The sequence below is a fragment of the Solanum dulcamara genome, chromosome 7 (assembly GCF_947179165.1).
Source record: "Solanum dulcamara chromosome 7, daSolDulc1.2, whole genome shotgun sequence".
Classification (NCBI taxonomy): Eukaryota; Viridiplantae; Streptophyta; class Magnoliopsida; order Solanales; family Solanaceae; genus Solanum; species Solanum dulcamara.
In genome coordinates this window covers 74,784,221-74,856,309 of record NC_077243.1, presented here as the reverse complement: position 1 = coordinate 74,856,309, position 72,089 = coordinate 74,784,221, and the positions used below count along the sequence as shown (strand labels likewise).

The 72,089-nt window shown below is 32.9% G+C and overlaps 2 protein-coding genes across 3 annotated transcripts; one reads left to right on the top strand and one right to left on the bottom strand.

Annotated features, from left to right (window-relative positions):
- The first annotated feature begins 47,221 nt into the window (after window positions 1–47,221).
- LOC129895293 (protein AE7-like 1) lies at window positions 47,222–52,521 on the top strand. Of its 2 annotated transcripts, none has more exons than XM_055970986.1 (5): window positions 47,222–47,507; window positions 48,867–48,970; window positions 50,076–50,175; window positions 51,957–52,002; window positions 52,105–52,521. In XM_055970986.1, exons 1-5 carry the CDS (start codon window positions 47,391–47,393, stop codon window positions 52,203–52,205), a joined length of 468 nt encoding a protein of 155 aa, XP_055826961.1. In that variant the 5' UTR covers window positions 47,222–47,390; the 3' UTR covers window positions 52,206–52,521. The 2 variants fall into 2 exon arrangements, with proteins under 2 accessions (XP_055826961.1, XP_055826962.1); XM_055970987.1 differs by lacking the exon at window positions 47,222–47,507 and adding an exon at window positions 47,516–47,595 and having other exon boundaries at window positions 48,858–48,970.
- A 2,294-nt stretch (window positions 52,522–54,815) lies between these two features.
- On the bottom strand, window positions 54,816–55,175 carry LOC129894877 (agamous-like MADS-box protein AGL62). The gene has a single exon (XM_055970487.1). The coding sequence runs from the start codon at window positions 55,173–55,175 to the stop codon at window positions 54,816–54,818; it is 360 nt and encodes a 119-aa protein (XP_055826462.1).
- Window positions 55,176–72,089: the final 16,914 nt, after the last annotated feature.

The window sequence follows — 72,089 nt, the reverse complement described above, 5'->3', positions numbered from 1 at the left end:
ATAATAATAATAATAATGTGAAAGAAGTGCATTTTTAGTTTTTTTTTTTAGAAAAACTAAAAAATTCAAAAATACAAACCATAATTAAACTAATCTAACTAAAATTGTATTTAGTAAAAAATAAAATCTTTTGAGATAATTTTCGAATAATCACATAAATAGTAATCAAAGATATAGTTATATAGAAATATGTATATTATACTAAAATTTATATAAAGATAAAAATAGTTAAGAATAATATGAAAATATATATATATATATAAGCTAATTATTTTAAAATGTTCGAATTCAAAGAAACTCGATAGCTAATTTGCATTGTGGATGGTCAAAATTGGGTGTCAACACCAGTATTGGCTATTGATGTATATAGAGGGATATGCATGTATGTATAATTGTGTGTGTTCGTGTTCTATTCCCTGTAAAGTACTTGAGTAATGCATATTCATGAATTTAAAAGAGGAAATGTGAAATGACTATTCATGATCAATTACATCTAATGAACATGTTACTTGATTGTGCAAATTTGTGAATTATTCATTGTTGATTGTGATTGTGGTTGTTTGATCGGATATCATACCGGTACATATTGAATCAGGTACCATGCTGGTACATATTAAATCGGGTACCACACCGGTACATATTGGATCGGATGTCACGCCAACACACTAACTATTGGAACAGATGTCACACTGACACACTAACATTTTGGATGTGGTTTCCATTAGAGGACCATTATTGACTGATTATTTGTGAATGAATGTGATTAAATGCGTGATGATTATTGTATTTGTAATTGGCATAATTGTATCTGACCATGTCCATCCTGTGTAATAATTGATGTGAAAGAATCGAAAGTCATGACAAAAAACTAAAGAAAGCATGATAAAATATTCTTTAAAAAAATAATAACTATAACAAGTAAGACAATACTCGAAGTAGAAAAAGCAATTAATAGTAGAAGAAATCGAATAGTAATAAATTATAAAAATAATACTATAACTACTAATATAAAATAATAATCAAAACAACACTCAACACTCCATTACCTTTTTACCATAATTCATATCTTCTATAACTTCCTATATATCAAAAGTTAGTAATCATAAATTAAATTCTCAATCCACTATTCATCATTTGAAAGTCAGTCATTTTATTCTCATGAAGAAGATTCCAAACCCAAGTATCAACATCTTGTAGTCATTTCAATTTCTCTCATCTTTGTTTTTGGCTTTTAAAAGGAGAATAAGATAACATCACTATTGGCAAAAGTTAATCAACTATCGCAAGATTAATATACTCTTTTTATTTTACTTAGTTTCTGTATAAAAAAAATAAATGTTTCATGTTATTTGTTATACTTGCAAATTAAGATAATTTTTATTACTTTTTTTTCATACTATTTTTAATATTGAATAACTATACAAAGTGTTCTCTTTGTTCATCTTTATTTATTTATTATATTATTTTAGGATGTTCAACAATACTTATCCAGTTTATAAAACTAATAAATAATTTATTATTATGTGTCTAATTTACCCTTGTTATTAAATATTATTAATTTTTCAATATTTAGATGATTCGTATTTAATAAAGGTGATTTAGTAAAATTACCCCAATCATTTATTGCTTCTTAATCCATGTGTCAAGTCAATAGTGGATAATTGTTATTGAATAAAGGGAGTAGTTATAATCAAATTTAGAGTTTCAAAATATCTTTAATAGGATTACTTTAATAAAATACACTTTTAATTAAAAGTTTCTTAAAAAATACTCCCTTCTTTCATCTTTATCTGTCCACTATATTATTTTGGGATGTTTAACAATACTTGTCTATTTTGTAAAGCCAATGAATAGTTTACCATGTTCTGTGTATTTTATCTTTGCTATTAAATACTATTTATTTTTTAATTTTAGATGACTTACATTTAACAAGGCTGATTTAGTAAAATTATTCGTATCATTTACTTCTTCTTAATATGTATGTTAAATCAATAGTGGACAATTATTATTAGACAAAAAACACATATATTAGATCAATAGGAGTCAATTAATATATATGAGAAAGAATAATAAATTGACCATGACTTAATCCTTAAAAGAAGACAAATGGAAGAAAGAAGATGGGACCTTCAATTTGAAACTGTTTTCTGTTCACACTTACGTTCTCAAGGTGTAAAAACAAATCTCTTAATTCTATTATTTGGTCTGCCAAAATCAAGAAAGAAGAAAGAACAAGCAAAGTGTTATGAAAGTAAAGTAAAGAGGTGGATGTTCCACTTTGTGGGATCTACTTAAAAAAATATATATTGTTCTCTCTTATTTTCATAACATTTTAAGCTATTAAATAGCATTACACAGATCGTAATACATACACTGAAGTTTTCTTTATTTTTTCTTTTTCTTATTCTCTCCTTCTTATTTTGCTAAGTTAGTTTATTTTATAACACATTATCAGCACGAGCCTCCATAACTTTAAGCTTTTTAAAAAAGATAACAAAAGGGTAAGAATTTTGTTTTTTTTTAAATGTCTAATCTCTCTAAACTTGAATTTGTTGCTCGTGATATATTTAAAAAAAACTACTCATCATGGAAAGTAGATGCCGAAATACACTTAGAATCGATGGGTCTGACAGACACTATCAAAGATGACAATAAGACATTTAGTCAAGACAGTGCCAAAGCCATGATATTTCTCCGCCACCATCTTGACGAGGGGTTAAAATTACAGTATCTCACATTAAAAGACCCTTTTAAATGTGGAAGAATCTAAAAGAAAGATATGACCACCTGAAGTTGGTCATCCTTCCACAGGCACGTCATAATTGGCTCAATCTGAGATTAATGGATTTCAAAAATATAACTGAATATAATTCTTCCTTGTTTAGAATTATAGCACAGTTAAAGTTATGCGGAGAAGAAATCACTAAGCAAGAGAAACTTAAAAAAACATACTCCACATTTCCACCCGCGAATATGCTCCTGCAGCAGTAATATCGCAAAAAGGATTTTAAAAAATATTCTGAATTACTTTCTCACGTTCTTATTGCTAAACTCTATAACGAACTGTTAATGAAAAATCATGATAATCGCCTCGTTGGATCTTTGTCACTCCCTGAAGTGGATCAGACAAATTATAACCAATGAAGAAAGAGGTCATGGCCCCAGTCGTGATCGTGGTTGAAGAAGAATTTATAATCATGATGCTCGGCTGACACCGAGAAATGATCAGCAATATAAAAAAAAGCCAAAAGTTATACCAAAGAATAATACAGAAAATATATGTCATAGATGTGGAGGTATGACGCACTGTTCACGGACTTGCCGGTCATCAAAACATCGGGTTCAGCTATATCATGCATCCTTGAAGAGGGCAGAAAATAATTCAGAGACAAACTTTATCTTTGAAGATAATATTGAGCTTATGCATTTGGATGTAGCTGATTTCTTTAATTTTTCAGAAAAAAAATATAAATATTGATAAGCCTAATAATATTTAAATAATTTTCTTTTCATTTGTTTGTACTAAATAGTATGTTTATATTTTCCTAATTTATGTAAATAAATAAAATTTGCATATGAGTCATGTTTTAATTATAACGTTTACCTTATTTTTTTTTGAAGAAAAATATGAATATGCCTCAAATTTTATTTGGATCAATGATCAATCACAAGGATATTTGTGTAATTGATAGTGGAACAACTCATGTCATTTTTAAAGATGAGAAATATTTTTTCTACTTGCTTAGAAGAAAAATAAATGTTACTACAATTTCTGGTAATTCAGAAATTATTGAAGGCTCCGGAAGAACTATTATATTTATGTCTAAGGGGACAAAGATTGTAATAGAAGATGCAATAGTCTCTTCTAAATCCCCAAGAAACTTATTAAGTTTTAAAGAGATCCACAGAAATGGATATCATGTTGAGACACTAAATAAAATAAATATTAAATACCTTGGTATAACCAAGAGTGTCTCAGGCCAAAAATATATTATGGAAAAATTACTAACTTTATCGTCTGGCCTATATTAAGCAAAAATTAGTGCAATTGAAACACATTTGATCGTAAACCAGAAGTTTACTGATCTAAATACATTTGTGATTTATGTTATGACATGATTGAATAGGTCATCCTGAATCAATAATGATGAGACGAATTCTTGAAAATTCAACTGGTCATCCGTTAAAGAACCTGAAGATTCTTATGAATGATGAATTTCATGTGCTGCTTGTTATCAAGGCAAATTAATTGCTAGACCATCAACCCTGAAGGTTGGCATCAAATCTCTTCTCCTGACTTTTTAGAGTGTATACATGGGGATACATGTGGACTTGTTCATCGACATAGTGGGTTGTTTAGATATTTTATGGTCCTAATAAATGCATCATCAAGATGGTCTCATATGTGCCTCTTATCATCTCGAAACCTAGAGTTTGTGAAGTTGTTGGCACAAATAATAAAATTAAAGGCGCAATTCTCATATTATCCAATTAAGGCTATTCGTCTTGATAATGCTGGAGAATTTACATTTCAAGCTTTTGGTGATTATTGCTTATCAATTGGGATAAAAATTAAACATCCCATTGCTCATATTCATACTCAAAATGGCCTTGTAGAGTCGTTTATTAAGCGCCTACAATTGATAGCTAGACCTCTAATTATGAAAAACAAAATTGCCGATTACTGTTTGGGGTCATGCTATCCTACATGCAGCAGCACTTGTATGTCTCAAAATCGATAAATTATAATAAATACTCTCAGTCACAATTAGTATTTGGTCATGAGCCAAATATAGTCCATCTATAAATTTTTGGTTGTGCGGTATACATGTCTGTAGCACCACCACAACGTACAAAGATGGTCTCTCAACGAAAGTTGTATATATATGTTGGGTTTGACTCACCCTCCATAATTTATTACCTTAAACTGTTGATCAGAGACTTATTTACTCCTCGATTTATAGATTGTCGATTTGATGAAACAACTTTCTCTTAATTAGGGAGAGAGAAAAAGGAACTCAAAAGAAAAATTGCGTGAAAAGTTTCATCACTATCTTATTTTGATCCACGTACCCGCACATGTGAAAAAGAGGTTCAGAAGATCTTCCACTTATAGAAAATACCAAATCAAATGCTAGATACATTTACTGATTTGAAATTGATAACTAAGTCACATATCCCTACAATGAATATGCCTATCTGAATTAATTTCCCAAAAGGACCATCTACGAGTATCATAGCTTCTTAATCTCAAACACGCCTGAAGCATGGTAGACCATTAGGTTCAAAGGATAAAAATCCTAGAAAGAGAAGCGTGATAAATAATAAAGATGATACTACAAAAGAACCTCCTGAAGAAGGTCAAGATTTGAGTAATCCAGATATTCCCGAAGAAATCAGTGAACTCGAGACTCAAGTGAATGAAAAACTTTCAATAAGTTCTACCGGTGATGAGATAAATTTAGATCGGTCGAAAATAACGATTGATAATATTTTTGCATAAATATTGCACTTAACCTCATGCAAGATAGTAAAAGTTTTGAGCCTAAATCCGTCGAAGAATGTCGACGTAGATGTGATTGGCCAGAATGGCAAAAGAGAATTCAATTAGAATTAGGCTCACTTGCTAAACGTGAGATTTTTGGACCTGTAGTCCAAACCCTGAAGGTGTAAAACCAGTTGGCTATAAATGAGTTTCTGTGCGAAAACGAAATGAGAGAAATGAAATTGTATGATACAAAGAATGCCTTGATGCACAAAGATTCTCTCAAAGATCCGGGGTCAACTATGACAAAATATATTCACCTGTTATGGATGGAAAACCTTTTTGATATCTCATCAGTCTAGCTGTACAAAAAAATCTTGAAATACATCCAATGGATGTAGTTACAACTTACCTTTATGGTTCACTTAATAATGAAATTTACATAAAAATTCCAAAAGGATTAAAATTGCCTAAAGCATATACTAAGTCATGGTAGTTGTACTCAATCAAATTGCAAAGATCATTTATGGTCTGAAATAATCAGGGCGTATGTAATATAATCGCCTTAGTGAGTACTTGATAAATGAAGGTTATATAAATGATGTCATTTGTCCATGTATTTTTATAAAGAAAACAGAATCAGAGTTTGTAACACTCACCGTTTATGTTGATGACATAAATCTCATTGGAACCCTGAAGAGGTTCAAAAAGCGATTTAATATCTAAAGAAAGAATTTGAGATGAAAGATCTTGGAAAGATAAAAATATTATCTGAATCTGCAAATTGAACATTTAGCAGATGAAGTCTTTGCCACCGATCTGCCTACACTGCAGAAATCTTAAAACAATTTTACATGGACACAATACATCAATTAAGTAAGTCAATGATTGTTCGATCACTTGATGTGGATAAAGATCCATTTCGACCTACAGAAGAAAATAAAGAACCTCTTAGTTCTGAAGTATCATATCTTAGTGCTATTGGTGCACTTATGTATCTTGCTAACGCACCCATACCTGCTATAACATTTTCTGTAAATTACTGGCAATGTATAGTTCATCCTCAATGGGAAGACATTAGAATGATATCAAACACATTTCGTGATACCTAAAGGGTACCATTGATATGGGTTTGTTTTATACTAACAAAGGTTATGCAGATTTTATTGGTTATACAGATCCAGGTTATTTATCAGACCCACATAAAACTCAATTTCAAGCAGGCTATCTATTTACATACGGAGGAACTGTTATATCATGGCGATCTATAAAGTAGTCTATTGTTGCTACTTTTTCAAATCATGCTGAAATAATAGCAATTCATTAAGCAAGTAGAAAATGTGTGTGGTTGAGATCGATGATACAGTTCATCAAAGAAAGATATGGCCTGGAAATTGATGTCAAAGTACCCACAATTATATTCGAAGATAATGCAGCGTGCATAGCTCAATTGAAAGGTGCCTTCATAAAAGGAGACAGAACGAAACATATTTCACCAAAATTATTATTTACACATGATCTCTAGAATAATGGATATATTGATGTACAACAAGTTCGTTCGAGTGATAATCTAGCAGATTTATTTACAAAGGCATTACCAACATCAATTTTTGAGAAGCTAAGATATAAGATTGTAATGCGTTGTCTCCAAAATATCAAATGAAGTTCTCATCAGAGGGAGTAAAATACGTGTTGTACTCTTTTTCCCTTAATCAAGGTTTTGTCCCACTGGGTTTTTCTGGTAAGGTTTTTAATGAGATAGCACTCAAGGCGTCTTAGCAGATGTGTGTACTCTTTTTCCTTCATTTGGTTTTTGTCCATTAGGTTTTTCTAGTAAGGTTTTAATGAGACACAACATTTGTGGATGTTCATGATAACTATGTATATTATTTTTTGTAAAGTTTTTAATGAGGCACATTACACGTGGACATACAAGGGGGATGTTATGAAAGTAAAGTAAAGTCTCAAACTACTCAAGGTGTAAAGTAGCTCAACTTCATAACTCAATACTAAAAGTATAGTTTAAACTAACTCTAAAAGTACCATTCTAACTCAACTCTAACTCTTTAGTTGAAGCCTCTATCAACTATGCAGAAGGTGCCGAGACAAGCCCGCGACTACTTCAAAAGGAAATACTCAAAATAACAAATGAATGAAAATGATCCCCCCAAAAGTAAGGAGGTCTCACCACTATCAGGAAAGGAAGTAAATATTTAATAGAGCGCCTGTTGATGATCTCTAGCACCTCTATCTGCATCATAACACAATGCAGGCCAAATGACATCAGTACATGAAATGTTCGAGTATATAATATAGTTGAAGGAAACACAATTCAACAAACTCCACGTCATGCAACTCAACTCAAGGGACTCAACTAAAAGGTAACTCAAATAAACTCTAAATAATATGCAAGCTTATAGTAAACAATGCTTTGAAAGTAGACTTAATGATATGCCACTCGACCAAATCGAACCATTTATTTTAGAAAGTTTTTCTAACCGACAACCATCACTTATGAGCGAGTGATGATACAATGCTTTGCACTGTCGTTGTCGCAGCCGTCCAATACCTTTCAGGGGTAAGGGACGATTAGCGTCAATGGATCCACAATCAATCAAAGTACATCATTTTGGGACTTGAGAGATATGACCTATCCTACACTGGCTATGTAGTTTGTGAGGTTCGAGTTATAATTTATTCTTATTCAAATCGGTGCTCAGTACTACTCCCAAAAGACTCAATATGCTCATATACTCAATCATTCATTATGATCTAATCAATTTATTTAGTCTCATTGAACTCTCATCAAATTCAATTCATCTCAATCATCAAACTTTTTCATTTAAAATATGCTTTTGACTCATTCATAACTCCTCAAGACTCTATCTCAAATCAATCATTTAGCTCAATACTCAACTCATTTAGACTCAATACTCATGCTCTTTCAAACCTTAATCAAATATGTATAAACTCAATTTAAAAATCATAATTCGTTAAATGCATGAAAATTATTCTCCTCATCTCAAAATAAATGTATATAATGCAACAATCATCAACTCAACTTGGGTTCATGGGAAAATAATCTTGAACAGTCAACTAAGTACTCAAATCATAAGAATCAACATGATGGATTCATATATATATATGAAAATTCAATCGGATGCCATGTGTGAAGCATCTGCTCTACAGGGATCAGAGGGGGGGCATAGCACAATTTTTCTTGGAGGAGGGTTATTTGCCCGGGTAACTGAGAATGAATCTTTTTCTCAAAGAATCAGAAAAAAATAGGTCCGGATCTCCTGCGGAAATGATTTGAAAGATACAAAATCAAAAATAATGGTATTTGCTAGCAGCAACATAATGGAGGCAGTCACTCAATATAGATTGATTCAAAAAATATATAGTGTGTGACTTGAACTATTGATTGGTCTATGTAGATATATGTCTTCCACATGAGAATTCACAACCAAATGTGTCTCTTTGTTCCAATCGTCGTGTAAGCCCATAATTCAAGAACTCAGTCAAATGGAATTAGAACTCAAACTCAATCTCAATTCCGATAAAAGGAATATGTAGGGCACGACGAACTCAGTCCAGCGTTGTGATTAGCCTTATATACCTAAAAATCGAAGGAACAATCAAGGCTTGAAGGAATTTTCTTGAAAACCTTGAACCCTAGCCTTCTGGCTTCTCTCCAATCGTTTCTCTCAAAAGTTATAAGTATGAATGAGAGAAAAAACCCTTGTGGGTAAGTTAAGGGATTGATTTTGGTTCCTAAATGTGCAGGGTTCCATTGAAAAATTGTGAAAAAGACTGAAATGTCCTTCATTAAACTGAGTCGGGCACCCTTCACGGAAGGCTAGCACGGCCCGTAAAGCTCACCATGGGTCTTGGTGAGGGTCGTGGTAGTGGGGATGACTTTGGATCAAGAGGGGCTGACTTCACGGAGGTCACCACGGTCCGTGATGGTCACTACGAATCGTGGAACCCATCGTAGTTGTACCTCTGATTAAGGAGTCTTGTGGGTCAACTCCACGGAAGGGACTACGGTCCATGGTACTCACCATGAGTCGTGGTCCATCTCGTGAACTCCTCCCCTAACTCTTGTCCTCATTACGACCCCGTCCCCCCCTTCCATAGAACGTGAATAGGAGTATGGTCCGTGGTGGGTCTCGTGGTCCCTGTTTGATGAAATTTCTAGATCATTTCGAGTTAGTTAAGGCTAGGGACTTCGGGGGTGTTACATAAATCAACTACCACAAAATTAATGTAGTATTTTCTCAGTGTCAAAATAAGTATTATTTTAATCTATTCATGTTTATTAAGAAAAATGATACAATATAGAAAATATCATTTACTAAGTTATTCCTTATTTATTAGTTTTTTCTTAAAAATTGAATATTATCAAAAATAAATCTTTAATATATGAATTTTAGTTAGAAACAACTCTAATTATTGACTTGAATTTTAAAAATAATTATTTTGATTTTTTAAAAATTTAAATGACACTTATTGTGAAATAGAAAGAATATAATTGACCATGACTTATTTGTCTATGCTTATTTTTTCTAAAAAAACAGACTCGAACCGTCGTTATCTAGGCGGGGTATAAATTTTGTGATCTAAGTTGATCCAGACCAGTACCAGCCAGTCATAGCGAAAATAACCATGCCACAGCGGTGCCGCTGTAGCAGGATGGGACCCATCATAGCGGGATGGGAACCGCCATAACGAAATTGTCGGGGATAGAATTAAAAGACATGAAATTTTATTTTCTCCTCTTTTCTTAAGTGCCAAAATAGATTAGGGTTGCCCTAGAAACCCTCAAAAAGCTGATATAGGCTTGGAAGAAAGAGACTTCTAGTGCAAGAAAGGCTACAACTTGTGAAATTCAGGCCTACCTCCCTAGTTTCCGCTGTTTGAAAGTCACGAGCGGAGCTATTATCCTTCAACAGCTGCTTGACGCTCAGGTAGGCTATTTTTTCTTAATTGAGTATCTATAAACTCGTTCCCATCGCTTAATATAATGCAAATTGAAAGGAGATTTCATGTCTAGGTCTTCGGGCACATAGTGTGAATGGTTAAATGATTGTCATTGTTGTTTAGGGTAGGAATGTATAATGTGGGTCATGATTACTCTGTGACTAGTGGTAGTGGTCTAATCCTTGAATGTAAACCTTGGTGATACCTGTTGAGACGGTTGATGACTCTTGTGAGATTAAGTGTAGGGAGATTGATGGGTTATAATGGAATCTTGAGAATTGTGATGATCAAAGGGGGGTCCAGTATTGGCTATTGATGTATATAGAGGGATATGCATGTATGTATAATTGTGTGTGTTCGTGTTGACTATTCCCTGTAAATTACTTGAGTAATGCGTATTCATGAAATTAAAGGAGGAAATGTGAAATGACTATTCATGATCAATTACATCTAATGAATATGTTACTTGATTGTGCAAGTGTGTGAATCATTCATTGTTGATTGTGATTGTGATTGTTGTATCAGATATCACGTCGGTACATATTAAATCGGGTACAACACTGGTACATATTGGATTGGGTACCACACCGGTACATATTGAATCGGATGTCACGCCAACACACGAACTATTGGAACGGGTGTCACGCCGACACACTAACAGTTTGGATGTGGATTCCATAAGAGGACCATTATTGACTGATTATTTGTGAATGAATGTGATTAAATGCGTGATGATTGTTGTTTGTAATTGGCATAATTGTATATGACCATGCCCATCCTGTGTAATAATTGATGTAAAAAAATCGAAAGTCATGACAAAAAACTAAAGAATGCATGATAAAATATTCTTTAAAAAAAATAATAACTATAACAAGTAAGACAATAGTCGAAGTAGAAGAAGCAATTACTAGTAGAAGAAATCGAATAGTAATAAATTATAAAAGTAATACTATAACTACTAATATGAAATAATAATCAAAACAACACTCAATACTCTATTACCTTTTTACCTTAATTCATATCTTCTATAACTTCCTATATATCTAAAGTTAGTAATCATAAATTAAATTCTGAATCCACTACTCATCATTTGAAAGCCAGTCATTTTATTCTCATGAAGAAGATTCCAAACCCAAGTATCAACATCTTGTCGTCATTTTAATTTCTCTCATTTTTTTTTTTGGCTTTTAAAAGGAGAATAAGATAACATTACTATTGGCAAAAGTTAATCAACTACCGCAAGATTAATATACTCTTTTTATTTTATTTTACTTATTTCTGTATAAAAAAAATAAATGTTTCATGTTATTTGTTATACTTGCAAATTAAGATAATTTTTATTACTTCTTTTTCATACTATTTTTAATATTGAATAACTATATAAAGTGCTCTCTTTGTTCATCTTTATTTATCCACTATATTATTTTAGAATATTCAACAATACTTTATAAATAATTTATCATGATGTGTCTATTTTACCCTTGCTATTAAATATTATTAATTTTTTAATGTTTAGATGATTGTATTTAATAAGGGTGATTTAGTAAAATTACCCCTATCATTTACTGCTTCTTAATCCATGTGTCAAATCAATAGTGGATAATTGTTATTGGATAAAGGGAGAGGTTATAATCAAATTTAGAGTTTCAAAACATCATTAATAGGATTATTTTAATAAAATACACCTTTAATTAAAATTTTCTTTAAAAATTATGTCAGATCAACAAAAGTCAAGTAATATATAACGAAAAGATTAATAAACTGACCATGATTTAATCTTTAAAAAAGACAAATGGAACAAAGAAGACATCTTCGATTTGAGACTCTTTTTCTCAAGATGTAAAAGAAAATATCTTAATTCTATTATTTTGTCTGCTAAAATCAAGAAAGAAGAAGAACAAGCAAAGGATTATACGTGGGAAAATATTTCTATGTCATCTTTCTTATAAATACTTTCATGCACCCTTTTTTCACCTTCCATATTAATATTTGATATATAAATATTTTTTTAATAATATTTTAATTTATATATGAAAAAAATAAAAAATAAAAAATACACGACACACTTATTTTTCTAGATTTTTTTTTATATGGAATGTACCTTATTTTTTCCTCATTTCTCTCCTTTTTTCTAAGAAGGATGAGATAACTCACATCACTATTATGAAAGCAATAAGTAAATCAACTACCATAAAATTAGTGTATTATTTTTTCAGTGCCAAAATAAGTATTATTTTAATCTATTTATTTTTATTAATAAAAATAATATTATATAAAAAATATCAGTTACGAAATTATGTCTTATTTATTAGATGTTTCTCGAAAATTGAATATTATCAAAAAGGAATAATTCTGTAATATAAAAGTTTTAGTTATAAACAACACTAATTGATTTTTTAAAAATTAAGACAATGCTTATTTTGAAATAGAAAGAGTATTATTAAATTGACCATGACTTATTTGGCTAAGTTTTTTTTTTTTTTTAAAAGTGCTTTTTTTTAAAAAGTGAAATGTTTAACTAAGTTTTTGGGAGAAAATAAGTGTTCTTGAAGAGTAACAGAAGTTGTTTTTTCAAAAACAAAAAAAATCTATAAATACTTTTTTGAAACACACTTTTGAGAAAAATACACTTAAAATACTTTTAAAAAGATTGATCAAACACTAATTGCTTAAAAAATATTTTTAAAAATATTGGGCAAACACAAATTGCTTTTTACCAAACATACCTTTTTTAAAAGCTCTTTTCAATATAAATTAATTTTAGATGTTTGACCAATCAAACTATTCAAATAAATAGAAGGAAAAAATGATCGAATATCTATCTATCTTTTCTCTGTTTTCTGTTCATACATACGTTCCCTAAAGATTAGTTTATGAGGTGAGAATTTTTGGAGATCATATAGGTGTCATGTGGAAGCTAACAAAATAAAATTCGAAAAATCATGAATAAGAAAAACGAGAAACATATCAAAAGAGACACAAACATTTAACGTAATTCGATCAACCGACTTACATCCACAAGAGGAGATAAGCAATTCACTATATAAATATTAGAGTCCAAAATATCGAGAGAAATAACCTCACACAATTTACTCGGAATACAAAAAGATTCACTCAAGTATTACGTTAACACTTGTGTCTCTCACAAATTCTCCCCAAACACAAAACTTTCAAAACCACTAGGACTTCATTTTACGGATAGTCTTTCTTTACCATTCTTCGCTTTCTCCCGGTAAACCGTAGACATGAGCAAACTAGTTATGAGTTACAAGAAATATGAGACATGATGTTAGTTGATAATAACAATAATAATATATTCAATACAATTTCATAAATAAAATTTAAAAAAGATGTATACAATGTATACAAATTTTATTTCTATTTTTATAAGATTGATGTTAGTTGACGAGGATCAAAATTTATTACTTAAACTCAGAATTTTGAAGACATTTTAATTTAAACTTTATAATCTTGTACAGTTGTACTCTTGTCTTTTAATTAAATGCAAATCAAAATGGAGACCCACAGATCAAAGATGTCGAGAATAGAGGATGACGCAACTGCAAAAGAGTCAATTACTCGACTTCCTATCTTGTAAAGTCGGATAGGAAAAAATACAGTTTAATGTCTTTAATTTGAATTATCATTTAAAAAATAAGTAAAAAGTACATAATAGTATATAGTTTATATTAAATATGCATACATTTTTCATAACATTTTCACGATCTAAATCGCTGTGAGAAGCATCCCCCGATGGAAGAATCAATTACCAATCAACACTTAACTCATTCAAATTAGAAAAGAAAACAACTTCATAAAATTGTAATCGAGATTCATAATTAAAAGAAAACCTTGCAGAAATAATCCCCCTAAAATCTGAAAGTCATGTACCAAAATTCTACGTAGTCAGGAATACTATCAATGCAGTTAACATGCACATATAATAAAGACGGAAAAATAAATCATTACCTACCGCCACAGGTTGTCAAATAGGTTCATAGCATGATATTTATCAACACAAAGTCATTCACATTCACCCTTTTATTTCATGATACGCATTACTCAAGTAATTCATTGGGAATAGTCAGCATGAACATACACAATTATTTATGTAAGTCTATTCCTCTATGTACACCAATAGCCAATACTGGATCCCCCTTTAATTATCACAAGTCTCGAGATCTCATTATGACCCATCAACCTCTCTACACTTGATCTCCTGAGATTCATCCATCCTTTTTCGACAAGTATCATCAAGGTTTACATTCAAGGACTGGACCACTACCACTAGTCACATAATAATCATGACTTGCATCATACACTCTATCCCTAAACAACAATGACAATCATCCAACCATCCAAACTTCGTGCATGAATGTCTAGCCATGAAATGTCCCATCAAATTACATTACATTAAGCAATGGGAATGAGTTTATAACCACTCAATTAAGAAAACCTAGTCTATCTGGCTACCAAACAGCTATAGAAGGATTATAGCACAATTCCCGAATTTCGGAAGAAGAAACAATGGAGACAGACCTAAAATCTATGGGTTGTAGCCTTCCTTGCGCTAGAATTTCCTTCCTCTCTTCTCTCTAAGCCTAGAGCAACTTTTTGAGGATTTCTGGGGTGACCCTCGCCTATTTTGACACTTAATGGAAGAAGGAGAAAAAAAGAATTCGAGCCTTGTATTTTTGTCTCGTAGATCCCTCTATGGCGGGTCCCATCCCGTCATGACGAGATTCTCAAATTAGTTCCCAAAATATTTACCCCACCTAAATAACGACGGTTCGGATCGTTACAGGTTGAGACATATACCTTTATGTATTCACTGAGTTGAGGGGTATAACTATTTTCAAAAAGAATGTAGTAAGTTGAGAACAATTGAGTAAAATTGAGATAAGTCCACTGAGACTAATGAGATATTATTTTGAGTATTTTCATTCACTTGAGTTCATGAGCATAATAATATATTTTTGTAGTAGTATTGAACACTAATTTGGGTAAGAGTTTAGATAACTCAAACCACATAAACTACGTAGGCAGTTTAGGATAGGATCGTACCGTTGGTTCGGGCGATTCCTTAATTCAGTTCCTGGTACGGACTTTTATTGAATCCATGAGATGAGTTTGCGTACCTTATCCTGGCAAGGTATTGGACGGTTGTAGCAATGAAAACAGTTCGTTGTATCATCATGATGCTCATAGTGATGGTTGTCGGTTAGAGAAACTCCCCAAAGAGTAAAATATTATTTTTATACCGAGTTGAATTCATTATTTATATTTTGGAAAGCATTTTCTATTCTTATAAATGCATGTTTTATTGAGTCGAGTTATTTCAATATTCATTCCATTGAGTTAATTGAGTATTCTTTGATCATGTTTTCTTTTAGCTATTTTACATACCGTACATTCCATGTACTGACATCTTTCGACACTGCATCATTTTATGATGCAGATACATGTATTAGAGATCCTCAACAGACGCATTATTGAAGATCACCTTTCATCCAACTTTTGGTGAGAGCTCTTTGCATTTGGAGGAGCTCTTAGTCATTTATTTCAATATTTTTTTAGTGTTATGTTGGAAAAAGACGATTTAAAATTAATTTGTACTTTTTAGAGAAAAAATTAATTTTAGAAAAGAAGAGTCGCCATTTAATTTTTTAAAAAAATTAAGAAAACTTAATTTAAAAGATCCTAACAGATTTAAGTCGTAAAAATTTAGAGAAAAAGGTATGAGGTTCTTATTTCCACTTTGAGAAGGTATTAAGCATTCAAAGGCCGCTAACGCGCGGTTATCCGACGATTTGAAAAATTATTTGACTGACTTTTGAAAATATTAATTTAAAAGAAAATGAAGACTTTAAATTTTATTTTTTTTAGAAAAAATGATCAAACTTAAATATTGAAAATAATATACATGTGTATAAAAAAAAGTAAAAATTTATCAAATGACTAAGTAAAGGTAGAAAATCATTTAAAGAGTAAATTAACATGAATTGGTTTATCTTTAGGGAAATTTAATTAAGTTAAAATAAATTAAAATTAATATCTAAGTAAACATAAATAACATAAGTAAATGAATTATTACAATCCGAATCAATATAAATAAATAATAAATAACACATGAAAATATGGCTCAACACTTAATTTATGTACGGTTGGATTAAGTTGTTGAGATATCTGCGTTTTTGGTCTTAAGCACAATTCCACTATATATCGCGGCTGTATATACATTATATATCGGACTGTATATATGATGTATACAATGTATGCAATATTATTTCTGTATATTAAACTGTATACTCACAATATACCACCTGTTTGTTTCATGTATCTGCTGTATATCACTATATATCAGACTTTAATATTGTTTTTTTATATATCGGACTGTATAGATACTATATATCAGTATATACGACACTGTTTTCCACCTCTATTCCATGTATACAACCCAATATCCATATTCAAACCATGTATATTAGCTTCATTTCCATGTATCAACTTTTCAACAATTTGAGCAAGATGGTGGAAAACTCAAAACTCAATGATATGCAAGGATGAAGTTCAAAGATGGACTCGAATTGATATCATATGCACTAAAATAAAATTACATAAGCATTTACTCATTTTAAGCTAGTGGAATCCCACTGGGTATGTTATTATTGTTGTTACTCATTTTAAGCTAAACCAAGAAATATATCATGATATTTTAAGTTATCAAATTGATGAGCATTCTAGAAGTGACTAACAACATGCATATATGTAGACAAAAGAAAGAAAAGAAGAAATATATTCAAGTAACTAAAGAACATGGATTTAATATATACGTTATACAAGCTCAAATTTTACAGAAAGAATTAAATCAATTAGGCCATGAAAGTTCTAATTAAATAACAACTTTAAGCATATTTTTGTTATCTAAATCATGTTAAAAGAAGAAATTGAAAACTTGAAAATCTATATTGTCAAAGAAAACTACTTGGAAAAATAATGAACAAAACTAAGAGCTTTCATGAAATAATCCTAACACATGGTAGTTAATTAATCCTAACACATGCTAACTATAAGAAATTTTTATCCTTAATTTAATTATTCTTAATACATGCTAACTAAAAAAAAACAAGACTACGAATCAACTAAATATAAAACATAAAATAATTAAATAAAATAATGTTGAGAAAAGATTTTACCTCTTTTCGGACAGCGAAACTGAAGACGACATGCGGAAGACAACTTCACCAACACCCAAGAGCTTGATGAAACTCCAATCCACAAAAAGAAAAATTGAAAATTTATACTCGAACCTTCATGAGTTCGATGTTATAAGAACACTGTTCTTATCATAAATTTCGACTTCAATCTCCTATTTTCCTTGAAGAAAAAAAATATAGATTGAAAATCGAAAATTTTCACAACTTTTAGGCTGGGGACACGAGTCCAAAATCCTAGCCAGGTTTAGAAAATTTCTAACTTTGGGTGGCTAAAAAACCTCTCACCTCTTCCCTCTTTTTAATGAGAATATGAGCCTTTATATAGGCTCCAAAAATCTCAAATTTTTCATCAATTTTCGATGTGGAGAATGGTTTTTTTTTATAGAAAAAACTAAAAATTTCAAAAATACAAACTATAATTAAATTAACCTAACTAACATTGTATTTAGTAAAAAATAAAATCTTTTGAGATGATTTTCGAATAACCACATAAATAGTAATCATAGATATAATTATATAGAAATATCAAAATTTATAAAAAGATAAAAATGGTTAACATGAAAATATCTTCTTCTTTTTTTTTTTTATAAAAGTTAATTATTTCAAAATGTTTGAAATTTAAAGAAACTTGATAGTTAATTTGCGTTGTGGAAAGTCAAAATCGGGTGTCAACATTTAGTCCTTTTGAAGTAGTCGTGAGCCTGTCCCGATACTTATTGTGAGTCACTTTAGAGGCTTTATAAAAATAGACAGAGTTTAGAGTTTATTCATTTTTATTTTTAGAGTTTCATGTTTCTAAACAACCATTATTTATTCATTGTATTTGAGACTTATTTGGAGGAATATTTATTATGATCCTTGCATGCCCATTTGAGTTAGTTTTGCTGTGAGTTGAGTCTTCCATTGAGTAGTTAGCCAGGACAAAAGTTCGTTTGGGTATCAACAATGATTTATGAGTGACGGCCATACTTAGGATGTAAATTCGGGGCATGACATAAGGAGTTCTAAAATATATGGTAAACAAATATGCATATGGTAAGAAGTATTTAGAGAATTAATAATTAAGAAGTTCTAAATTATATGATAAGTAAAAATATATTTTAAAAAATTAAGGTGTACTAAAATATATGTTAAGGGAAAAATATATATAAGAGTTCTAAAGTTTTTTCTCTTCAATATGTACGAATTTCCTTAAGTTATTTGTTATTAGACAAGATTCAGAAAATGTAGCGAAATAATAATATTTTCTTTTATATTCTATCAATTTTATTTTTAATTATTTTTTAAAAAATATTATTCTTCATTAGTATTTTTTTATGTGGCACTATTATTCACGGAAGTCAAGTTGTATGAAAGAGTGATGATGAGTTATCATGTTCCTCTTTAAGTACACTTTTTATTTTAAATATTTTTGTTATTTTTTTGTAGTTAATAATATAACATATACACAATAATTTATTTTATATATATATATATATATATATATATATTTATGATTAATTAACGCGATACATACCTGCAAAATATATAAACTTAATTTATATAAATATATATATAATATAATGAAAGAAGTAAATCTCAACCCACAGAAAAGGAAAAGTTTCTTTTTCAATCTTTTTCGTAAACAAATAAATAAATACGTTAGAGGAAGTTATTTTATGTAATATTTACACGCACAAGAAAAATATATATTTTATCCATTAGTAGTGACTTTGTCGATCGAGGCAAACTGAGCGTACGTGGCAGAATAAGAAAACAGCTTGTTACAAATACCATATAATATTAAATTAATTTAATATTTTAAAATTAAATTTTAATATTCATAAATTATATAAAATGTATTATAAATAGTAATTCTTTCTATATTATAAAATCTTGATTAAAATTTACAAGCTTAATAATAGTCAGTTTTTTAAATTTGTCAAAATATTAAGATAAATGTGTAACATAATTAAAGAAAATGATATATTTTATATAATTAACTTAATTACTTATAAGCAAATCAAAATACAAAAAAAAATCAAAATTTAAAATGTCTATTTAAAACACTTTCTTAAAAATTGAAGTATTTAATTTTAAAAATATAGTCAATCTAAATATCTAAATAATATATTTTGGACAAAATTTTAAAAGTGATAAAACCAATATATGATAAGTATTTTAAAACTTTACTTACAATAGGAAAAAAAAAGTTCCAGGGTGACTCGGCATACGTGGCAAAATAAGATAACAACACGTTACACACACCATCCAAAATACTGCCATGTGTCTCATTTAGCCCTTTCAACAACCAACAGCCCCTTCTAATGTTTTTTATATCTTGCTTCTTTCACAAATTCGTTGCACAAATCAGAAAATATTGTTGTAGGAATTGTTTGAAGTTAGTAATATTTTTGGGGATTCGTGCTAGAAATGGAGAAGAGGACAATGTTGTTTATAGTATGGGTGGTGGCAATGGTATGTATTATGTATAGTGCTAAAGAGAAGGCAGATTGGGCCGTTGGCAATTTCTCCCAGTAAGCAATTCCTCCACATTTAAATTTAATCTCAATTGATATTTTCTGTGTTCAGTAGATACTTAAATTTATATAAAGTTCAAAAAATAGTTACGTATTTTTTACGGTATGGCAATTTGCATCCCATCCCATTTGTATATACAATTGATGCATGCGTCTACTTCTTTACTTTATACAAATTTAAGTATTTATTTGTGCATGCACATCTAAAATTTAAGTGTTTACTTGTGTAAACTCAAAATTAATTAGAATATATAGATATCAGCTGAATTCAAGTTAAAATTCAATTTATGTATTATGTCTAAGTTTTCCCGAGTAAAAGCAATTTACTTTTTTGCTATCAAAAGCCCCTTCTTTGTTGACTCGTAATGGTGGGAAATGTATGATATCTTTGATAGAACAATGCATATTGAGCTTCTTAGTGTAATATGAACATGCCCATAATTTTTAAAGGGAAAATGACCTGATATATCTCTAATTTTATCAACTTTATTATTTAGAAGTGATATACCCCTATTGTTACACAAATAACTCACAAAGTTAAGCGATCACAAAGATCGTGGGAGTCTCAAAATTTATGGGATCTAATAATTACTCTGATCTTTAGGTATCAAGAAGATGCGAAAGATGCAGCATTAGATGCTAGAGACACTATAAGTTCTACTGCGTACGGTAATTTTCCCTTTCCTCAACAAAGATTAAGATGATGCACGAAGAAATCCCCGCTTCTTCGCAGCATCCGAGCATTGCTAAAGGCTTTACCAACATCTAGCAATTACTACTAATAGCAATTAAGCTATTACCGTTAATTAATTATCGCAATTATCGCTAAAGATCGTGTAGTGTATAGCCACGGGAATTTCATATTCAGCTCTGACGTTCTTTGTAGTTGTATATGCGTAATATAAAATTGACTACTGATAAGACTGATGATGCTAGACTCTACGAGGGATGCAATGGTCGAAGGGAAAGAAAAAGCTTATAATAAATATGAAGATGCAAATTCGAAGGTTCATGAAGCTTATAAATATGCCAAGGATACAATGACTGAGCAAGCTAAAGAAAAGTATGAAGCTGCCAAAGAGAAGGCCTCAGATGCTGCTGGCAACCTTGGCCAAAATATGAGAACTGGAAGCACAGAACTATGAGTGAATTAATAGGCAAGTTGCTAATGAACTTCATTTCTTGTGTGTTCTTTGTTTAGGTTTTGATAGCACAAGAGTTGCTTCTTTTTTTTTATCACGATTGCTCTTGTTGATACAGTTTTAACTCTTTTCATCTATGGACTCTTAATCGCCAAAGAGCAGTTTTTAGAATTTAAGCAATGTCTCTAATTCATAATATGAATTCAAGTCATTCGGATGACTTATCCCTATAGCTACGTACATTAAGATACAAAAGCTTTTTATTCCACAACAACGAAAGCATTTTGGCTTAAACCAATGCATTACGTCGTCGGGCAGCTTAAGCATATCAGGGTCTAAAGCCAAAAATGAATTCGAGGTCTTAAATTTTTATTTTTTAAAATAAATTTATTGAAAGTCTATTCTTCTAGGCTTTTAAGAGGTAGAATTGTTAATATATTGGAAATTATTTTTGAGATAACATATTTCTTTTTTTTTTAATGAAAGATTTACTTTTTTCTTTAAATTAAACTCCATATGTTTTAATCATTTGACAAATTTTGACTTGACACGAAATTTTAAAAAAGTAAAAAAGATTTTCAAAACTTATGGTTCTAAATTAAAGATAGTATAATACATTAAAATATTATTTAATTGTGTGGTATTAAATATGTACTTAATGTGGAAAGCTAAAATTAACAAAAAATGACGAAAAAAAACATTTTTTTTGAAACAATTAAAAAAAAATAAGATAAATAAATTAAAATAATACAGTAATTTTTTTAAAAAGAAATTCGCATAAATTTTATTATTATTAAAAATGAGGCTACTCAAAATTTAGATTTATGGGCCTAAGCCGGCCTTTGAAATTTCCTGCACTCTTACCACTTAAAGACCAAGCCCTGTACAAATGAACCTGAGTTATTACTCTGATTTCTTCCCCTGCTGCATTTTTATAACTTCATCAATGTACATTATGTTATAAAATAAATTAATTTTGTAAATTAATTGAAAAAAGAGATAGTGAGATAAAATGAGATAGAGAGGAAATTTTCTTATATATATTTGTGTGTGTACATTTTATAGACAGAAAAAGCTAAAAAGTAAGGAAAATAGTGGGTAAATTGCCCACTTTAAGTGGGTCCCACACAAAAAAAAGAAAAGCAATTGCAAGTGGATGTCCAATTCATTGTCTCACTTGCTCTTTTAATACCCCTTGGATATTCAAGTGAAATGTGCCTCATTAAAACCTAATAGAAAAAATTCAGTGGGAAAAAAACCTAGTGAAGAAAAAATAGTACACACATATGGTAATACGCTTTGACTGTTGTCTCATTAAAAATTTTACCAGGAAAATTCAGTGGGATAAAACCTTGGCTAAGAAAAAAGAGCACAACGCGTATTTTGCTCTCCCGATGAAAACATCACTTAATATTTCGAAGACGACACATTTTAATTTTGTATGTCATTTTCTCAAAGATTGAAGTTGGCAATGCTTTGGTGAACATATCTACCAAATTGTCACTTGAACGAATTTGTTGGACATCTATTTCACCCTTCTTTTGAAGATCATGAGTGAATTTTTTTTTGGTGAAATATGTTTTGTTCTATCTCCTTTGATGTATCCTCCCTTCAATTGAGTTATACATGCAACATTGTCTTCATATAATATTGTTGGAACGTCTCTTTTCAAAGAAAAACTACATGTTCTTGAATGTGTTGAGTTATAGATCTTAACCAAACACATTCTCGACTTGCTTCATGAATGACTATTATCTCTGCATATTTTGAAGAAGTGGTAACCATAGTTTGCTTTGTTGAGCGCCAAAATATAGCTGTACCACATATAAATAAAGTGCTTGTTTGAGATCGACCTTTATGGGGATCAGAAAAATATCCCGCATCTGCGTAATCAATCAATTATGACGTGGATTTATTTGAATAAAACAATCTCATATCAATGGTCCCTCGGAGGTATCTGAATATATGCTTAATTCCATTCCAGTATCTGCGCGTTGGGGAAGAACTAAATCTTGCTAACAAGTTTACTAAGAAAGCTATATCTGATCTAGAATTGTTGGCAAGATACATTAATGTACCAATTGAACTAAGTTATGGTATTTCAGCACCAACACGCTCTTCATCATTTTTATAAGGTCGAAATGGATCTTTATTAATATCAAGAGATCTCACAATCATTGGGGTACTCAATAGATGTGCTTTATTCATATAAAACCTCTTTAAAGAAATTTTCAGTATATGTTGATTGATGGACAAATATCTCATTTGTAAAATGTTCAATTTGTAGACCAAGACAAAATTTTGTCTTTCCGAGGTCTTTCATTTCAAAATTCTTTTTCAAATATTTTACTGCCTTTGAAAGTTCTTTCGGAGTTTCAATAATATTTAAATCATCAACATATACTGTTATTATGACAAATTCAGATCCAGGCCTTTTCATAAAGACACAATGGCAAATTGGATCATTTTTATATATTTTTTTAGCAAATATTCACTAAGACGATTGAACCACATTCGCCCTGATTGTTTCAACCTGTATAAGGTTTATGAAGCTTTATTGAGCAAGTTTCTCGAGAATCCTTGTATGCTTCAGGCACTTTGAATCCTTCGGAAATTTTCATAAAAATATCGTGTTCCAATGAGCCATATAAATAGGCAGTGACCACATCCATTAGGTGCATTTCAAGTTTTTCATGAACCGCCAAATTCATTAGATACCTGAAGGTAATTGCATCCACCACAGGGGAATATGTTTCCATATAGCCAATGCCAAGCCTCTGCAAAAAACCTTGGGCTACAAGTCATGTTTTATATCTTACGACTTTACTTTTTTCATTTCGTTTATGCACAAAAACTCATTTGTACCCTACTTGCTTGACACATTCAGGTGTTCGGATTATTGATCCAAAAACTTTACGTTTTTCAAGTGAAGTTAACTTTGCTTGAATTGCATCCTTCTATTTTGGCCAATCATTTCTCTGTCTACATTCATCGACAGATTTTGGTTCAAGATCCTTATCTTGTTGCATTATTTCAAAGACAACATTATAAGCAAAAATATTATTGACCATATTATCATTTCGATTCCACCATTTTCCCGTCGAGACATAACTTATTAAGATTTCTTCATTCTCATTATTTTCAGGTACTTAAACCACCTCGGTGGTATCACCCTCGGGATTCAAAATACATTCTAGAACTTTTCTAGAACGAAAAGTTCATTCTCAATTTTGAACTTCTCACTTTTCACATCTATTCATCTTCCTCTTGAAACCATCAACTGTCATCTCCATAACTCACACTTTTCTACAAGAAAGAAGTCGTTTCTGGAGTTCGTCACTCTCATCGTCAAGTTTTTTGGAGTTCGTCACTCTCATCCTCAAGTTTTCTGGAGTTCAAAGCTGTCATCGTAAAGTTCAAACTCTCAGATAAGTTTAATCATACTTAAATAGTTTTTCAAGTTTATTTTCATGATTTTTCATTATTATGGTGTTTCTATTTGGAAAATATTTAAAAGGTTTTTGAAGATTTATGTTTATCTAAGTCGATTTTGAATATTTTGAGATTTTTACTGTTCTTAAGATCTAAATTTTTTGAGTCTCGAAATTTTTTGGAGGTCAAATTTAATGATGTTTTTGGAGATTTCTGTCATTGCATGGTCCATTTTTTTTATTATGTTAATAGACCACTAGTCGATAGCTTTCTTTTGATTGGTTATCATGTATGTAGATTGTATATTATGGCTAAAACTAGAGACGGAAGCATCATCAAATGATCTACTCCTGCTACTCCTAGAAATAAGAAACGAAAGGCTGATAAAGAAGTTTCAAAAACTTCAAAAAAGAAATAAATTATAGTCGAAGATGCTGAATCAGAATTTGGAACAATGGTTGATATTGACAACTACCACGACAGTAATGCCGAAGGTAGTGATAATGTTGAGTCTTGTGAAGTGGAAAGTGATAGTGTAGATGATGAAAGTAGTAGAGATACCTTTAGTGGAGAGGTTGATCCCTTATCCTTGCCAATTTGTTCAAAAGACATCTCTGGTGATTCCTATGGCCTATCGACTTGGATGGATAGTATAGGATTATTTCTCGCAAAAATTTCTGCAAGAACAAGGATGGCTCTTTATCATGAATTTAGAAAATCTTTAGTTGATGAAAAAATTTATCACGACTTTAAGAGTACCTATTTTGGCCATTTGAGACATATTTCAAATTATTTCAACTTAAATGGATAGTTGGTCCATTTTATGTTGTTGCGACGTGTCAAGAAAGGCAAAATATTGCATGGAATTTAGTTCTGTGTTAATGATAAGCCTACATGTTTTGTCTTAAGAGAGTTTGCATTGAGTACTGGGCTTAATTGCTCGGCATACCCCCGTGAATCACAAATGGACAAAGTACTTGAAAAAGGATAAAAATTTTATTACAAGGTTACAAAGAATAAGAACATCACTGGTGCAAAGTTGTTAAGTTTAATCAAGGGCCATAGACTGAATAAAGAGCAGAATTTGAGGTGCTCTTTGATTTGATTTGTCCATGCAATGCTGCTTGTCCATGATCCGTCGAACATTTTTCATTCAAACCACATCAAGATTGCAAATGATTTAGATTTCTTCATGAGTTATACATGGGGGAAGGAGTGTTTTGATTTAACATTGTTGTATTTGAAGAACAAAATTAATTTGAATAAGCAGGAGAAAATGTACAATGAAAAGAACAATGCATCGTATGCTCTGTACGATTTTTCCTAGGCATTCCTAGTAATTATCATTGATCATATAGTTGATTTTTGATAGAATGTTATGTATTTATGTAATATTTTAAAGACCCTATTTATTTGTTTGTTCTTTTATTAATTTCAGATTTGGATAAATGACATTTTTTCTTATCTTGAAAAGTATGTCGGAAAGTGTTTGAATTCTCCTCTACCTATTCCTCGTTTACTTAGATGACACACATTAAAGAGAGACAATATAATGAAGGTGATCCATTTAAATACAAAGGTATAAATTTATTTGTCATTTTCTATATTTTTAAACTAGTTAATGTTGTGTTAATATTTATATTTTCCTTTCGTTTTGTAAATTGTGCACTCATTCCTTGTCCCTACTGCCCGTGAGATGAAACAAAAATACATGACAATTTTTAAGCCATTTTCATACTCTTGGTACTAAATAGTCCTTCCAAAATAACATATACATATAATGCTCATAGGTATTAAAAATCACTTATCGTTTGAATCATATCTGAGGGTAAGCTCATAAGTTATATCATAAAAACATATATAAAGTTGTAACTTGTTTCATGCTTATTTTCATATTTAATATGCCATAAAGGGATTGAATGACGATAAATGAAATCATGCTAAATTGGTACCGTGAGGTTTAAAATCAAAGTGAATAATGAAAACTTATCTAATTGGAGAAAACTCATAATTTCATAAAGAAGGAAACTCATAATTTCATAAAAAAGAACACTCATAATTTCCTAAAGAATAAGCTCATAATTTTATAAAGAACCTAGCTTTGATTCTAGAAATATATCGATGTTTTCTGAAGATTTAAAACTTTTTTAGGCATGAGAGTGAAATGAATACTCTTATTGAAGCCTTATATACCTTAACGAAAAATTTTGATGGAGAATCTTGGGAGATGAACTCTAGCCTTGGTGTTTTCTTGAATTTCTTGAGTGTAGAAATTTGGGAGTGAATGAGAGGGTTAAATGATGAAAAACTGATTTTCTATGTGTTTAAGACCTTTTTGATAGCTCTCCAAAGGTTTTAGGACTAAAATACCCTCTTAAAAACTCAAAATAGGCTGTCACCCAGACCGTCATTATTGGCCTAAAAATCGACCATTCTGCCTAAGTGTGATGGCCAAGTCTGACGAGTTGTCACTTTTTCCATCGGCCACTGACAACTTGTAGCGTCTCTAGTAAAATTGTTATAATTTTTTAAACAAAACTCGAATTGATGCAAATTTGGTGGCATTGAAAATAAAACTCAAATACCTTTAATTTGATAGGTCATGGGCTACCTAAATCTTTATATTCTGGTAGATATGATCATTTCAAATTGACCCTTATATGAACTCATGCGAAAACTTAGCTGATAGAAAAATTATGAAATCAACTTAGTGCTAGTGGTCTCTTATGACACTATACCACATTTGATATACTTACCACACTTGGTAAAGGACCTTATCACATATGAACAAGTAGGACATCACCCGATCTAAGCTTATACACTTACGATGAATAGTTTGGATTCTTAGGATAGAATTTGTGGGGTGTTACATAAGGACACAGTCCTTGATGCCTTGAAGGCTTATTTAAAATGTGTCACTGTCCTTACTTCAAAAATAGCGGTGGAGGATGAATGTTTGGTGATCACACTCCAATACAAGTTTGTGAGAATTATGTTTCGAGTGAATAGAAAAATGTTCCAGGTGTTTCTGTTGATGGAAGTTGTTGCTTAGATACGGGATGAGAAATTCAGGAGAGGTGACAAGAATAAAAAGAAGCAAGGTAAATTAGTTTAATCATTCAATTAAATAATTTATTTGTATGAATACCCTCACCGATCTTGCAATTTATGTTGAAGAAGAATTTGCATAAATTGAACAAGAGTTTGAAGCTGCAGTCGATGAATACCTTGCAGCATCAACTGGTGATATAATATAAGAGAAAACAGATGAAGAAAAATTGAAGGAGAAGGAGGTTGATGAAATGGAAGAAGAGAAAAAAGAAGAAGAAACAGAGAAAGAGAATAAGATAAGAATGCATGATACATAATTTTTTTTTGATCAATAGGATTATATAAGCAAATTATAGGAGTCCAAAAATTCAGTAGCTTGGTTACACAAAGAGATTCCATCTTTTCATTAATCGATAATAGATAATGATTCGCGTCTATAACAACTCACACTAAATTGACCAAAATACAGGGGTCCAAAAATACAGTAGCATTGTTACAAAAAATAAAGTGACATCTCCAGTAGCTTGATTACAAAAACAAAGTGACTCACGCCTATCTAAGCATACATGTGGTTATTTTGTGGCCGGGTCTCTTGAAAATTGAACATTTGTTCCTCTTCTTGCTCTTGAAATTCTCACCGACATTCTTGACATGTTTTCTTTTCTCCCTAGGTTTGTATCCATAAGGGGTGGAAGAAACTTCACGTTTAGCAATTCCTGTGGCACACATCATTTCGACTGAGCAATTTTTGTAGCACACATCATTCCGACTCGAGAGGGACAACATTAATAGATTCACAATATGCAAGGAGGTATGTTTTAGCTTTATACAAAGATGAAGAGTACTCATAGATGCTCATGCCATACTCATTGCCATGCTTTAATCGTAAATCGACCATCGCGTGAGCGCACGGTATCTTGATCAAGTCATATTCCCTGCAAGAATATATTTTTTTATGTAGGTTCACTTTAGCAGTAGAACCTTTCCTAAATACAGTAAATTGATTGTTGTCTCCGATTACGTTCTCCACGTACAAGGAATTAACCTTGACCATTTTTTCTCTTGCAATATTTTCGGCAGTCGGCACCATTTTATTATCTTTAGATTTGAGAACATATGCATGCCTCTTGCTGAACAATTCTCCAAACCTCTTAGAAATCGAATTAAATATGGATTCCACGTGATTTCTCTTTCGTCTATCAATATAGCATTGAGTGACTCGATAATATTTGTGGTCATCACATAATACCTATTTCCTGAAAAATATGCCCTACTCCACTTCTTGAAACTAATTTCATGCTCAAAAATGATGGTTGCCTCGGGGCAATTGTTCTTGAATTCTGTAAAATGATCATTAAATTTCTTTATAGAATATGTCTTTGTTGCATTGTAATATAGATAGAAGGAATCTCCACAATGATGATTTATCCGGAGATTTTCGCCGAGATACCTCATGCAATATTCGTGATGAGCATGATTGTAAGTCTTTGCAATGCTGTTGGCAATGCTCTTGTGTCTATCGGAGATAAAACATAAATTTGGTTCATCGACCACAATATACTTCAACTTCTCAAAGAAGAACGTCCAAGACGCATCATTCTCTTTGTCCATGACACAAAACACAATTAGATAAACATGATTCTTTATATCTTGTGTAACAATGCTCAACAACACACCCTCATATTTACCATGTAAATGAATGTCGTCGACCTACCTTTATCATATGGGAGAATTCCCTAATGCAAGCACCAAAGGCTAAGAAGTAATACGTGAACCTATGATTATCCCCATTTACCATGATAGAATAGCTAGAACCAACATTAAAAATTTCAAATGTGTAGGATAAAGTTGGTAAGCACGAATACCCATGCTTTGTTGTCCCTCGGACCATTTCTTTCGCAATCACACCTCTCTTTCAACATTTTCAGTAGCTTGGACTGCTACGAAAAGAGTTAAAAATAACCCTTTGAATCTTTTTAACATTGGACCCTTGACATCGCAATACTAATTCACACAAAGCGATGCGATGACTGTGGTGGAGATTTTTCTATGACTTCTGTTGGCATGCTCAACACGCAATTGTGATCGCCAATATACTTGTAGATACAAAATTTGTCCGAGCACTCATACTTCTTTCACTTGCAACATCCACCCAATAATACGAGATACACATTTCACTTTTAAGTATTTAGTACAACTCTTCACTGTAGCAAAATCAAAAGACTCATTCACCGCTACTTCAAATAATAACAATATAAGCTCACTCTTGCTACTGAATGTTGGATTTATATAGAAATTAGTTCCATACGAAAAGGAATGTCTGGATTGTGATCCCAATACGTACTCTCTGTCCAAGTCTTTGAAATTTTCAGGATATTCCGCATCTATTTGCTGCTGTCCCATATCCATTGGATGATCACACATATTCGTTGAATCATCACACAAGCTCTCATTTAAATTGTTACTCAAGCTCTGCTTTGGATGATCAGCCAAACTCTCATCTTCAATCGAATTATTATCGCCATCGTTAAATAAATTCGGTGGTCCAATCGGAGGCCTCTCAATGACATTTATCCTCAATATAGGCCTAGAGCCATCGACAACAATATCTAACATGCACAAGCCCACATTCCTATCATTCTTTATAAATATGGGATGTATTTTTCCCCTCTCATTCATTTGATAGCTAATCAACAAGTCATTTTGCTCGCACGCTAACTCACCGACCTCAATTACGCTTGTAATTATATCATTGTATGAACCATTGCGACACAAAGCAATGGGCACTGTCGTCTTACTAAAAGACTTTCAAATCCATCTTTTAGGAGTCTCCTCCCATACTCTCATATAATCATCACCAACAATAATTAATTAAGTTAATGTCATTATAGACTACACTGATTGGTACTAAAATTGGATAACAGTCTTTAACGGTCGATGACTGGTACCAATCCGTACAGAAATACAAATGAACAAGATCAGCTTAAATCGAGTTCCTGCAATGGAGGAAAGATACTTATAATTCTTCTAAACTATTGAAATTTATCTACTAATTAGTAATGGAGTGATTTTGGAGAGTGATTTGGAGGGCTTCTCAAGCTTCTAAAAATGGAACCAATGAGTAAGATGATGATGATTTCACCTGTGATAACAAAAATGTGGCCAAATAAGTCATCGAAATCAGCGAAATCAGCTGCAAAACTGGAGACCTTTTTGGGGTTTTCTTCTAGAATTTTTTTCTTTTTGAAAACATTTCTATAATGAATTAATATTTTCGTTTTGTTGGATGAATGAGGGGGAACCAAAGTTAATTTTTTTAGACTTGAGTGTTGGTGTTGCAACTTTTGGAAGTCAAAATGATGATGTCATAAATTAGGTGTCTATAAACCTAATTTTTCAAGACTTCTGTCTTAATTTTACATTAATTCTAGAGAGCAACTATTTTTCCAACTCTCCCAAGTACATATCTGTATGCATTTCATCTCTCATAATTGTTAATCTTGGAACAACAATAATATCTACTTCGCATGATGTCTCAAAAGGATAAGATATAGGCATTCTTACCTCATTGAAGTAGATAGACTATTTACAAAAGACCATCCGCTGAAGCAACACATACTAAAAGCAATTTTAAGAAGATAAAATACAGAAGTAAAGTAGGCATAACAACTAGTAGGGGTGTACATAGGTTGGTTTAGTTTGGGTTTTCATTAAAAAATAACCAAATTAATTATGTCGGTTTATTAAATTTATAAACCATATCAAACCCTGTACTTTTGTACATGTTCATGCAATGCCCCATAACTAGCATAGACTAGTTCCATGTGAGTAGTGATGGTTGGAAATATGTTTGGTAGGGTTTGAGAGGAGTTTGAAGTCAAATAACTTGTCCTAGTAATTGACCTACTTGCTCAAGCTATCGGGCTGAATGTCTTACATGATTAAGCTACTTGAGTACATGTCATGCTTAAGTATAAAGGATTATATAGGTTCTTAATATGAGACAAGATTACGAACTTACGAAAGAGAGAAATGAGGTAATGCACCTACTTAAAAGAAGTAGGTGATGCACCTACTTAGGATAAGTAGGTGATACAGGTGTTGGGTGGGCCCCACTGCACCACGTGGCAGCAGGTGGTTGGCGTATGAAGGGGATGGACGAATAGGGGCTGGACACGTGCCACCCTTGGAGGTTGGACACGTGTAGGACCTGGACATGTGTCACCCTTGGGGGTTGGACACTTGTAAGGGCTGAAAACATGTTACACATTAAGGGGCTGCCTATATATATCTTAAGGAGCTGCCTATATATATCTTAAGGGGATGCATATATATAAATTAAGGGGGATGTTCTTCAACTTAAGGATAAAAGAAGAGAGCTCAACCATGGCAGCAACACCCTCACGTGACTTCAACAACAACAACCTAGAATTAGAGGGGAAAAAATAGAGAAAGAGAGAGTTAGGGCGTTGCCATGGCTGTAGCAAAGGGGTTCCAAAATCGTGACCCCTAAATTAATTCTCTAAGATGATTTCAACCCATTGGAAGGAGATTAGCAATGTGGTTCTTCATCCACACTTGAAGACCTTAAAGAACCCTATAGAGAACAAGAGGCGGCTATGGTTGTCACAAGGTGAGCTTCAAGCCTTGACCCGTAGATTAATTTTTTTAAGGTATTTTTTGATCAATTGGGTTGGTTAATAACGTAGATTAAGTGTTGGGTTAGCAAGAAGTCCCAACATGTACGCCATAAGTTTCAGCCAAGAATTAAGTCTCCAATTCACAAATTTCAGCAAGATAAAGAGCCAACTTGTCAAGGTAAGCCTTGGTTATACTCTACACACTTTGGTAGGTATTTGGAATTGTTATCACTTGGAAAATACTAATTGAAGGCATGGAATTATATGTGTTGATTTTGAGATGTGTGGAAATCGTGTGGGGCTGTTTTGAGACATTCTTGGGTCTCGACTCAACTAACCTTGATATAGCACTTGAATGTGTGATTATTGATGCTATTCGGTAGTTGTATGGTTGGCTTAGACGTAAGGAAGGTGAGTATTATAGGGGAGGTATTGTCCAATTCTCTAGAAATAACCTACTAACAATGAAGTATGTTCAGTACCCTTTCGTAACTTAACTATAGTGTTTAATGTCTTAATATAGGTTGAGATACTATTAGGCAGCGTACGACCTATGTGGTGAATAAGCGCTAAAGGTATGCAAAGCTATCCTTCTTTTCTCTTGGCATGTCTTAGCCATAAGTGGTTTGTATATGAAATGTGGGGATAATTCCATTCATAAAGCTTCGAGTATGATTCATGCCTCTTATCCACTTCTTGATGTTAGAACTCCTACAATAATTGAGTTATTACCTCTTAAGTCTTCTATATGAGGGAAAGTAGTAAGTATGTAAAGACTATCCTTTCTTTAACTTTGGCATGTCTTAGATATAAGTTACGAATGATATGTATATGAAATCTGAGGTAATCCTATTCATAAGCTTCGAGCAAGACTCATGATCCTTACCCACTTCTTGAAGTTAAAACTCTTAAAAGTAGTTGAGCTACTATCCTCGAGTCTTCTATATGTTGAGTAGTAGTTGGAGATATAAGCTCGTATCCCTAAGGACTCTATGATGACAGATGTCTTTGATACCATAAGCTGTTTAGCATCATCTTGATACATGTCTATGATTCCTGAGGCTCCATTTGATACAGTCCTTAGTGACATCTAGAGGGTACTTTAGATAATTCCTACCATGACCTTCAAGTGATGGTTCACTTAGTTACTTCATTGAGTCTCAGATAATGATTTAAATTATGTGTGATTGCTCACTACTCTGCTCGTATATACTGTAACATATCTTTTACCGAGTCCCGGTCCGAATATGTTATTATGCGCAGTTTCACTGCATTGTTCATCGAGTCCCATAATGGGCTGGGTATGTTACTGAGTCCCTTACTGAAGGGTTGGGTACGGTATATGATGATATAATGATATGAACTTGATTATGGCACCGAGTCCTAAAATGGGCCAGGTATGTTATCGTGCTTAGCTTCTCTGCATTGTTCATAGAGTCCCTCACTAAAGGGCTGGGTATGATATATATACATATATATATATATATATGGATCGGGCTGTACGTTCCTCTACATATATGTAAATGATGATATGATATGATGACATAATGATGGGATGGTGGCTTCGAGCCCCAAGATGGGTCCTATATGAATCACCGAGTCCATAATGGGTCGGATATGATATATGATATAAGCATGCATGATTTTACTTCATAGAGCACGTGTACAATGATTTCTTGAGTATCATACTTGTCTTCTGAACCTCTATTTCAGATGTGATCCTATTTATGATATGTTATGCTTTATATAATTAGTACATATGTCGTACTAACATCCTCTCTTTGGGGGGATGTGTTTCAAGCCCGCAGGTACAGACACGTGATTTGGGGATCCGTCGGCTTAGGATTTTCACTCAATGATTTTGGAAGTACTCCATTGTATCGGAGCCTAAACTATTGGTCTTGTTCTTTTGATGTATATGTTCGTGTATTCAGGGGTATAGCGGGGGGTTTGTCTCGCCATATGATACCGTGATACTCTTAGAGGTCTGTAGACATATGTGTGTGGGTTGTATATATAAGTTTTGTTCAGCTGTGTCTACATGATGTATTATAAGTGTTAATATGCTATGACAGCCTTGTCAGCTTGCACGCTCTTTCATGATATGATTAGTAGTAACTCCTCCAGAGACAAATGAAAGAGGCTATATATATATATGAAAATTTATGATCCATTGGGGTTCTCATGTATTGTATCAAATTATCCATAGTTTGACTTATTTACAGCTGATTTACATGTGTATGGGGGTCCAGGTCGGACCCTAGTTATGGCCTATGGGGTTGGGTCATGACAAAAGTGGTATCAGAGCAATTCATCCTCGGAGTGTCTACAGACCTTGTCTAATAGAGTCTTATTTATCGATGTGTTGTGTACCACATCCATAAAAAAGAGGCTATAGGACATTTAGGATGTTATCTTTCTTTCATGTCTAAGATCGTGCGGTAGAGCCAGGCTATAAAAACTGAGATTCCTTATACTAACCTTCAATTACAGCTGAAGAACGGCATTGACAAAAGAGAGTGATTGATGAAATTGGAAACTGCACAGTACACAGGTAAGTAACGACACGAAAGAGGCATAATAGATAAGGTAGAATATTAAAAGATGATTGAAAGGTAAAGTTGAAAATTGAAAGGAAGAGTACATAGGAAAGTGTAACAGGTGCAGTTTGAGTTGGACATACGAGGTAAGTCCATCATTTTCATACTATTATTGATATTGGAAGCCTTGTGTGGCTGTGATATGATATGAATATATATAAATACGTTGGCCCTGCGAGGCATTGTTCGTATTTCCTGCATACAAGTTTTGATATAGTAAGGAATCTAGAGGAAACTTTGCCAAAATTTTCCTATTCCTAGAAATAAAAAGAGAATGAGATATAAGGTTGTAATATGTTTTGAAAGGTCATGTCCACAGTAATGATAAGATTCGACTAAACTATGAGTATGGATGACCTCGAGAACTAGGTTAATTGTTGAATTGATGGTAATAGTAACTGGGAGGTCGATACTGATATGGTAAAAGGATTGTGAAAAAGGTTAAGAAGTGTTATACCATGGGATTGATTACGAACATGATATAATGTAATGTAAACATGATGAGGATTGTTATGAAAATAAGTAAAGCCTTGTGAGAAAGTGGCCAAAGAAATGACGAGGCCCATACGACTAGAAAATAAAGGTAAGTGCAAAATGGAAAAGCGAGATACAAAACAAATAAGGAAGACATATCAAGTTCTGTAGGGAAAGTTACGAAAAGAGGTTCTATGATAACGAAAATGACGCGAGCACAAGGAAAGAAAGAGTAACTGAAAGGAGGAAACAAGAAGAAAAGTGAGATAACAGTGTAACAAGAATTCATGACATGTGTGGACAAGGGTATAAATGCTAAAATTTACTGAACTACGAAAGACCAAGATGTAGAAAGATGAGCAACAAGGTGAATGACATACGAATGAAGATAGATGAACAAAATACATTTTGGAAATGAGAAAAAGGATTACGCGGACATAATGTGTTTCAAATGATACAGAGGTAGTATAAAATCCCTCGTATGCAAAATAAAAGATAGACATAGACGGGAGAAATGATAAGGGAATTCTAGCGGAAGCACCCAAGATAGACGTAATTAATTGAATACGAGTATGGACTAAAAAGGGGAATATATAGTCATGAACTTAAAGGTGTGGTACGACGACATTGTGATAAGGTAACACCATTAATGAAGTGCACTTGGTATGTTGTTGAGTAAGTTGGAAGCCTGGGTTGGGTATACAGTAAGGGGTGAAAGGCATACAACATAAAGGGATAATGTGTGCACACAACGTCACCCCGAAAATAGTGAAATCTTTAAGGGACAAAGACGGTAGGCTTGAGGAACAAATGGTGCAATATAAAGTCACCCAAAGAAACAGATAATATAGGTTGGGATAAAGATACTATTTCAAGAGAACTTTAGACACTTATCATCAGGATATAAGTGTTGCCTAATTAAGATTGGAACGACTACAAGTACTAATTAACTTTTGATAGGAGTGAGTGGGATGTGGCCTTGGATTAGTTGTTGCCTTGGTCGCACTACTCCAGTACAGATTATCAGATGAAATATTGCACTATATATGGAAAGGTTCTCGTCGCTTTGTGATTTAGTCAGGGTTTTGTACGTGGATAATCAAGTTATAAATTATGAAGAAATATATGGATATGATACAGTACCAAGTGGATTGGGAAAAGAGATTGGATAGATTTGAGATTGGACATAGGGACTTAAAGCAAAGTATAAACGAATAATGGTATAAGTACCCCCTTAAAGGGGGAAGCGGGTGAGAGAAATGCAAGGGTGAGATGGAAACAATTGACACTACAATATGATGGATGATTAAACTTCAAATAAGATCCCTTGCTGAAATAAGTTAGTAAGACCCGAAATCCAGCAATAATTGGACAAGAAGTCAGAATAGTATTTGAGGCAGTGTTAAGAAGTTTTTGTAGAGACCTTGAATGACATAAATTTAGAAGGTGGGTGTGTATAAAAAGGAAGAGTATAACAAGAGAATGGTATCAAATAACTCAATAAATTTTATGAGGGATAACGATGTTATGCTGGATTAAAGGCCAACATGTTGGCTATAGAGTTGGTCGCAAATGATGTTACGATAGATAAGTAACCAAGGTGAAGGAATAGAACATCTCATATGGTAAGAGATGAGACGAGTAAATAGTAAATAAAGGAAAAGAAAGAAGTATGACAAAATGGGAAGAGCGAGTTTTAGTATGCATGAGATATGTAAAGCAGACTAAACCAGGAGACGAGAAGACTATGTCTACCCTATACAAATTGTATAAGAATAGTTATGCAACCTACGGATATTTGTATGTTAAGAGTAAGACCAAGTAAAGGGTACATGATAAAAAGAGGTTATGATATTTTGGGTACCTTACAGAGAGATGCAAAAATGGGTTAAGCCAAATTACCGAGATGGAATTAGTACTAAGGGAAAAATAGGACATGGCCGTGGTTGGACCAAAGATCTATCTCGATATCGATTGTAAGATAAGAGAGGAGAAGGTAGGGTAAAACATGAAGACTAGCGAGACGACGCTAAGGTATTCCTTGGACTAAGTTGAGCACTTTCGCATATTCTTGTAAAGACTGCAATATAACGTGTGACAGAAAATTTAGAGCAAGATTTGAGTAAAGGAGCAATAGAGGAATCTATATTGAAGATAAAAAAATGATTCGGGCTAATGTGTCTAGAGTATCACAAGTTGGGTTAAGGGAGTTGTAAAATGGTTTAAGAAAGACGATTGGAACTAGCTGGTTACTAAACGATGGCGAACTTATATGTCAAATTCTTTCAGAATTATACCAGTTAATGATAAAAAGAACACAAAGTGGCTATGAAAGTCATTATATGATGGAACTTCAGCGTTACTCGGTAGCCAACCCTAAGGATAGGGAAAAAACCCAAAATGGAGAGTACCAGTTACAGTCTTCTAAAGAAGTCGAGAAGTAATACATGAGGTTGAAGATTCCAAAATATGAACTTCATTACAGGCTTACTTTGTACCCCATGGAAGTGTGATTCGATACGGGTTATTGTAGATAGGCTGACAAAATCAGCTTACTTCCTTCCAGTTAGGACTACATATTCAGCTGAGGACTATGCGAAATTATATATCAAGGAAGTAGTAAGACTTCACGGGGTTCCCACATGTATTATCTCAGACAGAGGATCTCAATTTACAGCCAACTTTTAGAGATCATTCCAAGAAGGATTGGGAACACATGTGAGCCTTGGTACATCAATTCACCCTTAGACTGACGGACAAGCCGAGCGTACTATTCAAACGCTAGAAGATATGTTGCGAGCCTATGTTATTGACTTCTGAGGTAACTGGGATGATCATTTGCCACTTATTGAGTTTGCCTATAATAACATCTATCATTCTAGCATCCAAATGGCACCGTATGAGGCTTTGTATGGCGGGAAGTGTAGGTCACCTATTGGTTGGGTTGATATCGGTAAGACTAAAATAATAGGCCTAGACATGATTCAACAAGTTGTGAATAAAGTAAGGCTCATTCAGGAGAGATTATTAGCAGCTTAGAGTCGACAAAAATCATATGTAGATAATCGACGTCAACCTTTAGAGTTTCAAGTTGATGATTGGGTGTTCTTAAAGGTGTCACCCATGAAGGGGGTAATGAGGTTCGGCAAGAAAGGGAAGCTTAGCCCAAGATATGTTGGTCCTTATCAAATCCTTCGTAGAATAGGCAAAGTTGCCTATGAGTTGAATCTACCATCAGATTGGGAAGCAATACGCCCAGTCTTTCCTGTATCGATACTTCACAAATATACTGGCAACCCTTCCAGGATATTTCCCGTGGATGAGTTCCACGTAATAGAGGAGTTATCCTACGAAAAGCGACCTATCGCCATCTTGGATGGCAGATTGGAAGGTTGCGAACCAAGTACGTGGCTTCCGTCAAAGTATTGTGGCAGAATAAGAATAGAGAAGAGATGACTTGGGAAGCCGAAGAGGAGAGGAAGAAGAAGTATCCTCACTTATTCCCTATATCCATAGGTAATATAAACGCCTAACTTGGTTATATTGAGTGATGAAAAAGTTATATACCTACAGAGACTTTCTGGAATCCTTGTAAGACCTAATCATACTAGTTAACATTTGAGGACGAATGTTCTAAAGGGGGAAGGATGTTATGCCCCATACTTTTGTACATGATCATGCAATTCCCCATAACTAGCATAGACTAGTTCCATGTGAGTAGTGATGGTTGGAAATAGGTTTGGAAGGGTTTGAAAGGAGTTTGAAGTCAAATAACTTTTCTTAGTAATCGACCTACTTGCTTAAGCTATCGGGTTGGATGTCTCACATGATTAAACTACTTGAGTAGATGTCGGGCTTAAGTAGAAAGGATCACATAGGTTCTTAAAATGAGACAAGATTATGAACCTACAAAATAGAGCAAGTAGGTGATACACCTACTTAGGATAAGTAGGTGATGCAGCTGCTAGGTGGGCCCCATCGCACCACATGGCAATAGCTGGTTGGCGCATAAAGGGGATGGATGAATAGGGGCTGGACACGTGCCACCCTTGGAGGTTGGACACGTGTAGGACCTAGACACGTGTCACCCTTGGGGGTTGGACACGTGTAAGGGCTGAAAACATGCCACACATTAAGGGGCTGCCTATATATATCTTAAGGAGCTGCCTAAATATATCTTAAGGGGCTGCATATATATAAATTAAGGGGGATGTTCTTCAAATTAAGGAGAAAAGAAGAGAGATCAACCATGGCAGCAACACCCTCACGTGACTTCAACAACAACAACCTAGAATTAGAGGGAAATAGAGAAAGAGAGAGTTAGGGCATTGTCATGGCTGCAACAAGGGGGTTCCAAAATTGTGGCCCCTAAATTAATTCTCTAAGGTGATTTCAAACCATTGGAAGGTGATTAGAAACATGGTTCTTCATCCACACTTGAAGACCTTAAAGAACCCTATAGAGAACAAGAGGCGGCTATGGTTGTCACAAGGTGAGCTTCAAGCCTTGACCCGCAGATTAATTTTTTTAAGGTATTTTTTGATCAATTGGGGTGGTTAACAACGTAGATTAAGTGTTGGGTTAGCAAGAAGTCCCAACATGTGCGCCATAAGTTTCAGCCAAGAATTAAGTCTCTAATTCACAAATTTCAGCAAGATAAAGAGCCAACTTGTCAAGGTAAATCTTGGTTATACTCTACACATTTTGGTAGGTATTTGGAATTGTTATCACTTGGAAAATACTAATTGAAGGCATGGAATTATATGTGTTGATTTTGAGATGTGTGGAAACCGTGTGGGGATGTTTTGAGACATTCTTGGGTCTCGACTCAACTAACCTTGATATAGCACTTGAATGTGTGATTATTGATGCTATTCGGTAGTTGTATGGTTGGCTTGGACGTAAGGAAGGTGAGTATTATAGGGGAGGTATTGTCCAATTCTCTAGAAATAACCTACTAACAATGAAGTATGTTCAATACCCTTTCGTAACTTAACTATAGTGTTTAATGTCTTAATATAGGTTGAGATACTATTAGGCAGCGTACGAGCTATGTGGTGAATAAGCGCTAAAGGTATGCAAAGCTATCCTTCTTTTCTCTTGGCATGTCTTAGCCATAAGTGGTTTGTATATGAAATGTGGGGATAATTCCATTAATAAAGCTTCGAGTATGATTCATGCCTCTTATCCACTTCTTGATGTTAGAACTCCTACAATAATTGAGTTATTACCACTCAAGTCTTTTATATAATGGGAAAGTAGTAAATATGTAAAGCCTATCCTTTCTTTTCCTTTGGCATGTCCTAGATATAAGTTATGAATGATATGTATATGAAATCTGGGGTAATCCTATTCATAAGCTTCGAGCAAGACTCATGATCCTTACCCACTTCTCGAAGTTAAAACTCTTAAAAGTAGTTGAGCTACTATCCTCGAGTCTTCTATATGTTGAGTAGTAATTGGAGATATAAGCTCATATCCCTAAGGACTCTATGATGACAGATGTCTTTGATCCCATAAGCTATTTAGCAGCATCTTGATACATGTCTATGATTCCTGAGGCTCCATTTGATACAGTCCTTAGTGACATCTAGAGGGCACTTCAGATAATTCCTACCTCGACCTTCAAGTGATGGTTCACTTGGTTACTTCATTGAGTCTCAAATAAGAATTTAAATTATGTGTGGTTGCTCACTACTCTGCTCGTGTATACTGTAACATATCTTTCACCGAGTTCTGGGCCAAATATGTTATTGTGCACAGTTTCACTACATTGTTCACCGAATCTCATAATGGCCCGGGTATGTTACCGAGTCCCTTACTAGAGGGTCGGGTACGATATATGATGATATGAACTTGATTATGGCACTGAGTCCCAGAATGGGCCGGGTATGTTATCGTGCTCAGTTTCTCTATATTATTCATCGAGTCCCTCACTAAAGGGCCGAGTATGATATATATATATATATATATATATATATATATATATATATATATATATATATATATATATGGATCGGGCAGTACGTTCCTCGACATTTATGTATATGATGATATGATATGATGACATGATGATCGGATAATAGTGTCGGGCCTTAAGATGGGTCCTATATGAATCACCGAGTCCATAATGGGTCGAATATGGCAAAGAACCAACTAGCCGACTATCATGATTTTTCATTAATAGTTCATTATGTCTTTAAGCAATAACAAAGTGAGATAATAATTCAGAATATTTTGTAATTTTTTTTTGCGATATTGCTGCTGAAGGAGCATATTCGCGGGTGGAAATGTGGAGTATATTTTTTTTAATTTATCTTGCTCAGTGATTTCGTCTCCGCATAAATGTAACTGAGTTATAATTCTAAATAAGGCAGAATTATATTCATTTATATTTTTAAAGTCCATTAGTCTCAGATTTAACTAGTCATGACGTGCTTGTGGAAGCATGATAAATTTTCCACAATTTCAGGAGATCCTTTAATGTAAGATATTGTAATTTTAGCCCCTCGTTAAGATGGTGGCGAAGAAAAATTATAGCTTTTGCACGGTCTTGACTAGATGTCGTGTTATCATCTTTGATGGTGTCTGCCAGACCCATCGATTCTAGATGAATTTCGGCATCAAGTGCTTATGATGAGTAGCCTTTTCCAGAGATATCAAGAGCAATAAATTTAAGTTTTGAAATATTTGCCATATTATAAAAATAAAATTAAATAAAAATCTTACCACTTTTGTTACCTTGAATAAATAGCAGAGTTTCGAGCGGATAACATGTTATGAAATAAACTAAATTCAACAAAATAAGGCAGAGAAACATAACAGAAAAGAAAGGAGAAACTGAGAAGGAAACTTAAATTTCGTATCTATCTGTTATCTTCTCAATGCCAAGGATGACATTTATAGAAGATGAGAAAAACACAAATTGTGCAACAATACCAAGTGGTCAACATGCCCACTTTTAAGTGGGCCCCACTTGAGGCAGACATCCAATACTCAATTTAAAGAGACATCCAATACTCAACATAACTAAAGTTATCTTTAGCATTCCTTTTTTTTTTCATTTTAGGGAAAAACAACAAGAAAAGGGGCTAATATCCAAAACGAAAATGACAAAAATGATTCCTTAATATTTTTGGAGAGGTAGATTTAAAATAGTCTTTTAAATATTACTTGATCAGTTTTGATCCTTTAAATTTGTCAAAATAATTTTCTTGTGATATATCAAGTTTCGATTATCAAAATTAATCAAACCTGTAAAAGTAAAAAATAATTAATGAAAAATATATTGTTTTTGGTTTATTGCAAAGGTTTGATGCAACTTTTGGTGTTAATTTCGTTAAAAAAATTTTAATCTATATTTCGTGTCTGACATAATTTCTGATGATGTGATTACTGTGATTTTGATAAATTTTCTGGTATTTCTGTTTTTTTTTCTTTCATAATGTCAGTTTAGTGTAGCAATACGATAAATATTTAAAACAAACCAAGTATGTTCACTTTTGACAAATTTTTAAAAATAAATCTGTTTAAATATAATAACACACAAGGAAATATTTTGAACCTTCTACAAAATGATTTTCTTATATATTTTGAACAATTTTCAGATTAGCTAATTTTGGGTCGAGTTACCTTTTTTTTTCCTGAAGGGATGAGTTATAGGTCTCGTTTGGAAGCTGAATAAGAAATAAGTTATTTATTTAATAATTTTTGTATAATTTATATAACATTTGATAAGTTGATAATAAATAATTTATTCATGTATAAAATTAAAACGATATTTGTTGGTAATTTAAAAATGGGAAAATTTCACAAATAATTACTATAATAAACTTAATTAGGCTCCTTCGCTATAGTTTGCATATTTACGGGTTGTAACTATAGTTTAAGTTGTCTCGTTTGTATAATTTGCGGGTTTGTATAATTCACGGATAATTGAACTATTTTTGTATAAACTTAAAATAATGAATTTATACAAACACAAACATCTTAACTTTAAACATTTATACAAATTATATTATACAAAATTACATTATACAAAATTATACAAATTATATTATACAAATTTTAAATTATACAAATGTACGAATTGTACAAATTCAAATCGTAATTAACGCTAAATGTTAGTGGCGAATTGTAAATTAACTAAACTATAGCTATGTTAATTAATTAACTAATATATGTTTGCTTATTCGCATAATTTTTCCTTTAAAAATCCATATAACTAATACACGTATAAATTATGAGAAAATCTATATATTATATTACGCAACATAAAATATAAAATAACTAATACATATATATAATTAATACACATAAAATTGTGATACCTGCCAAAATTATTAGAATTTGGTGGCTAACTTCTAGAAATTGTCATGATATGTGATAATCAACTTGACGAATTTTATCGATTCGTTAGAATGGTCAAAAATTGATGGCTAATTTTTGGTGATAGTCAAAATTTGTGATAATTATATAACTTGATGAATTTTATGACTAACAATTACAATAGTTAAGATTTGACGTCAATTTCTGGTGATTTCAGGCGGCAAATTTATATTCATAATATTCTTTTAAAATGAGATTAAAAATAAAGGAATAGTAAGTACTAAAAATATTTCTTCGTGCATGTCATTCCATATTTAATATATTTTAGTAAAATTTAGAGAAATTCTATAGTATTAAAGAACTAATTATATTAATTCTCTACTATTTTTTAAATTATAAAAAAATTCTTAAAATTAAAAGATTTTGAATCCATTAGCAGCAGACATGCGGATATATAGGGAATGGATATAGTGGAGAAGCTAGAATTTTAACTAAGGAGTGCCAAAATATAAAGAAGTAAAATCACGTAGAAATCAAGGAGTGTCAATATGTAATATGTACTATATAAAAAAATATTTTTACTAGCTACACAGTGTAATTTTTCAATGAAGGGGTGTTGGTCGACACCCTTCAATTATATGTGGCTCCGCCACTGAATGGATATATCCGAGAAGGGATGGATGTATCCGAGAGCAGGGGCGGATCTAGCATGTAATTAGGGGGTTCATCCGAACCCCCTTCGGCGAAAAATTATACTATATATACATGGTTAAAATATTTTTTTATGTATAAATAGTAGATGTCGAACCCCCTTCGGCTAGTTCGTGTATCTACTTTTTCAGATTTTGAACCCCCTTATTAAAAATTCTGGGTCCGCCACTGTCCGAGAGAGGATAGGAATGTATCCGAAAGGAAGGAATGTAATCTAGAGGGGATAGGGATGTATCATCGAGAGGTAAAAGATGTATTCGAGAGTTTTTTTTTATAATTTTTTTAAATGATAATTTTTTTTTGAGATTATGATAAAATAAGATATGAATTTAGATTAAAAAATTTATATTTTAACCCTCCCAAAATTTATTTTTAAACTTTGCACAAAGCAAGTGACCCATCATCACACCTTCACCCAACCTCATAGGTAAAATATTAATTTAAGAAGAGTTTGATTACGCAATTAGACATTTAATTGTTTGTCATACTTATCTCTTAAGCATATACTGGCAAAAAAGAAAAGACTATTTGGGAATCTTGTACAATATTTATCCACTATCAGTATAATTTAATGGATTATGATATAAATAATTGACGATTAATAAATACTAACTGAAGTTATCTTTACACAAAGAAAATGACAAAAATGATTCCTTATTTTTTTTAAGTAGTAGATTTAAAATAGTCTTTTAAAATATAGTATAAATATATCTTTTAAATTGGCTTCAATCGATATTTATGCCCTTCAATATTGGATGTGCATAAGTAGACACTTAAATTTATATAAAATTGAACAAGTAGACACATATGTCTTACATGACATAATACACGTAGGACACAAAATTGCCATATAGAAGATAATGTAGGACGAATGTGTCTATTTATTCAAATTTTGGATAGTTAAAATGTCTATTCGTGCACTAGTAAAGTTAGAGGTTATAGTTATTATTAGCTGAAACCAAATTAAGGGTAATGTTTATGTATTATACCTTTAAATATTACTTGATCAGTTTTTGATCCTTTAAGTTTGTTAAAAATGATCATTTTCGATCTTCGTATGATATATCAAATTATTATTATTAAATTTAAGCAGAATTGTAAAAATAAAAATATTTAATGTAAAATATATTGTTTATTGTTTTTGGTTTATTTCAAAAGTTTGATGCAATGTTAGGTGTTAATTTCCTTAATTTATTTTTATCTATATTTTGTGTCTGACGTAGTTTCTTATGATGTGATTATTGTGATTTTGACAAACTTTCTGGTATTTCTGTTTTTTTCCTTTCATAATGCCAATTTAATGTAGCAACAAAAGTTCGACAAATATATTTAAAAGAAACCAAATATGTCTACTTTTGAATTTTTTTTAAAAAATAGAACTGTTTAAATAATACACAAGGATATATTTTGAACCTACTACTATTGAATTCTCACATCGATTGCGGATAAAAAAAAATGATTTTCTTGTATATTTTGAACAATTTTCTCATTAGCTAATTTTGGGTCGAGTTACATATTTTTTTTTAAGAAGGGATGAGTTACATGCCTCGTTTGATAGTTGGATAAAAAATAAGTTATTCATATATTAATTTTCATGTAACTTATACGATGTCTGGTAAATTGATAGAAAATAACTTATTCACGTATAAAATTAATACGATATTTGACTGACAATTTAAAACGTCACATAACTAATACATATATACATTATGAGAAAATTTATGTATTATGTTATGCAAGATAAATTATTGAATAATATATATATATATATATATATATATATATATATATATATATATCAATACATGTATAAAATAATACGTAAATTGAATTATAACTAATCTATATATTACCTGCATAACTCTAACAAGCTATCAAACGATCTAAGATCTATGTTCATTTCTTTATCCATTGCTAAAGCATTTTTGTCTTTTTATATACAAGTAGTGTAGTTTACTCTCTCCATTTTATATTAAGTGAATTTATAAGGTAATGAATACATATTAAGAAAAATATTCAAAGACATAATTTAAACCATATTTTTCACTATTGCCATTTGTAAAATCATAAATATAACTGTGCAAGTGTGATTTATCTCCTTGAAAATATAAAACTTCAATAAATGAAATGACAAATATGAAAAAAGTTTCAAACATCTATCTTGAACTTAGAACAATTCAATTATTTTAAACAATAAAAAATTCCTCAAAAATTTACTTAATAAATATAACTTTGTAAGTAGTGTGATTTATCTCCTAGAAAATATAAAATTTTAATAAATAAAAGAATAAATAAATAAAATTTTTAAATATTTATCTTAAATTTTAAATAATTTAATTATTTTAAATAATAAAAAAAATTTCAAAATTTGATGGGAGTAACTATTTATCAGTGTGTTACGTATAGTGGTCACTAGCTGACAACTTTTTTTATCACAAAAAAAAGCACTAGCTGTTTTGACGGGAAGCGAGACACACAGTCCGTGATCTTTGTGTGCAATTGGACCTAGACACTTTTCTTTAAATAAATAAATTAAAATAAAATTATAAGATTGGAGAATATAATCCTCATTAATAATGTGATATTTTTTTTTTTAATTTATGTGATACAATTAAAGTTTTGAGATTTAAAATTTAAAATTTAAAATTTTAATTATAAATATTAAAAATCTTAATTTTAATTTAATTTTAAAAATTAGTGAAAGTGACGATCGAAAAAATGAAACGTGATAAGTAGTAAAATTCCGTGAGCAGGGGATATATAGAGCAGTAGAAAGAGAATTTATTGAAAAGAGAAAAATTAGGAGAAATGACTTTGGGACTAATCAATGCAAATCCAGTGGTTCACGAGAAGAAGGAAAGAATCGCTCGTGCTGATGATCTTCCTCACGCCGATGACGCCGTTGATCCTCTCGATATTTATGATATCCTTTTCTTCTCTCTCTTAATATTTTTTTTGAATGCTTCAGCTAAATCGGAGTTCTTCAATTCATAGCTGCAATTTCGAAACTCCGGTACAAAATGAGTAAGAAGAAACTTAGCTACTTATTTCATTTTTAGTATGTTGATTTGCTGAAATTTGGAATTACTGTTCTTTGTAGTTCAACTATTTGTCCTTTCTCGATTTTTAGAACAATATTTTTTTGCGATTTCTCCTTGTTTTGAATCGGAGTTTATAGTTGCAATTTCGAAACTATGACTCCGGTAGTAAATTTCTACCGGTGAAAAACTGAATAAGATAAAAGAAGAAATTTAGCTAATTTCTATGAGTTTGTTGAGTTTTCTTCATTTTCTAAACTGAAATTTGGAATTGCGATTTTTTTGTACTCTTTCTTTTTAAATGCTTCAGCTAAATTGGAGTTCGTAGCTGTAATTTCAAAATTTACATCGACTTAGCTGAAAATTTTCTACTGGAAAAATTGAATAAGAAAAAGGAAGAAACTTAGCTATTTCATTTAGTGCGTTGATTATGGTATTTTTGCTGAAATTTACAATTATGACTTTTTGTAGTTCAACTTTTTGTGAATTTGCTATGATCCTCTTGAAAATCTATGCTATTCTTCCTCTCTATTGACCTTTTCTTCTTGTTTCCATTTCTCATACATGCAATTCACTCGATCTGATTTTAGCTTGAAAATTTCTACTGAAAAAAGTGAGTAAGAGCCCGTTTGGATGGGCTTAAAAAAAAGTAACTTTTATGTATAAAGTGCTTTTAGAACTTTGAAGTGCTGAAAGTTATTTTTATAAATAAACAGTTGAGTGTTTGGATAAAAGTGCTTATGATGTGAATTTTAGGGTTAAAAGAATAAAAAAAGGTAGTTTGAGAATTTAGTTAAAATATAAAGGATATAAAAGTAATTTCCATGGTCAAAGAAAATGACTTTAAGCACTTTGGAAAAAAAAGTTAGGAATGCTAACTTTTCATTTCTGACTGACTTTAAGAACTTTATGGCTTAAAGTCAGCATTAGGCAAACACGTCCTAAGAAATTAAAAATAAGAAGAAACTTAAGCTATTTCATTTCGTATGTTGATTGTTGTGTTTTGATTTATGAAATTTGAAATTGCGATATTTTGTAGTTCAAATGTTTGTAAAATTACTATCATCCTCTCGAAATTTATGCTGTCCCTTTTTCCGTCTGTTTCATTTAGTAAGCTGATTTACGTTTCTGTTTTTTCTTCTTGGGGACTTGAGTGAAATTTAAAATTTCATATTCTGTAATTCAGTTGTTTGTGGATTTACTATGTTTGAAGTTGATGTGATCCTTGATTTGGAAGTCTATACATGTTGTGAGGGATATAAGAGATCCGGAGCATCCATATTCTTTAGAGCAGCTGAGTGTACTCTCCGAGGAGTCCATAACTGTTGACGAGAAGCTTGGACGCATTCTGTATGTTCAGTTGTGACCTTCCATGCTTATATTATCTTGTTTTTTAGTTATCAAAAACCATATTGCTTGTTTATTCTTTTCATTTCCAAATAAGTCATATTTTATCCATATCTTGTTCGATTAACTTATTGGTGAATCGTGTAAACTTGGAGTTGGTCATATAAGTCATCTTCACTCTAATCACTATTGAAAATCCAGTCTATTGTGTTGGAGTCAGATTTTTCGTGCTCACCGCTTAGCATTCATGATTTAGCCGTTATTTTTTTTTTCCTGTATGCTCTATATTGCTTTTCTTATTAATTGTCATGTTTTCTTCATTGCCGTATTTTCTTTTTCATACTACTTTGATTTGCTGCATTTGAGCCAAGCGTCTTTCGGAAACCACCTCTCTACCTCCATGAGATAGGGGTAAGGTTTCCGTATACTCTATCTCCCTAGATTCCATTTGTGGGATTACACTGGGCATTTTGTTATCATTGTATCGTTTAGAATTCATGAACAGTTTTCCATAAAATGAGTAGGGACTTCCAACTTTGTTAACTTTTTTTTTTTTTTTTTTTGGAATTTCAGCTCCCTTCATTCACTTTAGTAGCAATGTGATCTCATGTATTCAGAGTTATGCTTGCTCGATACTAGTTTAATTTAGGCTTTTTTTGGAATTTGAAATTGCTTCAATTTTTAACAAATTTACCAGACTATACATCTTATGTGCAAAACTTCTTGTTTATTCATGGGAAAAAGTTACCTGGTTTACTAACTTGAGTAGACACTATTCTAGATGCCTGTGCAATTTCTTACAAGTTTTTGGAAAATGAATATGTTCCTGTGATAAGCCAATGTTATCAATCAAGAAAACAATAGCTCAGAAGAACCCAAATATACAAGATTAGAGCAAAATCACTTTTAACCTTGTAAACTAGCCTCCTGCTTAAAAAAATTGTTTTTTTCCCTTGTAATGTCTGCCTTTTTTCTATAACTTTGTGCCAGTTAAATTATACCAAACTAACTGGAACAAAGGGAGTAATGAACAAGAAGTTACACATACAATTCCCAAGTCATGTTGCTTTTGCTTATTTATCTACGTTTTCTGAATTTTTTTTTGTAGGATAACTTTCACCCCAACCATCCAGCACTGTACCATGGCAACTGTCATTGGCCTCTGTTTGAGAGAGAAGTTGAAGAATTGCTTCCCTCCACATTTTAAGGTGGTGTTCCGTATCTCTGACTTCGATCGAAATAGAGTCGCGTTAGATTTTAGCTGGTCACCGTAGTCTATATTACTTAATTAAATCTGAGTAAAGAATATCTAGTTTTAGACTTTTCCGGAACATCTCGCATATACTTAGGCCTTAAGCAGAGGACTCCTTATTTTAATGAGTAAAAGAGTGTATGTATTCAAATGAGCATTTATATAAGTAGGAAAGAGCACACTGGTGTACTTTTACTTTCAAGGAGCATCCTGCAATAACTACTTGCAAGAATAACAAAGAGGGTTTAGTTTAAAAATCTCTTTTATTCTCATCTACGTATCTCAAAGTCTGTCTTTCGTAATCAAGAATTTATATAATAATTTTCCTCGTAAAATCTAAGTAGTGTAAAATCTACGTATCTCAAAGTATCTTGAAGTCTCGCTTTCGTAACTAAGAATTTATATTATAATTTTCCTTGTAAAATCTAAGTAGTGTAGACATTCCACAATACTTTAGTTGCATTTTAAACATTGTGAACTACTATAATTATGCTGGGCTTCCTTCTAGATCAATTTGCTGACCTGATAAGTTGTAACTGTACATAAAAACTACTCTATAGTTTATCATGGATACCTTATGAAAAATCTAAACTGTTTCTTCTCCTTTTTAATTTTGTCATTCGACATGCTTTTGTTTCCTATTTGTTAGTTACTTATTAGTTTTTTTCTGATGGTAATAGTTTTTTATTTTTATTTCTAAACTATAGTTTATGTGATAACATTCTTGAGCCGAGAGTATATCAGAAACAACATCTCTACCTCCCAAGTTAGCGGTAATGTTTGATTGAGTTTAGTCCACACCTACATCTTTGGTTAAAGACAAAAAATGCTATAGTATTGGTTACTTATAGGGGCAGCCCGGTGCACTAAGCTCCCGCTATGCGCAGGGTCAGAGGAAGGGCCCTACTACAAGGGTCTATTGTACGGAGTCTTACCTTGCATTTTTGCCAGATGCTGTTTCCAAAGCTTGAACCCGTGACCTATTGGTTGCTTATGTAGTGCCAAAAAAGGATTTGGGATGGGTAAAGTAGAAATGAGAAAGGTAGAGCGAGAGAGAGATGTTACATGTTTTCGCCCACCCCATTCCATCAGGAGGATCAATAATGTTCCCACTTACCCTCCAGCGGACTCAAACCCTCAAGCGTAGGTGCTCAACCAACCTCACTTGTGATTAGGATGTTACTTGAAGTACATAAGGGTGTTATTGATAGGATAGAACATGCACAATTTAGAACTCGTCTCCAATGAAAAGATTAAACTATCCTTACCTAATGTATAAGACCTTACCTTTCATTGGATATGATCATAAATAAAACGGAAAAGGACGAATTTACCTCCGAACTATCGAAAATGGTATGTAGATGCCCTCCGTCATACTTTTGGGATATTGGTGTCCCTACCATCAAAAAACTAGAGCATATATGCCCTTCACTCTAACAGAAGACCAATTAGGGACATGTGTCGCAATCCTACGAAAGGACCCAGTTTGACCAACTAATTAAACCCAAAACACAATTGCCCACCCATATCCGCCCATCTACCCATAACAACCCACCCGTATAGCCCAAACAAAAACCTTAAAATATCCCCATTTTCAATGAACTCCTCGTAGATAATTCAGATTGTGTTATCTAAAACTGGACTTGTACGACAAGGTGCACTGATAAAGTGATTCATATCTCCGCAGCATTTTTATTTGATTTCCTCTGGAAGTGCTTATTTTTTGAGGCGTTACAGGTAGATATAAAAGTAGCTCCTGGATCTCATGCGGATGAAGAGTCAGGTAGAGTTAACTATAGGATACCTAATATACCTCTAGTATCAATTCAGCTTCTTAAGTAAGATACTTCACTGTTCAGCATTTTCTATTACCATTCTCTTGCAGTTAATAAGCAGTTGAGTGATAAAGAACGGGTTGCTGCTGCCATGGAGAATCCAAATCTTCGCCAGCTTGTAGACGAGTGTCTCTATTCGAGTGAGCTTTAAAGAAACTATGCTTTCATTTCCTAACAAATTGTATAGTAAGTCTACTTATATTTAACATATGTCGTCTGGACATGGATTTGTTCTACGAGATTCGATAACTCTGATGCAAGGAGTAGTGATCAATCTGTTTGATAGTGTTGATTAACATGACGTGATTTATCGGTGCACTTCAAGTACGTCTACTTGCAATGTTCCTTGAGGCTGATGAAAGTAGCATTGATCAAGGGATATCCCCGCCTCTAAACTGTAAGCTGCCGTCAAAGTTTGTAAAATTTGCTTATGATATATTAGTTTAAGAAAAAAAAAAGTTTTACAATCCTTGTTTTCCCATCTCTTCTCGAGGAACAAACGGGTCATTTCTTTGCAAAATTGTGTTCAATTTCATATGTGACAATTACGCCAAGATCTCTGTTTGTTGGAGGAAGAATCCGCTCCCGAATTTGACTTTTTGAGGAACGTATAGAGTCAAAATTAGATTTGGTTAGACAATGTGTGGTTGGTAAACATGGATTGAATTTTTAGCAAGGGAAAGGATGTATCAAACGCAGACATATAAGAGGCTTACTCTAAGATTTAAATCCTTCATGTATAAACTAATTTTTGAACATATTTACTATTTTGCATAATAATATAAAAATTTATGTATGAGAAATAAATAAATAAATCATTTTGTTCTATTTGAAGAAATAATTTTTTGATCGAAGGAAAGTCAATTGAACCTTGTTTCGCTCTCTAGGGGCGCTCTTGATACGGACACGGGAGGTAGCCAAAATAGCCAAATTTGACTCATAATATTATTTTTTTCCTCTAATAAATTAATAAATGTGGATTGTTCGAAGGCAATTTGGGATTTGTTGAAGTGAAATTTAACTTACAATCTTTAGCAAGCGATGACGAATGGTTTGAGTTATTAAAGGGAAAAGGTTTTGATATAACCTTTAACTTTGTTATTCTGAGCCTTATATATTTTTCGTTCTGAAAGTAATTCATATATATTTTTATTATTATATAAATGACTCATATATATACTCCATCGTTTTGCTTCAAATAATTTTAGGAAAAAACTTGAGAACTAGTCTTTGGTCATATAATTTGTCATTACTTGACAAATATATTTGGCCAACATTTCAAATTTTCAAGTTTTAAGAAAAAACTAGAACTTGGGCCAAGTTTTAATATTTGGAAAGTTTTAAAAATTTAAAAATCACCCCAAATTTGTATATTTTATAAAAACAATCATTATTTATTAGTTTCAACTAATATTTATCTACCAACTTACTCCATCTCTATCTATTAATAAAAGAATAATTTGTTACTAGCTCATTCGGAAAAGAATAGTTTGAGTGACAAGATTGAGAAAAAAGAACAATTTGTTTTAAAAGTAATTTATGTATTGTTCTTGCCCATGTTGTTATTTTGTTGTTGTTGATTGTTATCAATTATTTTATAAGTTTTTTTTAACGTAACATGTTCATATAAAATGATAATACAAACTTATGGATATTTTTAATAATTTTAAAATTTATGGATACAAAATAATATTTTTTGAAACAGTTAAATATTCTTGAAAAAATTTATGGCCAAAAAATATGGTGAAACTTCACAAAAACTTCACCTAAAAATAACTTACCAAGAATATTTGTGAATTAATGCTAGCTACAAGTGGTTCACATATATCATTTTCATCTTAAGGAAGTGAGAAAAATATATATATATTTTTTTTAATTTTTTAATTTTTTCATGTAGGGGTATATTTTTTTATTTTCTCATACATGGACTTCTTTGATTATTATTATTTGAATTTCTTAGTCTTATTTTGTTTTTTTCTTTCATTCTTTGGTGTAAAAATAATAGATATAAAAAGAAAGAAGTGTGAATGGAAAAAGAGAAAAAAGTAAGAAAAAAATTCAAAACTATTTTTTTGCGACTATATTGTAATTTAAAACAATTTTTTTTGCTGCTATATTGTAATTTAGTTTTTGTATCTGTAAAAAAAAATTTGGAGCATGTATAATAAATTTTACAAGAAAAGTAGTGAAAAAAATAAATTTGACCATCAAAATAATAAATCAAATTTAGCCGTTGAATTAAAAAGTAAAAAAGAATGTGTGAGAATGATCAAATATACCCCTATATGATTTTTTTTTTTTAAAATAAAAACTTTAAAAAATAAATTTAAAACTAATTTTTCACTTCCGTTAGAAAAAAATGATAAATATGAGCCATTTGTGTAACAATAGAAATATATATAAGCCATTTTCTTAATAATGATATATTATCTCTATATAACAAAGTTGAAGAGTATCGTGATCAAACTTTTTTGTTATGATAATTTATATCATTTGCATATATATATCTTGCCCTTGTGAAAAAAAATTAAAAAATATTAAGAGACCTAACATTTATATCTTAGACAAGATTTACTGACAGGAATAATACTTCTCATTAATAAAAATCATTGCAGAATACATATAGCACTTAACAATATCATTGAAACAAAAGGGGGAAAAAGCACACACTAAAATTTCATGTTTATGTCAGATAGGACTTTGATAAATGATATTTTCTAGATGATTCATTCATGAACTATGCAAAATTATCTGCATTCTCTCATTGGGATGGTGATGAGGATGTAGCTTCATTTTCCAATAACTCCAAAATATACTTCATTTTAAAACTAGCCGAATCCAACCAAGCTTCATACTTGGTTACATCATCTGCATTGAATTCTATCGTAGGATTCATCAGACGGCCGATGATTGCATCAGCCGTCGGATGAAAAAATGAAGAAGAATCACCAGAAGGTGGAAAAAGAACTATTCCAACATCGATATCACATTCTCGAACGAGTTTACTGGCTTTCTTATAGAAGTCAGAACGAAGTTTCGAGAACATGCCATCTTGGTCAACTTCATTTTCTATTTTCATTCCTGAAATCTTTGGGTCCTCTGCAATCTTCTTGTCCTCCATGTCCAGAATAAAATAAACTTTACTGATCAATTATTTTCAAGAGATGTGAATACAAGAAAATGGAAAATCATGTATTTATAGACTCATATTCAAAGTGATAATTGAATTTGTAGCCTAATTTTGCTATTGAAAGTAATCTTGTCTCTTGAGAATTATGGAAAGCGAATTTAAAATGATTTGACGAAATATTAATTACATTCCAAAATCTTTCAAATTCATTATGGTAACTAAATCAAAGTTCGCACTTGCTATATAAGGTGAAATACGAGTTTGACATATGGTCTAATAAAATGATGTCATGCAGCTGTCACGTTCTAAATTCCGGGAGGCGCGATTAACATTCGATCCTTTACTTGATCGAGCGAACCAACTGAAACCAAATCATACATGGGCCATTAAGCCCAAATCAAACCTAAAGAAACGTAATGAAAATGAACTCAAATATATTTGAAGTATAATACAAGGCCAACTAGACCATAACTTACTAACGAACCCACAACAGATGTTTACAAGCCTCTCAAATTAAAACCTACTAATCATGAGTCGGAATAGGGCCTCGACATACCCATAACCAGTATGAAGCTAGAGAAGAGCCTAAACTCAACAACTCCGAAAAGGACGGAGCGTACCCATCTTCAGCTGAACACGATCACTCACACGAGGGTTCCTATCTACCTGATAATCTGCAGGCATGAATGTAGTGTTCTCTAGGCAATAGCGACGCCAGTACAAAATAATGTACTGAATATGTAAGGCGATAGAATAACATAAATAATGTAACTGAAGTTGAAATCACAATACAACAACTGTAATCTATACAGAATCAACTATTCGTTGCAACCACACTACCAACACAGTTCGTATGTACTTCCCCTGTTCTCGACTCAAATCACATAAATAACCAACAGTTTAATCATCACACAATCACCTACTCGAGCCCCAATAAGCTCGACAGGTGTCAACCACAATCACATGATAATGAATGTAATGCAATGCAATATAATCTTAATAGAACCAACTACAACCATAAACAATCTTACTTGCCCCTACCTTAGGTCATCAACCTTAGCAACTATGACAATAACAAACTGTTGCCGATAATTCGTAGCCAAATCTCCATGCTTTTGCCCCATCGTACATCACCACAACACTAATAACATATCCAACCTCAGAGATTCTGTACTCAGTTGACAACAACAACTTAAGCCATAATACACAATAATATGAATGTAGTGCCATGTGATGTAATGCGGTGTACGCAAACACCCTGACCCATAGCCTCAAAGGCGATGCAATAACTATAAATGTGGTGCAGGTGAATACCCTAATCCTAGCCTTAAAGACATGAATGCATGTGGTGTAGGTGAACACCCCGATTCAATGCATGTGGTATAGCCGAACACTCTTATTCAATGCATGTGATGTAGATGGATACCTCAATTCAATGCATGTGGTGTAGGCGAACACCCCGATCCCTAGCCTCAAAGGCATAAAATATAATGCATATGCACTGTGTGTATGTATATTGGCAAAAAATACGAACATCACGCCACAACAACAATCTCAGATAACCCAACAATTCATATAAAACAATAACCATTTAGCACACAAATTCTATTCGGGCCGTCAAGACCACCATGATGTCTAAAAGCCTATAAGGAAACAACTTCTCCCAACAATTCATATAGAATAATAACCATCTAGCACACAAGTCTTGTTTGGACCCTCGAGGCCACCATGATATCTAGGAAAACACATAGAGTATGAACATGTATATACACAAAATAGAAATCCCATAAGTAGCCCATATTTAACTATAACTCCTCCGTATCACAACCGTAATACCAAAATTAAACATACAATCACTATAATCTAAAAATCACAACTATAGATACAACCTCCTTCTACTTATCAACTTGACACAGGACCGACATTGATGGCTATGAACTCTTAACAAAAAGTAACGTCGATACCACCAAATAGGATTTTTAGCAAGAATAACACCAATAACCATTTAGAGACATCTAACAACCGACTCTTTGATAGCACGCAAGACTTGAAAATCACAAATCTCAAAAAATCATGTCCAAAAAGAAAGAAAACGTCTTCACATACCTTGAAATTGAGCTTGAATAACCTGATGTTGGTAAGTAATTTTAATTTTAGAATCAAATAAAATGTCGAAATATTCTTCTATCAAATTACCTCAGCGTGGAAGAAGGTATATATATATATATATATATATATATATATATATATATAAACATATTTATGTACAACCTTCCTTGAATAGAAAAGAATTGATAGAAGAAATCAAATTAAAACCCATATATGAAAGTAGAAGTTGCTGACCATATATAAATGTTCCACAATTTCTTAAAAAGGAACCTTATATAAATAATATGAATACATAATCACTAATTAATGTCATGCAAGGTAGCGGCATCTCAATATTGTTAAGAGGTGTTGTCCACTCCCTCTATGTCCCAACTCCGACCTGCCGTGACTAGCAACCACACTAATCCTCTGGTGGGAGAACCATTGTGATAGCCCAACAATAACAATACTGACAAGGTATAATAAAATTAAAATTACGAATGTAACTTAGATATAAATAATAGGACTGAGCTCCCATACACTCAACTAGAATTCAGTCAACGAACTCAAAACATGCAGAAAATCATCCTAGGAACTGAAAGTCCACCGTACCAAAACTCTACACAACTAACAAGTCTAGAAAGAAGATGCAACCCCAAAAGAACTTAACAATAGTGTATGAAAATCTAAGTCCCGGAAGAAGTACTAGGGATAAAAGAGAGTCCAGGGTAGCCTGAAAGAAATAACTCATGAACTCAAAAACTATCACTCCTCTAAGATCTCTCCGCAGCTGGCTGAATATGCCTTATACTTAAAAAATATAGAGCAAGTATAGTATCATAAAAAATCAATGGTGTATTGGTAGGATCACGCGGCTAGCCAATAAGCGAGTCATGGACAAGTAAACTCAACAAAATTAATATATACATACAGAATAACTTAACCATTTTCCTCTCAAACAGATCTCCACTAGATCACAGTTCATCAATCCCAATATCATGAAATTTCACATAAGGTCCCTCTCATGGGACCTGCAAATACTCAATTTATGTCAGAACGTGACACTCGATCCAAGGTTTATGTCGGAACGTGACACTCAATCCAAATGTGTGTCGAAACGTGACACCTGATTAAATTATATGTTAGAATGTGACACCCGATCCAAACATACACAACAATCACCAATTACCAACAATAGTCAACATTATATCACCAAGAACAAGTTCATCACAAAACACGCCAATAGCGATCATTTCACATATTTCATAGCATGCTCCCCTATTCATATGCACATGTGCATAAAATAAAGTAATTTAGCAAGTACATGAAATACATACGGGAAACAAAATCATCACCTACCTCAAATTCAAGCTTCAACAACTCTAAGGTACAAGTGCTTTCCCTTTCTTGATTTATTCCGCTTGTTTTTGGTCTAAAAATAGTAAACACATACAAAGGATCAACAAAATTGCCTAACTAATATGAATTATAACACAATTCTCATTCTAGGCCAAATCCATGATCCTAACCCCATTCTAGGCTACTTTCCACTGTTAGTTTTCAAGTCAAAACCCTCTCTCAAGATCACCCACCATAGATTATGAGTCTTATATGAATCAATTTACAAGTTTTAGGGAATAAATTACTTACCTTTGGCATAATTTGGGGTGAAAACCAGTAGAAAATTGCCCTAGGTCATTTTTGTTCCTTCAAGAATGAAGTGGAAATTAAATAAACCGTTTTGAGGTTTTTTCCTGACTTAAGTCCCGTTTGTCCCGCCACAGCAAAACTATCCAACTTGGTGGATTGTGAAGAAACAGAGAGCTCGAAACTTGAGCTACAAACCCCCATTTCACAACACACCCTCATCCCATGGCATCTTAAAACATACCTTTCACGCCAAATCCAATTCTAGGAGTTTTACTCACCTAAATGAGATTCGGTGAAGCCATAATAACTCTGTATCATCTTGGCTATCAGCTAACTAAATCAGATTACCGATTCTACTCCCACTTATTATCGGGTCACCCTAAACTTCACCTGACTCAAAATTTGTCCAAGTTTGGCCTAGGTTAAGATTTTTTGAAGATACTACCCGAAGTTCTCTGGCCCAAATTCCTTTCCTACTGGCCTATCTATAACGATGGGAACAGGTCATTATAATTGATACCAATTTACCTATCACTCATCTCCGAGTGACCAACTAGGGAAAATAGGGCTACAACAAGGATATAATTGTACCTAAGAATATCTGTCTCACATGTCCTTCTCAATTTCCCAAGTAGCCTTCTTCGTTGATCGATGCTTCCATTGCACCTTTACCATATTGATTTCTTTAGTCCTCAACTTCCGAACATCGCCGATCAAGGATTGCAACCAGCTCTTCCTCGTACAGAAGATACTTATTTAAGAAAACTGAGTCATATTTAACGATGTAATCTCCATCTTCATGGTACTTTTTCAGCATCGACACATGAAACATCGAATGTGCTCTAAAAAAACTAGGTGGTAAGGCTAATTTATATGCCACTAGTCCTATAAAGTCAAGAATATCAAAAGGACCAATATAGCGAGGACTGAGCTTGCCCTTTTTATCAAACCTCAGTACCTTTTTAATGGGTGACACTTTTAAGAGCAATTAATTACCTCTCTGGAATGTCATATCCCTCACTTTACGATCAGCATAACTCTTTCTGACAACTCTGTACTGCTAGAAACTTAGCTTGAATGCTTTTTATCTTATCTTGAGCATTTCCCACTAAATATATCCCCAAAGGATCCACCTCTCCAGCTTCAAACCATCCCATAGGATACCGGCATCCCCTCTCAATGCTAGAATAATAACTATTATTGTAGGAGAACTTGCACAGGGATAAGAACTTGTCTCAATGTCCCCTAAAGTCGATCACATATGCCCTCAATATATCTTCTAGCATTTGGATAGTCCTGTATGATTGTCCATCTGTCTGTGGATGGAAGGAGTGCTTAAAGTGAGCTGAGTGCCCATCTCTTTATGCAACTTTTCCCAAAATTTAGAGGTGAAGTGCGTACCACAGTCTGAAATGATGGAAATGGGCACCCATGCAACCTTACTATCTCCTTAACATAAATCTTTTCCAATTATTGTGCATTATATTCCACTCTAACCTGAATAAAGTGTGCTGACTTGGGCAACCTGTCAACTACCTCCCAAATGGAATCATACTTCCCCAAGGTCTTGGGAAATCCTACCACGAAGTCCATGACTACTCTCTCCCACTTTCATTCAAGAATGAGCATTCTTTGAAGTAACCATGTAAGTTTTTGGTGCTTATATTTCACCTGTTGGCAATTGTAGCACTTGGCTACATATTCAGCTATGTCTTTTTTCATACCTGACCACCAATATAGACATTTCAAGTCTCAGTACATCTTGGTTACTCCAGAATGAATAGAGTATCGCGAACTATGAGATTCAGATAAAACTTTCCGAATTATGCCATCTACCCGAAGAAAACAAATCCTTCCCCTAAAATTGAGCACCCCACCTACATCAAGTCCTGAATCTTAGGCCTTGCCCATCAAATTTTTTTCTTTAATCTCATTCAAATTTATATATTCAAACTTCTTGGCCTTAATTTCCTTTATAAAAGTGGGCCTTAGATAAACAATGGTCATCACCCTACCCTTCTCTAATATTTCTAGTCTCATAAACCTAGCCTCTAAGGCTTAAATCTCTTTAGCCAAGGGCCGCTTGCAGGTTCTCAAATAGGCTAGACTGCCCATGCTTACCAGTTTTTGTCTTAATACGTCTGCTACCACATCAGCCTTATCTGGATGATAGTTGATGGTGACATCATTGTCTTTGAGCAACTCCATGCACATCCACTGTCTCAAATTCAAGTCTTTCTGGGTGAACACATGCTGCAAACTGCGGTGATTAGTACACCTCACACCATAAAGATAATGTCTCCAGAATTTTAGGGCAAACACTATCGCTACCAACTCCAAGTCACGAGTTGGGTAGTTTCTTTCATGCACCTTCAACTACCGCAAAACATAGGCTACAACATTCCTATCCTGTATTAACAAAATACCCAAACCTAAATGTGAAGTACCATAATAAATAATAAAGTCTTTACCTTCAACCAACAGGGTCAAAATAGGTGTTGTGGTCAGAAGAGACTTAAGCTTTTGGAAACTGTCTTCGTATTTGTCAGTCCACTTAAATGACACTTCTTTTTTAGTCAGTCTGGTCAAATGGGTAGCGATAGAAGCAAAGTTCATCACGGAACTAGGCCGAGCCCAATTCTTAACTGCTTTAATCTTTTATGGGTCCACAATTAACCCTTTCTTTGAAACAACATGGCCCAAAAAGGCAATTGAAGGAAACCGTAATTCACACTTAGAGAGTTTTGCATACAACTTTTGCTTTCCTAGAACACCTAGAACAATACAAAGATGATCTACATGTTCCTATTCACTCTTCGAATACACTAAGGTATCATCTATAAACACAATAATCAACGAATCTAGGAATAGTTTGAAAACCTCATTCATCAAACTCATGAAGACTGCAGGTGCATTGGTCAGTCCAAAAGACATCACCAATAGTTCATAGTGCCCATACCTGGTTCTAAAAGCTATTTTGGGCACATCCTTAGGCCTAATATTCAATTGATGATACCCAGTGTTATACCCTATTTTAACTCGAGGTCAAATGGTGTACAACATATTGATGATTCCTAAATTATTTAATTTTAAGGAGTCGCCACCTAATTATTTTTAAGGTAAATTAGGATACCTAAATGATCAACTAATGTAATGCTAAAATTAACTCCATTTAATGGTCTACGTAACTTATATGATTCTAGGTAAGAGTTCTAGTTATTCTAAAGGGAAGGGATTAAGCATCCTTTAAAATTCGTTAAAAACGATTACCGGCCAAACTTAGGTTAAATAATTAAAACTAGAAATCATCTAAAAAGTAAATTGACACGAATTGGTTTATCTTTAGGGGATTCTAATTAAATTAAATTAAACTAAGATTAATATCTAAGCAATCATGAACAACATAAATAAATTAATTATTACAAACCGAATCAATAAAATAATAATAATAATAATAAAAAAATAAGTAATGAACATATAAAAAATATGGCCCGACACTTAGTTTCTGTACGCCTGGACTAAGCTGTTGGGCCACCTGCATTTTGGACTTTTGGGCCAATTCTGATGTATATCACAACTGTATATACACTGTATATTAGTGCATACAACCAATAGTTTTCTTGTATATCAGATATATATGAAATTGCATATCAGTCAATTTTGCTCCAGTGCCTGTAAAAATACTTAGTAAACATGTTTATAATAAATAATATAAATAGTAATAATAAAAATAATAATAATAACAATAATAATAATACTAATACAAAAATAAAACCCGTCTTATGAACATGGGAGGCCTTGGAAATCAACGGTAATTTCTTCATCGGCCAATTTCAACTTGTAACATATAATATATAATGTAAACTTAAATTAAAATTTCCGTCTTTAAAATGGAGAGGCCTCAAAAATCGACGGAGAGATTTTTTCATTGGCCAAAATAAAAGTCTATTACATAAGTAGTAGACATGTAATCATCCCTCCAAATAATTAAAATAATAAAAACTATTTAAAACTTATTTTAAAGAAGTGGGTACTAACTTTATTTAAAGTAGTGGTGAAATAACTTTATTTAAAATAGTGGGGTAATAACTTTATTTAAAGTAGTAAGATAATAACTTTATTTAAAGTAGTAGTGTAATAACTTTATTTAAAGTAGTAGTGGGGTAATAACTTTATTTAAAGTAGTAGGGTAATAACTTTATTTAAAGTAGTAGTGGGGAAATAACTTTATTTAAAGTAGTAGTGGGGTAATAATTTTATTTAAAGTAATAGGGTAATAACTTTATTTAAAGTAGTAGTGGGGTAATAACTTTATTTAAAGTAGTAGGGTAATAACTTTATTTCAAATTTAATAAAGGGAGGCAAGATAAATTATGATAAATGCCAAAATACTTACTACATGCTAGCAAATTTTATAAAAAATACTATAATTATTTCCTAACAGTGAAATATTTCAATCAACAAATTATGCCTGATTAGCAAAATATTAAACATTTCTCAAATCTAAATCAAGAAAATAAAATATCGGTTATCAATTAGCTAATCAAATAGATACCCAAATTAAAAAATATGCATTTAGACAATAGCAAATAATAACAATCTCATTGTAAAAATCTTAATTAAATACAAGAATATAAATATGAACATAATTAAAATATAAGAACATGAATATGAACAAGAAACCTTAATTAAATACAAGAATATAAATATGAACATAATTAAAATGTAAGAACATGAATATGAATATGAACATTAACATGAACATGAACATAATTAAAATGTAAGAACATGAATATGAACATGAAACCTTAATTAAATACAAGAATATAAACATGAACATAATTAAAATGTAAGAACATGAATATGAACATGAATATGAATATGAACATGAACATGAACATGAACATGAACAACAACAACAACAACAAAAACAAAAATAACATAAATATGTCTTTCAATCTCAATCAATTATGAATGAACAAAAATCTTTTAATCTTGAGTTTATCAAATCATTTGGAGCAAAAATAAAAAACTAAAGTGATGTAGTAACATGTGAACAATATGGATCTTATAAGCAAGAAAGTAACAATAATGGTTAGAGTAATCAATCATCCCAACATTTGTTATGAAAAATAAAATTAGTAAACGGAGTCTAACATGAAAAAAATCTAAATTTTCCAAGCAAGAAAACTTATCAAGAACACCGAACACAAGATGTAATCAACCCAACATATACACAAATAAAAAAATATGAACTTTTAGATCTAAAGGAACGCAACATATATAGTAAAATAAGAGTTAAACGAAACCATACCAAGACGGATTTGTAAAGATCCGTCTTCGACCTCTCATCTTGTTAGTCTAGCGGCGGCTTGGTGGCTTTTCCGGCGTGGTTCGTTGGAGATCTCGCCGGAGACGAGTGGGAGAGAGATATTCGGTGGTGCGTGAAAGAAGAGAGATAAGGGGGAGAATGGTGAGGACGGTAACTTGTCTTGTTTTCTCTTTGGAGAAGATGAAGAGAGTGTAGAGAGAGAGAGATAGTGAAGAAGAGAGTTTTTTAGAGAGAGTGAGTCTTTTTGTGTGATAATGGAAAGAGAAAAATAAATAAATTAGGATTTTGGGTCTTTAGGGATAAAAATAGGAAATAAATTATCTTTTAATCTGGACCATTGGTCGATTTTTGATAAGCGGTTGAGATTGAATCTTCGTATTTGATGGAGATGAAATGGGTGGTTGTGATTAAATTTTATTTGGCTAAAATTTTAATAAATTGAATAAAGAACACTACACCTTAAAAAATAAAAATGGAGGAAAATTAAATAGATTACTTATCTAGATAATAACTATAATATATATGTTGAATAAGTAAAATCATAAACTTTATCAAGTAGTAATATTTGTATACATAAAGTAACTACTTATATATATAGTATGTAAATATATGTGTATGTATGTATGTATGTATGTATATAGTATGTAATAAAATAGAGCTATAATTAATATAGTTAACTAAAATATATAATAAACTTAATTAAGTAATAAATTTATAAACCCATATATATAAGACGTATTAAAATAGATATGTAATATGTGCATGCTAGTATGAATAAGTAAATTATAAAATAAACTTAGTTAAGAAATATATTTTTTATATATATAAAGAAAATACACACATACATAATATATACTCAATAGATACGTAAAAAATATTCAAATATATGAAACTCATTACTAAAAAAAAGTAAAGATAATAGTTAGAATATTAATAAATAGCAAAATATTTTAAATTAAAAACGTAAAAATATATGATTTATTAGGTAAAACTAAATATAAATTGATTTATTTAATAAAGAAATAATTTTGAAAAATGCTTATTTATTAAGAGAGCAATCCAAAAAATAGTCATGAGTTGGTCAAAATTGGGTGTCAACACCCAGATTTGAGATCAATAATTTGAAAGAATAATGCACCTTGCAACTGATTAAAGAGGTCATTAATACACAGGAAGGGATACTTATTTCAAATGGTGACCTTAGTTAGTTGTCGATAGTCAATGCACATTCTCATGCTACCATCCTTTTTCTTAACAAATAAAACTGGAGCACCCCACTAAGAAGCTATGGGATGGATGAATCCCTTATCAAGTAGTTCTTGGATGAGCCTTAAGCTCTCTCAACTTTGTTGGGGTCATACGGTAGGGAGGAATAGAGACTGGGCGAATGCCCGACTCTAAGTCAATGCAGAAGTCTAGGTATCTATCAAGAGGTATACCAGGCAAGTCTGTAGGAAATACTCGGGAAACTCGCACACTACCAAAATAGACTCAATAGAAGAAGGCTCTATGTCAATATTTCAAATATGGGCCAGATAGGCCAAATAATCATGTCCCATCATTTCCTTGCCTTGAGAAAGGATATGACTTAGCTGGCTTAGGCTTGTACACCTCTTCCCAATCTAGCCTTTCCCTTTCTAGGATCTCTAGAGCCACTGTTTTTGCATTGCAATTAAGTACAATAAAATAGGGAAAAAACCAAGTCATGCCTAAGATTACATTGAAATTGGTCATGTCTAAAATCACTAAGTCAACCTAAATCTTAAATCCCATAAATGCCACAAAACAAACATGATAAATATGAATGACTATGACCGACTCTCCAACAGGGGTAGAAACATAGATGGGGGCATCAAGTATATTACATAGTGCATCAAAACTCAATGCATATTTCATGGACACAAATGAATAGGTAGACCCCAACTCAAATAAAATAGTAGCCATTCGATCACAGACAAGAATAGTACCTGTGATTACTGCGTCAAACGCCTCTACCTCAGTCTTGCCTGGAAATGCATAATACTGAGCTCGGTCATCTTGATAGGCCACCTCCTTTCCTGGTTGTGCTACTCCTCGACCTACACTACCATTACCTTATACCCCATGACCTTTTTGGTTTCCTCCTCACCCACTTTATGGACGTTCTCTACCATTGCCTCCCCCGACTACAGGTTTTACTACTCTAGCCTGTTGGGATGCTGAAACTGTCCTACGAGAGTGAGGACATTCTCTCCTTATATTCCTTGGCTCTCCACAACTGAAAAAGCCGCACTCAAAAGATGGCCTGCTACTTGGAAAAGATGCTCTTTGACTTTCATAGGCTTGATGCTATAGCAGAGTACCTGAAAAACTATCAATAGTACAAGTAGGCGTAGCCGACTGAATCGGCCGGGCTGCAATTACTGGTCTGACTGACCCTCTAGAATATGATCCCTAAAAATTACATGTGCTCTTGGGCTTCTTAGTCAAAGCGTTGACATGTCTGTCTCGCCTTACACCCTTTACCTTCTTCATAAAGCCAGTAACTTCATTGAAACTCCGGCCTAATGAGGTCCTGTGAACTGACAACACCTAAAATTCGGGGTTCAACCCCTTCACAAACAATTAGATCCTCTTTTCCTGTATAGTTACTAGTTGAGTAGCATCTCTGGACAATGCATAAAAATTTGTCTCGTAGGCATCCACTAACATACCACCCTATTCCAAAGCCATGAACTCATCTCTTTTGCGGTCCCTTATGGTACTAGAGCAGGGAGGTATGTCAATGGATGCTTATGAGGCCAAATTTTATGCGTTGTCCAAGTATGCTACTCAGCTAATCACTATAGAGGAAGAGAGGATCTAGTTATTTGTGAGGGGTTTGAAACCCGAGTTGCAGGTTCTATTAGTTCATATAACTTCGCCAGGCAGGAGCAACTAAGTCATTGACTTTGTGAAAAAGGTAGAAGGTGTAAGGAGATATGGGTAAGCTAAAACTTTGGCTAAGAAGCCCAAGAGCACAGGTAATTTCCAAGTATCCTATTCTAGAGGGTTAGGCAGGCCGATAATTGTAGCCCGGCCAATTCAGTCAGCTTTGCCTGGTACTATTGGCAGTTTTTAGGTACTCCACATCGCATCCAGCCCATAAGGGTTAGGGAGCATCATTTTCAGGTAACATACCATCTTTTGATCGTGCATGTTTTAATTATGGCGAACCGAGGCCTATACTGAGGGAATGTCCTCACCTTTATGAGATAGTTTCAGCACCCCAATAGCCCAGAGCAGTAGTACCCGCGGTTGGAGGAGGCAATGATAGAGGACATCCACAGAGTGGGTGAGGAGTAAATTAGAGAGGCCTTGGGTGCCGAGGTAATGATAGTACAGGTTGAGGAGCAGCTTATCCAGGCAGGGAGGTGGTCCATCAGGATCACCGGGTTTAATTTATGTATTTTCAAGCAAGACCGAGGCAGAGGCGTTTGACACAATGATCACAAGTACTATTCTTGTTTGTGACAGGATGACTACTTTTTATTTGATCCAGGTTCTACTTATTCTTATATGTCTGTGAAATATGCCTTGGATTTTGATGCACGGTATGATATACTAGATGCGCCTGTTCATGTTTCTACTCTTTTGGAGAGTTAGTCATAGTCACCCATATTTATTGTACTTGTTCTGTGGTATTTATGGGATACTAGACTTGGGTTGACTTAGTGATTTTAGACACGTTTGATTTTGATGTGATCTTAGGCATGACCTAGTTGTCCCTCTATTTTACTGTGCTTAATTATAATGTAAAAACTGTAGCTCTAGAGATCCCAGGGAGGGAAAGGTTAGAGTGGGAAGAGGTATACAAGCCCAACTAGCTAAGGTCATATCTTTTCTTCAGGCTAGAAAAATAGTGGGACAGGGTTGTTTAGACTATTTGGCCCATATTTGGAATGTTGATGTAGAATCTCTTTCTATTGAGTTTATCGCGATAGTGTGTGAATTGTCAAAAATTTTCACTTCAAACTTGCCTAATATGCCTTCTAACAGAGATATAGATTTTTGCATTGACTTAGAGTCGGGCACTCATCCAATTTCTATTCTTGATAAGGGATTTATTCATCCCAATACTTTTCCGTGGGGTGCTCCACTATTGTTTGTTACAAACAATGATGGTGGTATGAAGATGTGCATTGACTATCGACAACTAAATAAGGTTACCATCAGGAATAAGTATTTCTTACCACGTATTAATGACCTTTTTGATCAGTTGCAAGGTGCATCAGTTTTCTCAAAGATTGATCTTAGGTTTGGGTACCATCAATTGAAAATTAGGCCTGAGGATATGCCCAAAAGATCTTTTCGAACTAGGTATGGACACTATGAATTTTTGGTGATGTCTTTTGGGTTGACCAATGCACCTATAACCTTCATGAGTTTGATAAATGGGTTGTTTAAGCCATTCCTGAATTTGTTTGTGATCGTATTTATAGATGATATTTTGGTATATTCAAGGAGTGAACAGGAACATACAAACCATTTCTGAATTGTCTTAGGTGTTTTGGAAAAACAAAAGTTGTATGCAAAACTATCTTAGTGCGAATTTCGGTTGCCTTCAATTGCCTTTTTAGGACATATTGTTTCAAAAGAAGGAGTGATGGTAGACCCACAAAAGATTGAGGCAGTTAAGGACTGGGATCGTTCTAGTTCTGTGACTAAGGTTAGAAGTTTTTTCGGACTGGCCAATTATTATTGCCGATTTATGAAAAAAATTACTTCTGATGGATACTCAGTTACCACGATGGGAAAGACTAAAGGTGGTCTCTAGTTTAGGGAAAGGACAAAGAAAAGATTCAGTGAAAGAATTCGCAAAGAAAAGAGAGACAGAACAGAATCACTTTGTTTCAGTGACATCTCTTGGTGGATAAGTCCGATGACTCAGCAACAGTGTAGAATTGAGTATCTTGTCTGGTGGATTTTATTTATAGTTAGGGGAAAATAAACGTATTCCTGAGCTTAATGCTCAAAAATAATAAGGGATTATCTCAAGGAGTACTAAAAAAGGTGCTAACTACAGTGGGACTCCTGCACCAGTTATTATCGCCGGTTAATGAAAAAAATTACTTCTATCGCTAATCACTTGACCAAAATGACTAAAAATGAGGTACCATTCGAGTGGAATGACAAGTGCAAAGAGAGCTTCCAAAAGCTTAAAACTCTTCTAACCACATCACTAATTTTGACCCAGCTGGTCAAAGGTAAAGACTTCATTGTTTATTGTGATGGTCACATTCAGGTTTGAGTGTTGTGTTGATGCAGGATAAGAACGTCGTAGCTTATGCTTCATGGTAGGTAAAGTTGTATGAGAGGAACTACCCAACTCATGACTTGGAGTTGGCAGTAATAGTGTTTGCACTGAAAATCTAAAGACATTATCTTTATGGTGTCAAGTGTGAGGTGTACTAATCACCGTAGTTTGTAGCATGTGTTCACCCAAAAAGACTTGAATTTGAGATAGTGGATGTGCATGGAGTTGCTCAAAGACAATGATGTTACCATCCACTATCATCCAGATAAGGCTAATGTGGTAGCAGGCGCATTAAGACAAAAACTAGTTAGCATGGGCAGTCTAGCCTATTTGAGAACCTGCAAGCGGCCCCTGGCTAAAGAGATTCAAGCCTTAGAGGCTAGGCTTATGAAACTAGAAATATCAGAGAAGGGTAGGGTGATGACCATTGTTTATCTAAGGCCCACTTTTATAAAGTAAATTAAGGCCAAGAAGTTTGAACATATAAATTTGAATGAGATTAGAGAAAACATTTTGATGGACAAGGCCCAAGATTCAGCACTTTATGCAGGTGGGGTGCTCAATTTTAGGGGAAGGATTTGTGTTCTCAGGGTAAATGGCATAATTCAGAAAGTTTTAGCTGAATCTCATGGTTTGCAATACTCTATTCACCCTAGAGTAACTAAGATGTATCAAGACTTGAAACATGTATAATAATGGCCGGGTATGAAGAAAGACATAGATGAATATGTAGCCAAGTGTCAGAACTGGAAACAGGTGAAATATGAACATCAAAGACCTGTAGATTTACTTCAAAAAATGCCCATTTTTGAATGGAACTGGGAGAGAATAGCCATGGACTTCATGGTGGGACTTCCTAAGACCTTGGAAAGGTATGACTCTTTTTGGGTGGTGGTTTATAGGTTGACTAAGTTAGCACACTTCATCCTAGTTATAGTGGTCTATAATGCACAATAGTTGGAAAAGATTTATGTGAAAGAGATAGTAAGGTTGCATGGGGTGCCCCTCTCTATCATTTCAGATAGTGGTACGTAGTTCACTTCTAAATTTTGGGGAAAGTTGCATAAAGAGTTGGGCACTCAATTCACTTTTAGCATAAATTTCCATCCACAAAGGACTATCCAAGTTCTAGAAGTTATGTTAAGGGCATGTGTGATCGACTTTGGGGGACATTGGGATAAGTTCTTGCCTTTGTGTGAGTTTTCCTACAAAAATAGTTAACACTCCAACATTGAGATAGCACCATTCGAAGCCCTTTGTGGGAGAGGGTATAGGTCTCTCATAGGTTGGTTTGAAGCTTGAGAAGTGGAGCCATTATGGGTGGACTTGGTGAAGAATGCTCAAGATAAGGTAAGAAGCATCCAAGCTAAACTTCTAGCAGCTCAAAGTCATCAAAAAGAGTATGCTGGCCGTAATTTGAGGGACATGACATTCGAAGCTGGTGAAAAGGTGCTTCTAAAGGTGTCACCCATTTAAAAGGTAATGAGGTTTGGTAAAAAGGGCAAACTCAGTCCTCGTTATATTGGCCTTTTTGAGATTCTTGACTGTGTAGGGTCGATGGCATACAAATTAACCTTACTACCTAGATTATTTGGGGTACATCCGATATTCCATCTGTCAATGTTGAAAAAGTATTATGAGGATGGGGACTACATCATTAAATAGGACAAGATGTTGTTAGACAATGATCTTTAGTATGAGTAAGAGCCATTTGCCATCCTTGGTCGTAATGTCCAGAAGTTGAGGACTAAAGAGATCAACATGGTTAAAGTGGAATGGAAACAACTTTTTGTGGATGAAGCTACTTGGGAGACTAAGAAGGACATGCGAGACAAGTATCCTCAGTTGTTCATCGAAACAGGTACTACTCTATCTCTACTTTATCCAGTTTTTCCTAGTTGGTCACTTAGGGATGAGTGATGGTTAAATTGATATCTATTGTAATGACCTATCTCCGTCGTTATAGATAGGACAATAGGGAAGAATTTTGATCCAAAAAACTTCGGGTAGTAACTTTGAAAAAATTTAGCCTAGGCTAGACTTAGACGAATTGTGAGTTAGGTGAGCGTTCATACACACACCGACTAGATCATTCATAGTGAAGATAATACTTGAAAAGGGACTATAAGTTAACTTCTATTTTTTAGAGAGAAGAATAACTAAAATTAGACCTGACCTAAACAAGTACATCTGACCTTTCGTCTTGATTATGAATCAAGAAAGACGGGATCTAAAGGCATGTAATTCATCTTTTTAGAATTCGGTCATTTGCTTGGGTAAGATGGTATCCAGGATGATACAAAGCAATTACAGCTTCACAAAATTGCATTTGGGTGAGTAAAACTCCTGAAATTAGATTTGGCGTGAAGGGTATAATTTAATACATCTTGGAGAGGGGTTATGTTGTGAAATGGGGGTTTGGAACTCAATTTCCGAACTCTTTGTTTCCATGTAACCCTCCAGAGCGGGATTTTTCCCTCTAGAGTGGGACCTCCAGAGCGGGAGTTACGACATAAGATGGGAAAAATCCAAAAACAATTTTATTTTGCAAATACTATTC

Coding starts and splice junctions, on each gene's coding strand:
- LOC129895293 (XM_055970986.1), top strand. CDS start 47,391: ATGACTTTGGGACTAATCAATGCAAATCCAGTGGTTCACGAGAAGAAG. Junction 48,971..50,075: donor GAGAAGCTTGGACGCATTCT/GTATGTTCAGTT, acceptor TTTTTTTTGTAG/GATAACTTTCACCCCAACCA. Junction 50,176..51,956: donor GCTTCCCTCCACATTTTAAG/GTGGTGTTCCGT, acceptor GAGGCGTTACAG/GTAGATATAAAAGTAGCTCC.
- LOC129894877 (XM_055970487.1), bottom strand. CDS start 55,175: ATGGAGGACAAGAAGATTGCAGAGGACCCAAAGATTTCAGGAATGAAA.